Source organism: Populus alba, chromosome 14, assembly GCF_005239225.2.
Source record: "Populus alba chromosome 14, ASM523922v2, whole genome shotgun sequence".
NCBI classification, from domain to species: domain Eukaryota; kingdom Viridiplantae; phylum Streptophyta; class Magnoliopsida; order Malpighiales; family Salicaceae; genus Populus; species Populus alba.
The window spans coordinates 999,950-1,070,565 of NC_133297.1; the positions used below are offsets into that span (position 1 = coordinate 999,950).

The 70,616-nt window shown below is 34.1% G+C and overlaps 9 protein-coding genes across 10 annotated transcripts; 4 read left to right on the forward strand and 5 right to left on the reverse strand.

The window, feature by feature from the left end:
- Positions 1-1,407: 1,407 nt before the first annotated feature.
- On the reverse strand, positions 1,408-3,792 carry LOC118035484 (syntaxin-71). 2 transcript variants are annotated; one of them, XM_073404519.1, is made up of 9 exons: positions 3,540-3,792; positions 3,408-3,457; positions 2,873-3,032; positions 2,574-2,659; positions 2,403-2,471; positions 2,202-2,246; positions 2,049-2,111; positions 1,868-1,944; positions 1,408-1,603 (listed from the first exon to the last, which is right to left on the reverse strand). In XM_073404519.1, the coding sequence occupies exons 4-9, from the start codon at positions 2,589-2,591 to the stop codon at positions 1,591-1,593; spliced, it is 285 nt and encodes a 94-aa protein (XP_073260620.1). In that variant the 5' UTR covers positions 2,592-2,659; positions 2,873-3,032; positions 3,408-3,457; positions 3,540-3,792; the 3' UTR covers positions 1,408-1,590. The 2 variants fall into 2 exon arrangements, with proteins under 2 accessions (XP_073260620.1, XP_073260621.1); XM_073404520.1 differs by having other exon boundaries at positions 2,873-3,049.
- Positions 3,793-5,497: 1,705 nt separating this feature from the next.
- On the reverse strand, positions 5,498-9,423 carry LOC118037248 (putative disease resistance protein RGA3). Its single transcript, XM_035043161.2, has one exon. It carries the CDS (start codon positions 9,179-9,181, stop codon positions 5,642-5,644), a length of 3,540 nt encoding a protein of 1,179 aa, XP_034899052.1. The 5' UTR covers positions 9,182-9,423; the 3' UTR covers positions 5,498-5,641.
- A 4,634-nt stretch (positions 9,424-14,057) lies between these two features.
- On the forward strand, positions 14,058-16,991 carry LOC118037230 (thioredoxin-like protein AAED1, chloroplastic). The gene is made up of 7 exons (XM_035043147.2): positions 14,058-14,460; positions 14,553-14,599; positions 14,697-14,811; positions 15,658-15,702; positions 15,784-15,843; positions 15,934-16,029; positions 16,609-16,991. The coding sequence occupies exons 1-7, from the start codon at positions 14,344-14,346 to the stop codon at positions 16,726-16,728; spliced, it is 600 nt and encodes a 199-aa protein (XP_034899038.1). The 5' UTR covers positions 14,058-14,343; the 3' UTR covers positions 16,729-16,991.
- A 12,243-nt stretch (positions 16,992-29,234) lies between these two features.
- LOC118037152 (helicase-like transcription factor CHR28) lies at positions 29,235-32,335 on the forward strand. Its single transcript, XM_073404199.1, has 6 exons — positions 29,235-29,400; positions 29,775-29,837; positions 29,925-30,021; positions 31,174-31,456; positions 31,568-31,696; positions 31,964-32,335. Coding segments are annotated over exons 3-6 (579 nt in total). The 5' UTR covers positions 29,235-29,400; positions 29,775-29,837; positions 29,925-30,019; the 3' UTR covers positions 32,129-32,335.
- Positions 32,336-33,801: 1,466 nt separating this feature from the next.
- Positions 33,802-36,359, reverse strand: LOC118035465 (putative disease resistance RPP13-like protein 1). Its single transcript, XM_035041044.2, has 2 exons — positions 34,692-36,359; positions 33,802-33,858 (listed from the first exon to the last, which is right to left on the reverse strand). Exons 1-2 carry the CDS (start codon positions 36,357-36,359, stop codon positions 33,802-33,804), a joined length of 1,725 nt encoding a protein of 574 aa, XP_034896935.2.
- Positions 36,360-42,280: 5,921 nt separating this feature from the next.
- Positions 42,281-43,027, reverse strand: LOC118035447 (putative disease resistance protein RGA3; the record flags this gene model as incomplete). The annotated part of the gene is made up of 1 exon (XM_035041024.2): positions 42,281-43,027. A coding segment is annotated over one exon (747 nt), but the record flags the coding sequence as incomplete, so codon positions are not given.
- A 4,796-nt stretch (positions 43,028-47,823) lies between these two features.
- LOC140954581 (putative disease resistance protein RGA3) lies at positions 47,824-48,993 on the reverse strand. Its single transcript, XM_073404649.1, has one exon. It carries the CDS (start codon positions 48,875-48,877, stop codon positions 47,879-47,881), a length of 999 nt encoding a protein of 332 aa, XP_073260750.1. The 5' UTR covers positions 48,878-48,993; the 3' UTR covers positions 47,824-47,878.
- A 5,022-nt stretch (positions 48,994-54,015) lies between these two features.
- Positions 54,016-57,032, forward strand: LOC118037143 (thioredoxin-like protein AAED1, chloroplastic). The gene is made up of 7 exons (XM_035043049.2): positions 54,016-54,438; positions 54,531-54,577; positions 54,676-54,790; positions 55,643-55,687; positions 55,771-55,830; positions 55,921-56,016; positions 56,591-57,032. The coding sequence occupies exons 1-7, from the start codon at positions 54,151-54,153 to the stop codon at positions 56,708-56,710; spliced, it is 771 nt and encodes a 256-aa protein (XP_034898940.1). The 5' UTR covers positions 54,016-54,150; the 3' UTR covers positions 56,711-57,032.
- A 9,929-nt stretch (positions 57,033-66,961) lies between these two features.
- On the forward strand, positions 66,962-70,589 carry LOC118037137 (AP2-like ethylene-responsive transcription factor ANT). The gene is made up of 9 exons (XM_035043036.2): positions 66,962-67,610; positions 67,748-68,432; positions 68,667-68,749; positions 68,876-68,884; positions 68,980-69,068; positions 69,188-69,261; positions 69,341-69,391; positions 69,490-69,566; positions 69,653-70,589. The coding sequence occupies exons 1-9, from the start codon at positions 67,289-67,291 to the stop codon at positions 70,318-70,320; spliced, it is 2,058 nt and encodes a 685-aa protein (XP_034898927.1). The 5' UTR covers positions 66,962-67,288; the 3' UTR covers positions 70,321-70,589.
- Positions 70,590-70,616: the final 27 nt, after the last annotated feature.

Consider the following 70,616-nt stretch of genomic DNA (forward strand, 5'->3'; position numbering starts at 1 on the left):
CATTGGTTGCTAAATGTTAGGATTTGGTTTTTTTAAACATAGTTGTGCTGACTTTTCTTTAGTATAGTGTTGTTTTCTTTTCTTTTGTTCTACTCTTCTTTCCTCTTCCCTTACCTTTGTTTTCTAATTTTTATTGTGGAACATCTATCACTTGCCTTATTGTTTTGCTCTCAACTCTGCTAGGATCACGCCCATTCTCTCCTCTGTCAGCTTCTTGGTCTTCTTTCAAGAATCTGACGGTACATCTCACTTTTTTTTCTTTCACTTATACGTGTTCTTAGTTTCTCATAGCTGTTACTTGAAGTACCCCCCCTCCTTTACTCAATCCTTATCCATCTTTTTTAAAAGTTTGCTTATACACAGTTGTTATGTTCCCAACCTCCATTTTTACTCCGGAAGCAGTTCCTTTTGTGTTTTTTTTTCCTGCTGCAGTTGTTTTCTCTTATACATTGTGCTGCTCTTTTTTACCCTTCTTTGTTTTTTGTCCAACATTTCGTTTCATTTCGCTGGCTCAGCACCCTATTCATCACTAGATTTATGACTTTGCAAGGTGTTGTTTATGTTGGTCTCTGTTAGCGATCTCGGCCCTATAATCAGGTTTTTAAGAGGCCTTTATTCTTCTTAGTCTCAAGGAATGCGTCTAATGTATGGAAGATTAATATTCTAAAATATTTTTTTTAGTTTGTGTTAATCTACTCAACACATGGATAATTGCCTACTTAGCTACAAAATGAAATAATCTTAATAAGTATCTATAAAGATATATAATGTACAAAAATTGAAGCTAGCTATAGAGAAGAAAGACTCGTAGAATTATACATATGTTGAATGCCACTTAGGATACATGTGGACCGTATTCAAATTCAAAGTTATACTAAAATTGCTAAATTATACTCATCTGCAGAAAGATTGTTAAAGGAAAAAAAAGATATATGCACAACATGATGGGAAATTAAGAGACTTATTAAATGTTTGTATTTTACTTTTGTTATATAATAATTAATTATTATATATAAAAAAAAGACCTTTAATGATTTTGTATCAAATAAACGAAAGAAAAATCGTGAATCCCCCAGCACTGAGACCAGGGGTGATCATTTTCGGTTCGGTTCGGTTTTTATCTAAACAAGCCAACCAAACCGAACTATATTTTTTTCAAAAAAATCAACCAAAACCGAACCGAAACCGAGTCAAACCGACCGGTTTCGGTTAGGTTTGATTCGGTTTTTAATGTTAAAAAACCGAGAAAACCTATAATATATTTTGGGCTGTTTGTAATGGGCTTTTAATTCAATTTTTGACGGGCTTGTAATTAATGATAATATTGTCTACTTTTCTTATAAGATTCTTAATCAAATTAATTCTTTTTTTGGGTTGTTTTTTACAACTGAATATTCATTTGTTGCCTTCCTAATAATTTTTCATTTGTTGCCTTCCTAATAATTTTTCATTTGTTTTGTTTGAGTGGGCAGGACTCCTGCTGCAGATAAGTTTAAATAACAAAAAATACAAATTACAAAACATTGCCTTCAAAGGGCTTAACAAAAACAACAAATAATATTATCATAAAACACTCTAATAGTCCAATTGTCACCATCGAAACCTGAAATTAAAAATATAAAATTATAACTTGATAAATTAAATTAGAAGATATAAAAATAAAAGTATTCCACATCAGATTTGGGCAATTTTCAAGAGAAATTTCAAGCAATAGAATGAAAATAGGAAGCTGAACAGGGAAACAAAAAGACAAATAGAAGCAGAAACAATTTTTCATATAAAAAATAAAATCAATATGATTTTCCACCAAGTACACTGAAGATCAAAATACATATAAGGAATACTTATGAAAGAAGTAGGAACTTACTTGTACAAGTAGGCAGCTATTCCGAGGATTATGATCAACAAAACAATATCAATACAGAAATTCCGACTAGATCTCAACTGGAATAGAATGCAAACTTGTGTCAGATTAAAAAATAAGCCTGAATCCGGATGCATCTCAGAAGAATAAAAAATCAAACTTTGTTAAGATGAAGCTCAATCACCTGGTTAACAGTGTCTTTAAGTCTAACATTGGTATTCTTAAGGTCAGCAGCCGCCTTGTCCACCTGTAAGGAAGCACAGGGTGCATTTCTTGTAAACTCTATTTCCATCAGAGTGGCACTGAAAATTTAGAAGGATACAACAATGCTTCTCACCTTAGTGTCAATTTCATCCATCAAAGGAACTTGTCTGTCCACCTCCTGCACATATCACGTAGCACAAACAAATTCAAATGCCATGGATAATTACTTATCTGCCAACAATCACTTACAAATAGCCTTGCTTGCACATCCCACGCTACAACATATTTGCCACACAAAAGGAGAGAAGAAATAAGACATTTATTGAAATAATACCTCATTCATGTCATGAGCCATATTCTTCAGCGTGTCCAAACCATCTGAAATCATATCCAATCCTTGATCCTGAGGGAATGTCAAAGTTAATAACAAGGGAAACCATGAGCCCAACAGCTTCCTTCAATTATAAGATGAAAAACAAACACACTGCTACTTTATTTGACTTACCTGCTTCATTTTACGCATTTTATACTCCTGCCTGAATTGACTAGACGTCTCAGTTTCTTGAAAGTATTCATTATCAAACTGCCCATCTATTACCCAAAGGAAATATATAAGTAGAATACACTAATTATCCATGAACCATGAGCCAACAAGGAGGAAAAGTATCAAACATCGCTACCTAAATACTGAAATAAGCTACAAACGATTCAAAACCTTCCCACTCATAACAATCTTAGGAATCATGAGAAATAAAATGTACTATTCACAGTTCAACACAGCTTCAATAGAAGTGAACAAATAACCTGAATCAAATTTGATTTCAGCACGGGGAGCTGAAGTCCCCCAACCTCCAGTTTGTTTGGGCGCAGCTGCAGTTCCATCTGGTATAGCTTGAATCCTATCTGGCAATGCAAGGACCAAATCATTTCGTGCAGCAAGTTCTTCTGTAGAAAGTCCTTTAACCTGTCAATACCCCAACCCTGACGCTGTCAACTGTATAATTTGGATATTTCCTTAATTATCAACGAAAATAAAGCACAAACATGGGTTTTCAATTCTGCCTACTTGGTTTGGAAAACAGTTTTACATATTCTGCACTTCCTCATTTTGTTGTTGTCAATTTGACTAATTTGAAGAAACAGAAAATAATTAATTTGCAATTCTGACTAATTAATTTGCAATGCCGCAAGCACTAGATCAAGAGCTTAAACATGGGTTTTCAATTCTACAAACATTCCTTTCATTGCTCAAGAATAAAAGCCCAATTAAAGCAATCACAAACATTTACGCAAGCAATACAGTAAAATAAAAACCCAATAAAAAACTACAAATGGTTACCTTAGATATGGATTTTTGAGCATTCAAAACAACAACTGTGTCTCTGACCTCTGCATTGAAAAGCAAAGGATTTCAGCTGTTGGGAATTTACAGATAGAAACAACAACTATTTCATCGTTTCATGTCTCTTACCTTAGATATGTTGGGAATTTACGTTTGTGTTTGAGAGTCTAAGACTCTAAGGAGAGGGGGGAGCGGCCGCGGGTGCTAGTGTTAGGATTTCAGCTGATGCTTGGCGTGTCTCTGGTGTTTGAGAGTCTAGGGAGAGGCGGCGATTGCGGGTGCTGGGGTTAGGATTTCAGTTGAGCGTGTCTCTGGTATTTGAGAGAAAGAGAGGGGGCGGCCGCACTGCTAGGGTTAGGTTACTGAGCATTAGGCAAATATTTTTTTATATTTATAGTATTGTTTTTATTAGAACCGGTTCGGTTCGGTTTGGGTTTACCGGTTTTAATAGTACAAAACCGAAACCGAACCGAACCGGAAGTTTTTCTAAAAATTCTAATCAGTTTAATCGGTTTTTTTTCTTGGTTTGGTTTTTTCGGTTAATTTTTGATCGGTTTTCTCGGTTAAATCGGTTTATCGGTTTTTTTGCTCACCCCTAATTGAGACAATGATAGACATAGTTTGTTGTAATTGGACAAGCACAAGTTAATTTTCTTGACTTCTACTGTTCTCCTCCATTTTTAGGTTAAATTCCAAAACCACCAACACAAAAGCAAAGAAACATGAAGTAAGAGATAAAGAAGGGAGATAGAGTAGTAATTTATACATCATACAATCCCACCAATGTGAAAGAAAGAAGAGAAGATACAGGAAACTTACCGATCACAATATATTCGTCAACTAAAGAACATAATTCCAAAACTTTTAATTATAATCTTCAGCCATTATATATATGAATACAACCTTATTAGCATATATCTGTTAGCGATCTCGTTTCATTTTTTATAGTTTTTGGTACTTTATTTTTATGTTAGCAATTTGTTTTGCTATTGTTCTGCAATTTTCTTGTATCGTCTGATATTATTAATCCACTTCTATCTTATGCTGAGCGTTGCATCCACTCCATTTTAAGTAGGTCCTTGGTATTTTACCACAACAGTACCATAGCGATGGGGATCATCCTTGTAATACTTGTGGTTCTTTTTCAGGTAGTGTAGTTACATTGCATATACATAAAAATTCACATTCATATTCCATATTTTATCCACTTCTATCTTAGTGAGAAGCTGTCAGCTCCATTCATTTTTACATTCTGACAAACACACTTATCTCATAAAAACAACAGACTTTGCAAGTCAAACATTTATCCACCATTTAGCCCGATAAACAGTAGTATGCATGGTGTTAGTCATTGAAAGATAAACAACGCTAAAATTCAAAATGGTTGGAGTTAGATAATATATTATCAATATATAATTTATAAATCTATATTTTTATATATAAACTGGAGCCAAGTTTGCCCTTTTTCTTTTTAAATCTTGGGTCAACTAAAGAGTGTTTTTAACTTTAATTGTATTTGCTACTAAAAAGTGATTGGTTAGTAATCTTAGTAATAATTTTATTGGTTGTTATTAAATGAAATTAACTAAAGTTAAAATTGGTTAGACAAGAAATGATTAGGCAATTTTTTTTTAAAGTAAAAGTCTAATAACATTTTAAATTATTGATTTCATGGTTATAATTTTTAAATTTTAACAAATCATCATTAAATTCACTTGTATATGATGAATGCCTCTATTTAAATGTGAGTTTTATTAATTGGTTAATATTTAGATTTAGTGGTTTGTTTTAAGTGTCATAATTGTGTATAAAGTTAATGATATTAAAATAAATAATAGTATATAGATAAAGCAAATATTTGTAATATATGAAAACAATCTTAATAAATATAGGTTAAATTATTTTGTACAAATAATATTAGAATAATGATTGAAAAAATACTGGATGGCTATTGATTTTATCATTGATATGTTTATATTTTGATACATAGTAAAAAACAAATAATCATTTATTTTATTACAATAATCATATCTTTTAATTATTATATTAAAATATTTGATTAAATTATTCTATGCACAGAAAAGTAATTCAGTCATGAAAATATAATTTTGGTAGTTAATAATGACATGTGATAGTGTACCGAATCAAGTTTAATTGATTCTCTCTCATCTGCTTACTACAAAGTAACGGAATAAAATTAAAATCCCAACTTACCTATACACGTGTACTTTCTATCTTATATTGATCGTTGGAATATGAGAAATCTTGGGCCACTCAGAGCCATTCTCCTTTCTACAATTTTCTTCAAGATGTGGACATCCCCATGCTATATGCAATGTCTTTAATTTGGAGAGGCGTTGAATGGCTGTTGAACTTGGCATATACTTGAGATTCTTGCAATTATAAATATCAAGACGTTGAAGGGAAGAAAGGTTGGCCAACCATTCTGGCAATGCTTCCTCAAATTCCTCTCCGTTGAAACCCTCTATTTCCAATGTCTCGAGGGCAGTGAGGTGTTGAAGTTGGTGGGGTACACTCTTCAGTTTATCCCATCCCCATATCGATAGGGATTTGAGGGACCCACTCAAGTTGAGGTGTTGGATTGAGTTTAAAACTCCTGCAGGAAAAGCCTCCATCTCCTCTGAGAAACCACCGATTTCCAATTCCTTCAGATGGGTGAGGCCGCCTAAACAATCATCCTCTGGGAAATCACTCAAACTCCGACACGCGATGATTTGTAATTGAACAAGAGAAGACAATTGTCGTAAACCATGCCAATCAATACTGATGAGCTTATCACATTCTGAAATGGCTAAACTTTGAAGCGAAGACAATTCTTGTAAATCACTGATATGGATAAGCTCATTCCAATCCCATATTTCCAACGCCTCTAGAGATGCGCAACATTGTAGTCCGCTTGGAAGAGCTCCCAATTTACAGCCAATAACAGTCACTATCTTCAAAGAATATTTCAATTCTCGGAAATCACCAGGAATTGAGATGAACTCACAGCACCCATATATATACAATTCCACCATAGCTGTGCAGTGTTGTACGCTTGGAATGGATGCCAGCTTTGAACAACTTTGAATACTTAAAATTCGAAGAGACGTGAAGCCATCAAACTCACCAGAAAAATATCTCAGTTCATCACATCCCTCAATTTCAAATTGTACAAGAGATGAAAGACGACATATCGGAATGCTTTCCAACTTTCCACACTTCTTAATGCTCAACTTTTCAAGACAAGGAAATACTGCAACAACTTCTCCACCTGGTACCATCCATTCTTCAAGACCATCCATTTTAGACAAAGTGAGTTCTTTTAGTGCTGGAAACAGTACTGCTACACCGCCACTGCTACTATAGAACTCATTGCCTATACATTTCACATTAGGCATTCTACTCATCTTTAGAATCTTAAGGCGAGGAAGACATCCAAGTGTTGGGAGTTGCCTCAACTTGCTGCAGCCATTCAATCTCAGCACCGTCAGATTATCGAGTTGCAATATCCATGATGAGAAATTTTCACCTCCATAACCCTCAATTGTCAAGCTTCTTATGTCTCGGTGAGGCTGCAGGCCTTCCAGCACATCCTCGCTATTGACACTGCTGTTACCTTCATCATCACTCCATTCAAACACCAATTTGTTCATTCTTTTTCCACTTAGTTCTGCCTTCTCAGCTTCTTCTCTGTCTCTCACTTGCTCAAGCTTGCATATCTTCAATGCTCCTCTTAGTTCTTTCAAACATCCCAGCTCTTCAGCCATATGACCTGGACCCACAGCAAATAAAGGCAGAGTTTGAAGGCGTGTTAAGAGTCTCACCTCATCTGGCACTAGCTTTGGATCATCAAAATGAAGATGTCTCAAGCTGACTAAATTCCTCATTTTCTTGGGAAGCTTTTCTAGTAACTTGCAATCAGTGAATCTTAATCTTTCCAAATGGTAAAGCTTGGTGATGGATTCCGGCAATTCTCTGATACTGGTACGTGAGACATCAAGATATCTCAAATGTTTCAGCTTGCAAATTGAATCTGGTAACTCTGTGATATTAAGCCCTCGCAATTTGAGAGTTCTCAAGCTTTTGAATTTCCAAGACCCATTGAATACATCAACCATTGAGAAAACAGTTCGCAATTTTCTAGCATCAACCGCTGTTAATGTTGCCTCAACATCCCCACGAGATATGAGATTTAGATGACGAATATGAGATGCACCATCAAGAGCCGAATCCTCCTCCAGATTTAACACTTCTGATTTTGAGACCTGCAATGCAAGATCATGCACAAGATCATGCATCTTGCAACTTGTTACGATCTCACACTCATTCCTTTCAACATCTTGGAAAAAGGAATTTGCAAGCAAGTCATTGAAACACTTGTTGCCTTCGTCTTCCATCCTCCCATTTGATGGCCTGAGAAAACCTTCAGCCATCCAAAGTTGAACCAGTTCTTCCCTTTCAATTTCAAAATCTTTAGGGAAAATGGAACAATATGCAAAACATTTTTTCAGTGTTGGCGATGACAGGTAATCAAAACTTAATCTCAATACGCGCAAAGCTTTATCTCCATCCGGAGAATCCCAAATTCTACTGTTTAGAATTGACTTCCATTCCTGCGTCTCATTTTGGCGCAGTGTTCCTCCCAAAACTTTAGCAAGTAATGGAATCCCTCCACATTTCTTTGCAATCTGTTTTCCAATAGACTCCAAGTCTGAAGGTATTGTTTCTTGTCCACCCCTGCTCACCTTTTGCTTGATAATGGACCAACATTGATCAGCTGATAGTCTCCCTGGCTCGTGCTGAATCCCAGGAGAAGTCTCCATCATGTCTGCTACTTTCTTACTGCGGGTTGTAACAACAACAGCATTCCCATTCTTGCTGTTAATTTTTAACAGTTGCTCCTTCAAATCATCCCACTTACCATGGTCTTCATTCCACACGTCATCAAGAACAAGAAAAAATGTCTTCTTTTCCAGCTCTTTCTTAAGGTTTTGAAGAATTGCATCAAGGCTGCTCAACCCACCCGTAGTTTTGTCAATCATTTGCAACATCTCTCCTAAAATCTTCACTTTATTAAAGTCATTAGAAACACAAACCCATAGAGTCGCATCAAAATGTTTTCTCTCCCTCGCCACTTCACAAACTTTTTTTGCTACAGTAGTCTTTCCAAGGCCAGCCATCCCCACTATAGGGACAACCGAAAGGACATGTTGGTGTTTGGTCAAGCTAGTCAGCATATCCATAACTATAGAAACATCATCCTCCCTTCCTACAATTTCTGAGCTGTCAAGGAACGAATCTGTCTGTCGATCTTGATCCCAGCTAACTTCTTGAGCTCTATCTACATGTAGAGATGTGAATTGAAATACAGCTGCATCTTTTCGAATTTCATCCAGTGCTCCATTGATCTCCTTAACTTTTTGACCCATATTCAGACGGAATGCGACAGGGTTGTGGAGTGAAAAGCAGTCACGTACCTTTCCCTTCTTTTGGTCTTTTCGGAGAATCTCATAAGCAAACTCGTCTAGAACATCTTCAGCATCGTAAGCTACATCTTGTAGTTTCTCCAGCCAACCCTTCACAGAATCGTCTGTGACTGACCTTCTTGCTGCATCTTGGAGCACATCTCTGATCATGATCAAGGACTGCTTGAGCTTTCGCAGCTGTCCCTCCAATCCCCAAGCAAGTCTGATCCCTTCAGCAGCTATGGAACTGACCCTTGTCAAAGTCGCCTCCATGGAAAACGTAAGAAAAAGCTCTGCTGCCATATTCTCTTGTTTGCTTTGGGAAATCAAAGAAGAAAGATTGAGGAAAAGAGAGATAAGAATGGTCTGAAAGTTGTGAAGTAGGGATGAAATGAAGTGTGTTTTGGAATGGGGAGATGCATTCAACTTGAAAGCAAAGGGTCCTTCCCTCACTGTATTAATTGATTGATTGCAGCTGGCAGCATCTTCCACGAACCACTGCTGTCACATTAGTCATGCAAAGGCGAAGAACATGACCCTACCTTCTTATCTTGCGTGTCCAAATCCATCTGAGCCTGTAGACAACTTGAAAGCAGAGGGTCCCTCCCTCTCCCTATATTCTCTTGACACGCACAATGAATCTAAGAAAGTAGTGTCAATACAGATTTTGATGGACTCCAATGACCAAGTAACGGTTCAGTATGCTAACAATTTGCCTTCGAGGAATAAGAAATGAGAATCAAGAACACGTGGACAAGAAAGAATGGGGAGATGCATTCAACTTGTAAGCAGAGGGTCCCTCCCTCACTGTATTAATTGATTGATTGCAGCTGGCAGCATCTTCCACGATCCACTACGGTCAAACTTGGCACGCTGAAGCCAAGACAAGGACATTAAGGCTCCGTTTGTTTGCAGGAAATTGAATTCCTTTTGGAAAGTAAATTTTTGGAAAGTGAATTCCAGAAAAGTATTTTCCGATGTTTGGTAGTATTATGAAAAATGAACTGGAAAACACTTTCCAGTGTTTGGTTGTATTATGGAAAATGAACTGGAAAATAATTTATTAATGAATTAATTTTTTTTTCAAATTTATCTAATATATATATAAAATATTTAATCACTTACAATAAAAAAAATGAAATCTAAAATGTATAATGATGATTTTTTTTATTATATTCTATATTCATACATAGATTATTTTATAAAATATAACTATATATATCATATCATATTATAGAGAAATAAGCTTGTGAAATTTTTTTTACTATTCCATGAAACTATTTATAATTCCATTACGTACGAAATACATCTGACAAAACCTATAGTTTTAATAATATTTTTAGCATGTAATAAAATTGGATAAAATATTAAGGTATAAAATTCACTCTAAACTATTTTTTAAAATATTAAAAAAATATCACACTGTAAAAAAAAAAAATCCCACATGCAAGTAAACAGTGCAAGAAAACTGCATTGTTCACTATTTTTCAATGAACAGTATACGTAATACACTGTTCATGTTAATTGCACTATTCATTGAACAGTGCAATTAACATGAACAGTTGCTTTTCACCTCTGGCCACTATCAGAAAGTGTTTTCCTTTCTTTAACGGAAGGAAAACACTTTCCTTTCTCAATGTTATTAATTTTAAGTTGACCGGAAACCACTTTCCTTTGACCACTTTCCTTTGTTGCTGCCAAACACAGGAAAAGCAGGAAAGTGAATTCCGGGAATTCACTTTCCTGCAATCAAACACAGCCTAAGAGAATAATTTATAAGTCTTCTTCCAGTCTTTCTTGCGTTCTTTCTTTCTTCTTTTTTACGCAGCGAGTTGTTAAGGACATGATTTAAAAAAAAAAAAAAACATATTTAATTGCATTTCCTAATCTTACGTACAGTCTTCTGCCAAGTCTTTCTTTATATAAACAGATGTTTGAGTTAAAGTATTCTAACGGCCGACCAGTTGCTTTCTAAGATTCAACTTTTTCAATCAATGTGATGAGATTTGTCATATAGTATTATTGCAGTATGAAATCATAAATTCACTCCTTGTTCAAGGCCCTCAATTATACTTCTCAAATGGGACAAAAAAAGCTATGTGGGAGAGCTTTGCCGCCCTTACGGGTCTCACCCGGCTCGAATCCGGATTAGTCAGCAGTGGCTGGAAACCGGATGGTTATACCAAAAAAAAAAAATTATACTTCTCAAATGAGACAAAAAAAATTGGCAGACAAGAGAGCTTGCGACCTACGCATCCGATGTGATCACCCCCTAACACATTAAATGTCAATAATCAGATTAATTATTATTCATCCATGTTTATTTGAACTTATTTGATATCATATTTGTATTTGATTTCATATAAAAGAAAAACACTCAAGGTGGCTGCGTTTTCCTGAATCACATGATCTAACCACTGTTTTTAGCTAGGTCTCTTTGCCAATGGACTTTTCTTCGAGTGTTGTAGCACCGCACCCTGATGTGCCTGACCATATTAATTATTTCGTTTTGCAGTCTTTAGAACAGAGTGTTGTGTTTCATTCTCCTTTCCTATGCACTATCCATTTCCATGTGCTTAAGTATATTCCCTCAATAGTTTACAGAAGTGTTTGCCTTGTGATACTGCGAGATGCCCCCTTGCTTTCTGCTGCAATTCTTTTTTTTTTTTGTCTGGCTAAACGATGAATATTCATGAACATCATGAGAAAACTAAAATAATTACTGAATTTGACATTAATAACAGTTAATTGTGTGTGTGTCTATATATATATATATATGAGTTGACGTATTGTGATGAAAGTAAGCAGTTGGCCGGTCAATTGCTTTCTAGGAATTTTATTCTTACGGTGAAGAAAATAATAATATTATGAATTATATGATGTGAATAAAAAAATTATTTCCATCAACTTTAATATAATAATATTAAAATTATAATTTTTCTAAATACTATTACAATTATCTCAATTCATCAAAAATCTGGAATCAAGATACTGAAAATTAACAACTGGAAATACTAACCTTTAGACTTCTTATCTTGTTTTGGTTTCACATGAGGAATATCTTTACAATTTTTTTTTTTTAAGTGAACTTTGAGAAAATGAATTATTTTTTGATATTTGGTAGTGTAATGAAAAATAAGTTGGAAAATATTTTTCAGTATTTGATTATGTCATGAAAAATGAACTGGAAAATAACTTATTAATGTTTTATTTTTTTCAAGTTTATTAAAATAATGAGGAACAAATCTTACAAATTAAAAAATTGAATGAGAATGAAAATGAAAAAAATATAATTTCATAAATTATCTCAAATAAAATAAATAATAATCAAAATAATAGAGATCAAATCTAACAAAAAAAAATTGAAAGATGAAGAAATTAAAATAATAATAATTACCATTTCATAAATTATTTCAAATAAAATAAGCAACAATCAAAAGAATAAGGACCAAATTTTATAGATAAAAAAATTAAATTAAAAAATTATAAAGAAAAGGCAAATAAACAATATATATATATATATAGCAATAAAAAATTTGAGGACTAAATTAATTTGATATAATTGGCAAATAATATGATATTACTAAATTTTTCACAACTTTCAAAAAATATTTTTCCATATAAAAAAAAACACTTTCATAGAAACCAAGTCAAATAAAAACCAAGCCTAAAAATATATATTTGAAAATTCAGTTTGAGAGCCGAGCCTGTCCACGGCTTGGGTTCAAGAGTATTTTTGGACTCTAGCCTCCTAGAAAAAATAATTAAAAAAAAATAGTGTAAAAAATTTACAAAAATAACATAATTTCAAGACTTTTTTGTTTTGCAAAATATATATATGTATATATATATATATATATTAAAAAAATTTAGATATTCTGCAAGTATATTTATATAATATAAATATACATTTCAGATTAGTTTCGAAAAATTTCAAGATAGATTTGATAGTATTCATATCATTTTTATTATCTATCATGTTTAAAAAATTCCTACCTGTTCACATTCGTAGGAGGTAAATATTCATTATATTCAAATTAAATTATCATCTTTAATAGCAATACGAAACTAGCAGTAAGTATTTTGGGTAAGATCTAGGTATAATTCATCTTTTTCAAAAATAAAAAGCAGCAAAAAAATGTTTTTCTTGCTATTAATTTTTGGATTGTATCGCGGTTCGAACGATAAAAACAAAAAGGTCCACCACCAAACCTAAATTCCTCGGGCCACACACAGACCTGCATTTCCAGCAACTCTCATTCTCTCATTCTTTTTGTCTCAAGTTGTAAACCGAGCATACAAGCCTCGGGTTTCTGGATGGAAAATAGTGTATCTTGTGTGGTCTACAAGGTTTTCAGTAATTTACTTGATGAATGCCTACCTTGTAACAGATTTGAAACTTGTTCAAAAACATAAGTTTTTAGGTAAAACTGTGTTAAAAAACCTAATTTAATTTAAAATACTATTAGGAACGACAACAAGTATTTATTAATTCGGTTTCTACTATATACTTGCTCTATTTATTATCTGGATATTATTTATTATACAACATAAATAAAAATTATATATATATATATGTATTAAATAATAAAATTATTAATATTATACATATATTATGCAACATGAAATAAAAAATTAATTTATATAGATATATTAAATGATAAAATTATAAATACTATAAATATATATGTATATCATGTCATTATTATATATATTTTTACATATATATATATATTATATTGAATTAAAAAAAAATACACACATACATTATAGTAACACAATTTCTTTTGTCTCATGAACACCTATGTTAAAGGCGGTTACTTTTCGCTTTGAGATTTTTTTGAAAAGTGTTATTGTTTTTTGAAAATATTAATTTTTTTAATGTTTTTAATAATTTTAATGTATTAATGTTAAAAATAACAAAAATATTTTTTAATATTTTTTTTAAGAAAAACAAATAGTTTTGAAAAACAATATTGACGACATTACAAAACATACACTGAATATAAACCCCAGCTGCATGCGGTCTTATTATTAATAATAATAAATAAATAAACAAATAAAAATTAAATAAAAGGAAGAAATGAAAAATGAAAAAAAATATTGTTTTCTGTTTTTAATAAACAATTTTTTTTTGTTTTCTTCTTTCCTTAAAAAAAATAAAAAAAAAAATCACTTTCTTTTGTGAACCAAATATCTAGGGATGAACTTCCCAAAAAATGCTAATGAGATGACCAGAACCAATTTGTGGGCCGATTCAACAAATCTCTCGTAAACCACTTAGCAGCATCTTCATGGTGATGATATCTCCAAAATGACTACTGCAAGTACCATCACCTACCTGTCTTTCCTCTGCAAAATATGGCCAATTTCTCTCAGTAACAACCACCCCTACTTTCTCTCCCAAAAGAACACCCCTTACTCTTATCACTACCCGCAGTGCTAAGAAACCCTCACGTCTCATCATGGGGGCCTCTGCATCCAGTTTCTCAGCAGACATAGGTGGAGTCCTAAGTGATGTTAGCATTTTTACCACTGCTGGTCAACCTGTCATGTTTAAGGATCTCTGGGACCAAAACGAGGTTTTAATAGTTTCTCTTAATCTAATGTTGCAACTGTGTGTAACAGTTTACTTTTAATGTTTAACTCAATAATTTGTTGGTTAACTATGTAGGGAATTGCTGTTGTTGCCCTTTTGAGACACTTTGGATGTCCTTGCTGGTTAGTCATGTAATGATGTTTCCTTGTCTTGAAAAAATGTTAACTTGTTATTAACATATTTATTTGTTGTGCTTGGTTTTTGATCATGATGAAAAAGTTGGGAACTTGCTTCCTCATTAAAGGAATCGAAAGAAAAATTCGATTCATCCGGGGTCAAGCTAATTGCAATTGGTGTCGGTACTCCTAATAAAGCTCGTTCGCTGGCTGAAAGGGTATGTAGTGGTTCTTGAATTATCCATCTTGTTTTATTTTTGTTGACAAGCTGGAATATTGATGGTTTGGCAGCCATCAATCATTAAGCTGGTGACATTTATTAAATAAAGATTGAAAATTATTATAATGGATCCTTGGACACTTCTCGCTTTGCTTTCTTTCTCTAACAAGTTAAGTTTAAGGTGAGCGGCTCAATTTAGGGTGGTGCTGTTTTGTTTCGTGTTTTTTTCGTGCAACAGTTGCAAAAATCGTAACTCACAAAAGGAAAAGGAAACCTGAGCATGCGCGGACATATTTATAAACCTGCCTTCAATTCAATAATCGTTCTTTTCTGGTTTTTTTTCTTTGTATGTTGTAGTGCCTGGCTATTGGATTCACTTGTGTGTTTTTGTGTGTTACATCCAATCCATATAGCAAGAACCTCAATTTGTAAAGTTTCCATTCGTGAACTTTTGTCTTTTGATTTGGCTTGTTGCTTTCTGCTCTAAATTTTGCAGTAAAGCATCTTCTGTAACCATCTTTCCTAAGGTTGGAGATGCTTGCTTTTCTGTATTACTGTACCACATATATATCGTCAATGAGCAATTATTCAATACAACAGGAGATACTCCTCCCTCACATATTAATGGGGTTCGCAGTTTGTGATTATGGTGGGTCCCACTTGCATGTGAGAGGCTGTTAGTATACTGCCGGAGTGTTGATTAATTTCCATCATCGACCATTTTTTCAGGAAATTCCAAGCCATCACTGCATTTCTTTCTTTTGTTGTTTTTGTAACCCATGGGCTGTTTTTCTTTGGGGCATTGCTGTAACTGATCAATGTCTTGTTGATGTTGCATGATCAGTTACCATTTCCAATGGATTGCCTTTATGCTGATCCTGAGCGCAAGGTAATAATATATATTCAAGTCTTATATCCACTTGTATTTCTTAGTTTACTATGGCAGACACTGAAAGACACTGTATTTTAGGCTTATGATGTCCTGGGCTTGTACTATGGTCTTGGACGTACATTCTTCAATCCGGCTAGTGTAAGCTTCCTTTTTTATGCTTTCTGTTGAAGTCTGCTTGGAGCATGTCTTTATTTGCAGCAGGCATCATTTTTCTTGTTTTTGTTACAGGCTAAAGTTTTTTCAAGATTTGATGCTCTGCGAAAAGCTGTGAAAAACTACACCATCAAAGCCACCCCAGATGATAGAAGTGGTGTACTGCAACAGGTTTGATTTATTCCTGTCTACTATCCAGTGATGAAGAATTTTTATCTATAGATTGCCTGCAGGTCTTGTCATTGCTCTTCCCTTGATAGAGTTGCAAACAAGCCAACCCAATCAGTACTGTCAATCTGTTGGTGTTCAAGCTTGCTTGGTTCAGAGTAGAGTAATGTATTCTCTAAGTTTCTAAAGTTTTACTGTGATCAACCATCCTTCCATAATTCTAAAGGTTGCTTGATGGCCCTTACAGTTTAATAAGTAGGGAAGCTTCTACTCCTTTTGTGTTCCATTATCACTGCTAAAATATCTTTTGATTATTTGGTACAAGAAACAGGAAGATGAAGTTTTACAAAGGACTCGTAAAACAATTGTCAGCCTTAAAAATACAGGTGTCCAAATCCAATCAGAAACTCAGGAAGCTTGACCTTGGTTCATTTAAGCATGTATTCCGAAAAATCAAGTAGCAATATAGACATGCTGCAAAGCTATTTGCCAATCCCAGTAACGAGCTGTTTATGAATAGTTCATCTGCAAAACTATCTTCCCTTGCTATCATTCAACCAAGTTCTGTTTTATTTTTCTCAGGGAGGAATGTTTGTTTTCAAAGGGAAGCAGTTGCTGTATGCCAGGAAAGATGAAGGGACAGGAGATCATGCCCCGTTAGATGATATCTTTGAGATTTGCTGCAAAGTTCCTGTTGCATGAAGGTTCACCGCGTAGTAAGTATCAATATTTTACGCGTATCTTTACAGGCACTTGACAGAAATTTAGTCATATAAAATAGAGCGATCATGTTTGTGTCATGTCATGCTATCATAGACAACTAATGTAATTCCCGCATTAATATATAATTACAATGATGTGATTGCGTAGTTCTTGTAAATAAAGGCTGATTGACAGATGCAAAGAAGAATATTTTGAGAGGAGGGAGGAAAAAGAATAACCAGAGTGAGCATTTTATTTGGAAATTCCTCGTATGTTTTAACAAAAAAAAAATGTTAAATCTATATCTTTTTCTTGCATGTCAATTACTACAAGTAGGGAAAAGTTGCTCGTTATTCCCCGTATGTTTTGCTGTAGTGATGATCACGTTGAAGTGGATTTCAATATTTCCTAATCAATCACATTATGAAGCTTTAGCTTCTATAACAAAGAGTCAAATATGTTATAAAGAATCTATGATATCTATGGTAAATTTGCGAAATGTTATGAAATACTTATGGCACCGAATTGATGAACTCCGGAATTGAAATTCCGTAATGTTTTGGGATGGGGAGATGCGTTCAACTTGAAAGCAGAGGGTCCCTCCCGCACTGTATTGATTGATTGATTGCAGCTGGCAACATCTTCCACGAACCACTGCTGTCAAATTAGTCATGCAAAGGCGAAGAAAATGACCTTACCTTCTTATCTTGAGTGTCCAAACTCCAAATCCATCTCCTGTAGACAACTTGAAAGAGAGGGTCCCTCCCTCTCCTGTAATCTCTTGACATGTAAAATTATTATAATTAGAGTTGCTTTTTTAAAAAAATTTATATCAAAATGCATATTAATAATATATTTTTATTTTTAAAAAATTATTTTTAACATCAGTATATTAAAATAATCTAAAATATATAAACATATTAAATTTAAAAAACTAAAAAAATTAAATTTTTTAAAAACAAATAAAAAATAGTATCAATACGTAAACTTTGGTTGTGTATGAAATTAGGATTGAAACTATATTTTTAAATTTTTTGAATTTTTGAATTTAAAATTAATTTTTTTATATTTTTATATGATTTTAATATATTAATATTAAAAATAATTTTTAAAAATATAAAAAAATATTTTAAATCATAACCATATTTCCATAATATGTTATCGGACGGTTGTTTTCTAGGATTTTACTTTTTGAATTTCCCCTCCAGAATCTGGAATTTTCTGCTATTTTTTAAAATTTCCTGTAAATATTGACGATGCAATGGATGCTATTTTTTCTGCTTTGTAAATTTGTTGAGCCATTTATTATTGTTATTATAATTGATTTAATAATAACATATGAAATGAGATTCTTTTAATTTCAATTCTAGTAATTAAATAAGCTAGTTTCTAGCCCATATATGCCAATTAATTTATTGGTATAACATAGAATTTAACTTAAATTCCCAGCCAGTCAAATGCGTCAGGTGAGTTAAAGGAAAAAAAATAAAATAATATCATTTTAAAAATAATTAAAAAAATAAAATAATGTTACTTTATTTCTTTAAAAAAAAAACACATTTAGTTTTTATAAAAATAACCTATCAAATTGCTAGATTTAAAACTCTCACCTAATTTTTTTAAAATTTAACTTGATATATTTCTCGAGTCGCATGAATTTCAACTCAACATATAGAGTTACAATCTTGAGTTTGAGTCCCTGTGCATTGGATCAAATTTAATAATACTAAATTTAAGTATTCATATCAACATCTAGTGTTTAATTTAAATAAAAAAACACTTAGTGTCTATGCATATAGTTAACCATCTAAAGGGGAAGAGGGAAGAGGGAAGATGGAAGATGGAAGATGGACCACTTGCTCTCATTTGGTGACTTGTGTGATATCATGGGTTAGACTAAAAACTTTTTAACCCAAAAATAATTTAAAAGACGATTATATTCTTAAAGAAATGAAATTTAATAAATAAGTTAAATCTTTATTAATTTAATAATTTAATAAAAAATAAAGCAATAACAATAAATAAATAAATAAAATATTATTCTGGATAAACTTAAACTAACATATGAAACTCATAACTTGGACATGAAATATGTCTAAATTACATGTTTATTATATATATTAGACCATGATATCGAGATAATTCAATAGAAAAAAAAATTAAAAGAAAATTAAAAAAATATTTTTTTGAAAAAAAGAAACAATGTCGAATAACAATATTACAAAAAAGATGTCAATTCCTATTAAAAAAATAAAAATTAAATTACAGACATCAATATGTAATAAAAAAAAATATCGAACATGTAGAAGATTATACAAATTTTGCATGAGCTTTGCTTAAGACCAATATATAGATCTCACAACCGATTCCCACTGATTCGTTTATAAGATTAACAACGGGCTGTGCTCATTCAATTTTCTTTTATATAATACAAATAATTTAGGGTTCAAAGGTTAATGCTTAATTTGGCCTGTATACTTTAAATTTTGTTTTAGTTTAGGCAACCTATTTTTATTTGTATTAATATCACCCAAATCCATAGTGTTACTTTGACTTGACTTGAAAATATGAGGGACTAAAATCAGAAAAGTGAAAGATTACAGATTTAATTAAAAATATAAAATAAAAAGTCGAGTTAATTAAAATTTAGTTCTTAGAGTTTATAAAAAAAATAATAATTAATTAGTTCTTATAGTATGAGAAATAATTAAATAGGCCTTTCACTAATTTTGACCATCCTCGATTCAATAGTTTTATTCCAAAAATACTTTATTTCATAATAACACCTTTTCATTTTACTTATTTATATTTTCTTTATTCTATTTCTTCCCAAAAAAATTAAATTTAAAACGAACATAAAATAGATAAAATCACTAAATTATCAGCAAATTTAAAAATATAAATATTAAATTTATAATTCCTAAGACTATGAGTATTAATTAATTACTTTTGTTAAACTACAAGGACTAAGTTATAATCTTTTCAGAAAAGTCACCACAACACTACTGCTGAACTGGAGTTTAACTTCTTCTGACACGTGTTATTTGCGGGCCCATTCTCTCCCTCATTATACGCTACCCAGGTGGTTTTGCAGATCTAACACGTATCCACAAGCTAAGCTTCACCTCCATTTGTTTATTAAAAATAAAAGTTCCATTATTATATATATAAAAAATGCTCGTTAAGATTTTGAAAAAAAAAAAGGTAAGAGTTAACCAAATTAAACTTGAGAAACACCTCGTTATTTAGCTTTTGAAAAAAGTTAAAAATAATTTCATTTTATTTTTTTTCAAAATTTTAAAACAACATTTTTTAAAATTAGCAATTCATACTGCCTGATCTGAGCCTTAATTAGATTTAATTAACTTTACTTTCACTATTTATCATTTAGTGGAGCTAACGTGAGTTAGCTCCCGTGTATTTGTTATAATATTTACTTTCACTACCTCCCAGGTAGCTGTTATAATATTTAAATAGGAGCTAACATAACTTATTCACTGAAAAATTAACTAACTAATCTTATGTTTTTAGAAATTAAAAATTCATCACTTATGTTTTTTAATTTATCTATATTTTAATATTTTTTTCTATATTTCTTCTTTACAAAATAGAAAAATAAAAAATATAATATAGAAAATAAAGGATTTTTTATGTAAAATGATATTAAATTAAGCATGAAAATATTATTTATCTTGTTTTTAATATTATAAAAAATTAATTAACTTATTTTGATAGATTAATTATAGATATTTGGATAAACTTATTTCATCGGTGATTGGGAACTGGGAACGAAGCATTAAGTTATATTATAAAAAATAAGATTTTAATGAATTCCCTAAATCCCTTAAGTTATAATATAGAAACCTACCTCTTGCTTAGCACAGCATTATACTCTAACATATACTAAAACCCATCAAGTTTTACCGTGGACTGTACAGTATAATTTACAGTAAAATATTTTTTAGTTCTTTTTAGTTTTTAGTTGTTTTGTTTTTTTGTTTTTTATGCATTTCATGTTTTGTATTTTTGCTTTTAATAATTTTTTTTGTTTAATTTAGTTTGTTAATGTTAATTATTTTTTTTTATTTAGTTATCAGACTTTCATGATATGAATTCCGGGTTTAATAGGTTAATCTGGTTTAACGAGTTAACCCATAATTTTTTTTAATTAATTTTTTTCGTTTACTTTAGTTTGTTAATGTTAAATTTTTTTCTATTTAGTTATCAGACTTTCATGACACATATCTCAGGTTTGACGAGTTAATCCATCAATTTTTTTTTTATTTTCTTTCTTTTAATAATTTTTTTATTTAATTTAGTTTGTTAACGTTAATTTTTTTATTTAGTTATCATACTTTCATGACACGAATCTCGAGTTTAACGGGTAACCAGGTTTGACGAGTTAACCCATACTTTTTTTTTAATTAATTTTTTTTGTTTGGTTTAGTTTGTTAATGTTAAGTTTTTTTCTATTTAGTTATCAAACTTTCATGACACGGATCTTGAGTTTGATAGGTTAGCCCAGTTAATTCTGGGTTAACCCGTTAATTTTTTTTTTCCTATTTAGTTATCAAAGTTTCACGACACGAATCTCAGGTTTGATGGGTTATCTTAGTTTGAAGGGTTAACCCAGTTAATTTATTTTTTTTCTTTTTCTTTATTAGTTTTTTTTTTTCTTGTTGGTTTTTTTCTTTATTTCTTTTAATTAATCCATTTAATTATCACGTTTTTATGACACGACCTTCCAGCTAAACCAACATCCAAAGCTATTGGATCCGGTATTGCAACCAGACCCATTTAAACCTGGGTCATGCAAGTTTAATGATATTAATAATATTATAAATATTGCTTTTGGGTTAGGTGTTGCAGTCAAATCCAAGATTTTTGGGTATAGTTATGTAGAAAGACCTAATACTTTTAGATCTTAGTCTTTTTTGATATTTTTTTATGTAAAAAAAATAAACATGCGGCATTGCTCCGGTAAATATATTTGAAGGCTATATAATTCAATTACATCGCTTCCTTGCTTGCCTTGGATAGTTAAAAATAATTAAGGTATCATGGGAAATTGTCAAGCAGCAGAAGCAGCAACTGTAGTTATACAACTTCCAGGAAACAAGATCGAGAGGATTTACTGGCCTGCTAGTGCTCATGAAATCATGAGCTCCAATCCAGGTCACTACGTGGGACTTGTTGTAACATCACCAACAATGAGGACAGAAAATGGGTTGCCATTGAAACAGCTCAAGCTTCTTAGAGCTGACGTACTTTGCTCATTGGTCATGTTTATCGACTTGTCAGTTTTGAAGGTACACTTTTTTAAATTATTCATTCTTAAGTAACTAATTTGGAATTAATGTTAATTAAACTTTTAATTTCTTTTCTATCCAGACGTGTTAAAAGAGTTTGCTGCAAAAAAAAAAATGTGTTAAATTGGGAAGGCTGTTGAAAGAGAGTGGAGGGCTTGGAGTAGAGATGAAGAGGAAGAACTCATCTGGTTGGCTGAGCCCTAATCCCAGCCCGTTATCTAATCCTGACAACTCCAATTCCATTACGGTAAATGATCATTAGCATGTATTTTAACCAGTTTTTATCCAAGAATCAATGATAAATTAATTAATGAAATTGGATTGTCGTATTGATACTGATAGTGGGATATTATGAAGAAAATAATGTTAAGCTAAATCAGAAGCTAGGTATTTTCCACCGCTGGCTTGATTCGCCTATATCTTGGCAAAGATTGACCACTGGGACCCTGCCGTCCCAGTGCGGGTCAATTAAGATTGATAGCAACATTTTCTTTGAAAAATAAAAATAAGGCATCCTGCTCATCTAGCTGCTTTTTCTTTGGGCAAGTTTATACAGTACTTGCATTCAAACTTATAATACTTGACCCAGATACAGCCCGGTATTAGTTCGCAGGGGAGTTGATCTAGAAAAAAACTTGAGTTTTTTCATTGATTTGACCTAAGGCTATGTTTGTTTTCTGGAAAGTCGTTTCTGAAAAATCACTTTCAAAATTTTCTTGTGTTTGTTTGTCATTAAAAAAGTTTGTCAATGAAAAATACTTTCTAGTCAACAGAAAACACTTTTCGGTCAATGAAAAACACTTTCTAGTCAACGGAAAACACTTTCCGGTCAATGAAAAATATTTTTCAGTGAAAGAAAAATTTGGCTTAGTTTCCAGGAAAGTGTTTTCCGGAGCTGTCTTTGTTTTCCGAAAAATGGTTTCCGGAAAATCACTTTCCAAACTTTCTTGTGTTTGTTTGCCATTAAGAAAGTTGGTCAACGGAAAACACTTTCCATCCAAAGAAAAATTTGGCTTGGTTTTCAGGAAAGTGTTTTCTTGAAAAATTTGGACGGAAAACAATTTCTGGAAGTTGTGAAAAATTTAGAAATGTCATTATTTGCTGATTATATCAAATTTGATCCTCAAACTTTTGATTGCTATATATATTTTGTTTTAAATATTTATTTTTCAATTTCATCTCTTAAAATTTAATTTTTATATTAACTTTGGTCCTTATTTTTATAATTGCTATTTGCCTTTTCCTTATCATTTTTTTATTGAAATTTTTTATCTATCAAATTTGGTCCTCATTCTTTTGATTGTTACTTATTTTATTTAAAATAATTTATGAAATGTTGATTATTATTATTTTAATTTCTTCATTTTTTTTTAATTTTTTAGATTTGATCTCTATTATTTTGATTATTATTTATTTTATTTGAGATAATTTCAAATTATATATATATTTTGATTATTATTCTCATTCAACTTTTTAATTTGTAAGATTTGTTTCTCGTTATTTTAATAAACTTGAGAAAAATAAAATATTAATAAGTTATTTTTCATGACATAACCAAACACTGAAAAATGTTTTCCAACTTATTTTTCATTACATTACTAAACATCGGAAAATACTTTCCCAGAATTCACTTTCCAAAAAGAAACTACTTTCCAGCAAACAAACGGGGTCTAAATCAAGTTTTGGTTTGATAGGTAATCGAGATGACACGCTAGATCAGGTCAGAAGAGTACTTATTTTTGCATTAATTTGATTTTTTTTTAATTGTAGAAAGGAAATAATTGGATAGTATGAGATTGAAAAATAAAAACAAACTGAACTTCAGTTTGCTTAGCAAGAAAAGGAAAGCCTTTACAGTTAATTCTATCTCTTGAAATTGTTGTTTTTCATTGTTTATGTCCTGTAATTGCAGAGAAGTGCAGCCTTCTTTCAGTACATTGTTTTGGTCTAAATTTGAAATTTACTCCTTCACTTTTCAATGATTTATTTGTTTGCATAATTGAATCATCATCTCAATTTATTAACTAACCACGATGATAAATTGGAGCGTCTAAAGTATATTTTACAGGCAAGTGCAGGTAGCTAGCAGTCATTGGTCATGGGGTCTTGTCATATTTTTTTTTTTTTTTTTTTGGTCTTGTCATATTTGCCCCCTTCGCAAAGTGACAAAGTTAGTGTGTACCCACAAATCAAAAGTTGCGCGATTTCTTTTCCAGGGTAGCCTTCTTTATCTCAAAGAAATTAATTGTGAATGCCTACGAGAAAAGAAGAAATCAACAGTGAAATGAATAGTGCAAGTGTGTAAATCTGAATTGTTATTGTCTCATGGTGCGTGCCTATTGTGTTTCTTTTTTATCTTTTTGCAGGTGGAGCCGGAGGTTATCCGACTGGGAAGCAATGGTGGCGGTACAAGCAGCAGCAGCAGAGGAGTGTGGAGGCATTATGGTGATGCTGGTGGTGGGGCATGGAAACCAGCCTTGCAGATTATTGCAGGAATTGGAACTTGAAAAGCACTACCACCTCCACTATCTTTCACACAAAACCCTCTTCGGCGCTGCCTTCCATTCCCTTCTCTTCCACGAACAACAATAAAACAACAGGAACATCAACAGCACATTGAATCGGTTTCCACTACGTGTCTCGGTTACTAGATATATTCCCTTTCCTCAAGTGTAATTAGTTAATTATTCGTTCGAGTCCACTGTTTGTTCCATGTTATCATGCTTGCTAGCTTCACTAGTTTACGTTATTTTTGTTTTTATTTTGTTCGATTGCTGAGAGATAACTAGCACATCAATTAAAATTAAGTTTTTTTGGATGATTTAATGCATCATCTTGTCATCAACTTAGTGCATTTAGATAAATTTAATAAGTTTTTTTTAATGCATTTCAAAGATTTGAATTCAAGAAATCAAGGAAACATAATTCCTTGGCCATTAACTAATTTTTTCGAGTTACACCATTTTGATAATGCATACTACCTCAACAGATCATGCCAGACTTTAGAAGAATTTAATAAATTTTTGTGACTAGGTTAAATGATTTGTTTTATGAGAATTTAATGTATAATACTAATTTAAAAAACACAGCCTTTATATATGTTTGTGTATTAATTTAAACATATTTTATATATTTAAATGAATTTAATAAATACTCCTTGATTTTAAAATTTAAACTTAAAAATCAAGAAAATAAAACATATTTAAAAGATTGTCATTTTAACACATTTATTTTTATTTTCTAGATCCATATCTGTGAATTTTTGTGCCATAAGGAGCTTTACCAAAAAAGTTTTTTTTTTAAAGCAAATCCAAATTACTATTTGCAACAAAATGCCGTGTACATGTAAGACAATAAAAATAAATCTACTCCTATTAACATTAAAGAAAACATTAGACATGATTTAAGAAAAGAATCAAAAACCAAAAAATAAAAAGATAATACTATATATCTATGGAATTACGATTTGAAAATACCTTAATAAAAACAACAAGTTTTAACTGAGTTTTTTTCTAAGTTAATCAAGTTGTGGTTAATTTATATTTTTAATTGAATTATAACAAGTTTTTTTATATAGATACAAAACCTGGCTAGAGCTATATTCTAAGGCCATGTTTGTTTCCCGGAAAGTAGTTTTTGGAAAATCATTTTCCAAACTTTCCTGTGTTTGTTTGTCATTAGAAAAGTTGGTCAACGGAAAACACTTTCTAGTCAACGGAAAATACTTTCCGGTCAACGGAAAATACTTTCTAGTCAATTTCAGTCAAAGAAAAATTTGACTTGGTTTTCAAGAAAGTGTTTTCCCTTTAGCTGTGTTTGTTTTCCGGAAAGTGGTTTCCGGGAAATCACTTTCCAAACTTTCTTGTGTTTGTTTGCCAGTAGGAAAGTTGGTCAATGGAAAACACTTTCCAGTAAAAGGAAAATTTGGCTTGGTTTTCAGGAAAGTGTTTTCCTGAAAAATTTGGAGGGAAAACACTTTCCGGAAGTTGTGAAAAAATTAGAAATGTTATTATTTGTTGATTATATTAAATTTAATCCTCAAACTTTTGATTGGTATATATATTTTGTTTTGAATATTTATTTTTCAATTTCATCTCTTAAAATTTTATTTTTATATTAACTTTGGTCCTTATTTTTATAATTGCTATTTACTTTTTCCTTATCATATTTTTATTTAAAAAAATTTATCTATCAAATTTGGTCCTCATTCTTTTTGATTGTTACTTATTTTATTTGAAATAATTTATGAAATGTTGATTAATATTATTTTAATTTCTTCATCTTTCATTTTTTTAAAAAAATTTTAGATTTGATCTCTATTATTTTGATTATTATTTATTTTTATTTGAGATAATTTATGAAATTATATATATTTTTTTCAATTTCATTCTCATTCAACTTTTTAATTTGTAAGATTTGTTCCCCATTATTTTAATAAGGTATGTATGAATATAGGATATAATAAAAAAAAATTCATCATTATAAATACTTTTTAGATTTCATTTTTTTTATTGTAAGTGATTAAATATTTTATATATATTAGATAAACTTGAAAAAAAAATTAATTCATTAATAAATTATTTTCCAGTTCATTTTTCATAACACCGTCAAACATCAAAAAATACTTTTCTGAAATTCACTTTTCAAGAATTCACCATAATTTACTTTAAAAAAAGAATCACTTTCCGATAAATAAATGGAGCCTAAATTTATTTGGTCCCCAGTCAACTAGCTCTAGCTATACTGGTCCGATAGCACAAACCTACAGCTCAGTACTTCAGGTCAGACAAATGGTGAATGCTATGCTGCTTGGCAGGAGACCATTCGACGTCAGCACCTATTTCCATCTCGCCTTCCATTGTAATCACTCGCTCTTGTATTCTGACCGAATTGGATTTTGGTGGTGTTCTATTTCTTCTGTGAAGAGAAGATGAAAATTTATTTAGCAATTTAATGTGAACTTATAATTTTTTTTATTAAAAAAATTCTTTTATTAAAATGAAAAAAACTAAAACAAAAGGGAGATTAAGGGTATAACAAAACATATTTTACTATTAACTATAATATTGTGGTTACTACTTTACCTTTTCAAATATCAATAGTTTTGGCATTAAGATATTTTGATCTTTTTTATAAAGTTCATTGGTCATTATCAAATTAATTAAGATGAAATTATTATTTTTTTTAAATGGAAAAAAATTACTAATTTACCCTCAAATGCAAAAAAAAATAAAGCTAACATATAAGAGCTTTTTAGTATTTTTTACATTTTTAAGCATAGTAAAATAAATCAATTGCCTTTAAAAACAAAATTTTTAAAGCTTGTATCCATAGTTTTTTGTCTTTTCACCATGAATTTTTTTTGTCGTTATTAAGTTATAGTTGAGAGCAATTTAATATTTTAATAAATATTAAATATTATTAAAATTAAAAAATAATTAGCACATACAGTACAAAAATTGACATATGATGAAGGGGAATGCAATGTCTTACAATGGATAAAAATATCACTCTACCTTTTTGTTGGGAATCGTCTGGCATCTTCTTCCTAGTACTGATGTAGCCTGTGGCGATAATGATAAGATGGATTGTCGTCAATATGGCTTTTTTTTTCTCTCTCTTCAAAACAAGGCTAACCATTCAAAATTTTAGTTATTGATATTTTAACTTTGATTTTTATTTTTTTGATTTATAATTTTTGTTCTTGATCATTTTATAAAACTCTTATTTGTTTTACAATCTCAATTGTCGTGTTTTTTTCTTCAATTTAGTCTATGTTTTTTTTTCTTGATCTTTTTATACAAATTTGATTTCTTTGCAATTTTATTTTTTAATCCAAATTTATGATATATAAATTGCTATTTTTTATTTTGAATTCTTTTGTATAATTTTTTTTTTAGTTTTGTCATTTAACATTTAATTTATTAATGATTATACTTCATAATTTTTCTATGTATAATGCTTTCAATTTAATAATTTAGATTACGAGTTTGAAAAGTTAACATGGACTAATATTATTTTTATTTTTTTAATTTTATCATTTAATATTTTTTTCAAGAAAATATAATTAACTTTATAGTTTTTTTTTAAATATTTTTATCAAATTATCTTCACATCATGAACTTGAATTCATGAGTTTTCTAATTACTTCCTTAATATATCCTCCACATCTATGAAATATCACAAAACCCTTAATATATCCAAAATACTTTTATTATTTTTGAAACTATACTTCCTTGATCCCACCCATTATTTGCAAGGACAGATAATCATCTTCCACTTAGGAAAAAACAAAGAAAAGAAAAAAGCTTGAGCTTGAACTTGACTCACTGAAATAGCGAAAATACCCTCCTCCTCATTGCTTTCCCCAAACCCAGAACTCAGACGCCAATGGATACTACAAAACCCTATGTGACCTCCGTTTCTATCTTCTCCGTTCTCCTCTTTTTCTATATATAGTTATTTGCCCCGCCTTCCCTTCCCCTTCAACTCTCTTTAGGTACCCTACTCTCTCCTTGCTTAATTTTCCCCCTTAAAGTCTAAGAAATTTGATATTTAAATACAGTAATTATCAGAACTATTAATATATTTTTTAAAAGATTTGTACTTTTAGTTTCTTGGGGTCTTGTAGGTATTGGTGAGAGTAGTAAAGTGCAAATATCTCCTAGCTTGAGAGTTATGAACTCAAAGCCAGGGACTTTGGTGCTTTGCGAAAGAATTTATATCAGTGGGTTGCCGAGGCTTAAACACTTGAACAAGTTTTCCCATTCTTTGAAGCTCAAACTCTCACCTTCTAACTCCAGTTTTCGCAGACCCCATGTTAAGGTATGTTTTCACAAGTGAGTTTTTCTTTTACGAAAATGGCAATGCTTTTGACTGCCTTTTCTTACCTAGGCATTAGGAACTAGCTTTTGAACTGGAAATTTAAGAGCCATTGATGTATTTTCTTTGCCGGAACGCGTCTCGTGCGATAGGGATGTGTCCGCAGGAAATGTGGGAGAAGATTGATAAGGGTGGTTCGTGGGTTCGATCCATGTCACCTTTTGACCGCAAGTTGTTAGATATAAGAATGGCTGGTGTATCCTCAGAAACCCTTGAGCTGTTGATTGAAGAGGGTTGGTTTTACCATTTCTGTTCTACCTGTTGTTTTCAGGAGTAACATGTCAGGTTTATGGTACTTCATTTTTATGTTAGCAATTTGTTTTGCTATTGTTCTGCAATTTTCTTGTATCGTCTGATATTCTTAATCTTGCGTGTCATTATGCCGAGCGTTGCATCCACTTTGAGCAGGCCTTTGGTATTTTACTACAGCAGTACCTTGGCGATTGGGATCAACCTTGTAATACTTGTGGTTCTTTTTCAGGTAATGTGGTTATAAAGCCTTCGTTCTTGAAATTGTGAATTGTGATCGTATCAGTTAGCCATCCCTGTTCCTTGTTTTTCTTAATATTTGTTGAACGTGTAAATGAATCCTTGGAGTCAAAATGCATTCCAATAGGCATCGCTAATACATTCTAGTTGTTCCTTCATATGTTCATTTCTTTTTTGTGTTATTTGCTTCTTCTTGTTGTTAGTTCAAATTGGTATCCTAATTATTAGTGCCACTCTAAATGATTTGGAGAAGAAAGTGTGAATCACTTCAATTGGATCTCTTGTACAACACTGATGTTCTGTGAGCCTATTCTTGTCATCATTGGTATAAGGTTATTATTTATAGAAGAATTGAATTGCTGACAGGGGATGGAGCTTCTGCCAACAGGTCAAAAGAGCTCGCTTTCAATTTTCATGTACTCATTCCTTGTGTGTATTGACTTCTCATTTCACGTTTAGTTTTGTATTCACCATCAAAAGAAGGTTCATTTTTATTTTATGATCATTGTTGTTCAGGTTGGTTTGGGAACTTTTCTCTTTCGTTACTTGCCAGGATTGTTGCATTCAATACTCATGGAGATGGGAATAAGCAAAGACATGCATTATCCTGTATGTAAGTTATAAGTATTATGATATTGGGCTTGTATCTCTGTTCTAGAGAAGATTATGGTTCTCCTTTGCTTTCGTAAACTAGTTAACATTTAGGCTCTGTGCATTTTTCAAGTCTGAAGCTGTAAACTTTGTTACAAAAAAAGCAGTTGTTTCCTGGATGCAAGCAAGGGTCCTTATGTTTATAGATCACATATGTAAGGCTACCCTAGTTTTCTCTGGTGACATGTTTCCATAGAAGCACTCAAACTAAGGGTCCTTATGTTTATAGATCACACATGTAAGGTTGAAATTGCTATGATGGTAGTTGAAAGTTTAAATTAATACCCGTTCTTGTTTAGGCTTGCTTCTAAGGAGCTGATATTTCATCATGGAACAACTTTATAGAGTTATTGCATCTGTTTGATGCTCTCAATCACTACAAAATGCTTAGCCAATCTGTGGCTAATGGTTTTAATCCATGGGCCAAACACCTTCACGCAGTTGACTGTAGATTACATTTTTCAAGCAACTGAAAAAGCTATTGATCATGTTCTTGTTGGTTTCATTATCCTCTGCTGACACTGCCCAGCTTCATGCCTGTGCTGGCAGACAAGGTTCTACTGCTCTTAGATATTCTTTGTTGGATACTATCTTAATCTTGTTAGTATCTGTGAAAACTCAAACTTTCACCTATGAGAACCCTAGTTTCTTGTTAGTGATGTGCTTCTTTGCCAAACTTGTTAGAGTATCTAGTTCTTTTATGGACATGCATGTACCATGCTACTAAGAGGGCGTTTGAGAGTGTGTTAGTAGTTGCTTTTCAAAGTACTTTTCATCTAAAAATGTATCAAAATAATGCTTTATTATTATTATTATTATTTTAAAATTATTTTTGACATCAGTATATCAAAACAATTTGAAAACATTAAAAAAAAAAAAATTAAATTTTTGTGGAACGTGGTTTGCATTGCGTTCCCAAATGGTGTCTTAGTGATTACACACTTGTCAACTTCTAGTGCTTACATCTTTGTCTACACCATGTTAGAGGAGTCTCTTTTGAAGTGCGAGTATGTACCTGCAATGAGTTAAATTGACAATATATGACCAGTGAAGACAAAAACTGTACCACCTTGCATCAGACCCATCTTTTATCTATTGTATGTTGCTCTTACAGGACCTGCTTGAGGACCCTGTCATTAACATGCGTGGCCATGTTTTCTGCTATCAGCGTGTCAGAATACTTGACAGGAGATGATAATACTTGCCCTGCTTCTGACTGCAAAGAACAACTTGGTTCCAATATTGTTTTCTCTGAAGCTAGTCTTAGAAGAAGAATCTCTGACAACCTGGATGCTAGCTCCTCAAATTCCACATATGATGATACATCAATAGTCCTTCAGCATGAGTATAGTTCCTCAAAAATCAAAGCTGTTCTTGAGGTTCAATCCTATTGTAAGGTATAGAGTCCAATTTCAGGATTTAATGGTTCTAAAGGATCCTGTGCTACATCGATGGCATATTCAAACTCGTCAACTGAAGGACCAATAAAAGCAATTGTTTTCTCTCAGTGGACTAGCATGTTGGATTTGGTTGAAATTTCACTGAATCAGTATTGCATCCAGTATAGGAGGCTTGACGGGACACTGACTTTGAGTTCAAGAGTCAGGACTGTTAAAGTTTTCAACACTGATCCCAAGGTTTGGCCCCTACCTCATGAATTCTTGAAACAATCCTAATTCCTGAAGATGTTTTTTCATTCGTTCTCAATGAAAAACATGTTAATAATCAAGGCCTCTACCTGATGAATGGAAAGTGTACTGTATCATATACATTATTTAATAACTAGCCAAAACATGCAATACTGATCTCCTCTGTCAAATTGATGACATTGTGCATGATAATTATTGCTGATGCTTTAATCCTTGCATTACATTCAGCATCTGAATGATTGAAATTTATTGCAGGTCACTGTGATGCTGATGTCCTTAAAGGCAGGAAACCTTTGTTTGAACATGGTTGCTGCATGTCATGAATTCCTTCTGGATCTTTGGTGGAATCCAACCACTGAGGATCAGGCTGTTGATCGAGCTCATAGAAATGCACAGATTCGTCCTGTTACAGTAACATGACTTACCATAAATCTTTAGTTTCCCATTTTGTTATCTCTTCTAAATATCATAAACCAACAACAATCCAGAAAAGCCAGAAAACCTGTCTGGGAGTTAGGAGGGATTCTGTAAATTTATCCATGTTGAGGTTGTCATGCCTTGCACAGTATAAATCCAAGAAAATTGCCTTTTGCTTTATAAATATCAAGGGAAGTGATTACAGATAAACATCATCGAGGATTAATGATACTTGCAATAAAATATGAGTACATCACATCAAGGTGGAAGGAAAGTATTGAAACGAAAAGGTTACTAGTTGATTATGGTCCTACGGAAGCAGCTTTTAGGGTTAAATTTGGAAACAGCATTACCATTCAACATTTCATCTTCAAATGGCTACTCTTTACTTGACATCCACGTTAATCTCATTAGACTTATCAAGAAGGCGACAAATTGCACTTCCAGGGTGGTAGATGGGCATAACAGTTACAAGGTGCCAGAGGCTGAAGCCTTTGTAAATGACAGAAAATTTAACCATGGTTTTCAAAGATGATTTTCTTTGCTGGTGACCACAATTTGCAGGAAGAGGAGAAAAATGGATGCATCTGCATTTGGCGAAGATCAAAGTGGGGGTTCAGCTACTCGTCTTACTGTGGAAGATCTCAAATATCTATTTATGTTCTGGGACAACCTTCCAATAAATTCACTTTACTTCTTGCCATCTATTTCTGTCAAAGAACCAATTCAACCCAAAAGCTTAAGCTGTTAGGTGAGGCCCCAAGATATGATTTATATTATTCTCTAACACATCCCCTCAAGTGAAAGCCCTTTGGGCTTGAAACTTGCACAGGCCCACATTACCTTGTGCTTAATTTTATCAAATAAATGGGGATGGTGAGATTCGAACTCGTGACCGCTTGGTCATTAAAGCTCTGATACCATGTCAAAGAACCAATTCAACCCAAAAGCTTAAGCTGTTAGGTGAGGCCCCAAGATATGATTTATATTATTCTCTAACAATTTCTAACTCAACTAGGAAAAGAGTCCAGGAATTTTGAACAGTTAGGAAGCCAGGAGGAAACCAATGGCTGCACTTGTGAACGCCTGCCCATGTTGTTGCTCAAATCAAAATCGTGGGGGCTGGCAAGTGTTTGGGTGTTTTCTTTCTTGTTTTAGGAGGGCCATAAATGGCATTTATGTTGTCTCAACAAGTGCAGAGGACACCAAAGGCAGAAATATTTGTAAATATTATTATAATTGCCTAAAATATATCAAGATATTAGTTTGTGCAAATGCATCAAGAGTGTGGAGTGTGTACTATCTAAATACGGGTACACAGACCTGGTCATGAACTACTGGTTTGAAGGCAGATGGAAGAGGGAAATGGTATATAAAGGAGTCACTTTGAACATTTTTGGTGATGTTCATGACAATTTCGACCCATTTTTGGTGGAATATTGAATTTAACATCAATTGCCAATATATATAGCTTCATGAAAACTGAATTCCTAAATGATGAGAAAGAAGTCTAAAATAAAATAATAGAAGTATCATCGCATACAGACAATAATTCACATCCATTCCTGTATTGAGCTCGTCCTATTTTGGTGATAAGCCGCCAGCTTCATCCATTTTTGATCTTGTTGTCCCCTTCTTTCCATGTCTTTTATTTGATTTACTATCCTGCATAAGCTTTAAATAACCATTCCATAGCTTCCTTCAGTATTCAGGTCCGAGTCTTGGAGGTACCACTGCACATATGATTGTTAGAATAGCCAACTTGGTATTAGTTTTGGAAATATAAAACAACGCTAAACTACAAAATGCAGAATGAATTAACTGACCGGAGAAAAAATATCAGGAAAATGGGATTGCTTCATAGTTTCTAAAAATATTATGATTTATGTTGAAAGTAGCTTTAGTTGTATAGGAAGCATATTCAATTCAATGAATACAATAAAAAAAAACAGAAGTCTAATATATTTACTGTGAAAGTATTTTAAACTTGTTGAGCCACACTGTTTATTAATAATTCGTCAGGGACTCCAGGGTTACCAAAAGGGGTCACGTTGCCTTTTTCTCTTTTCTTTTTTTAAATCTTGGATCAACTAAAAAGTGTTTTTAGCTTTAATTGTATTTGTTATTAAATGAAATGAACCAAGTTAAAATTGGTTACTACATGTACCCAAGAAATGATTAGGCAATTTTTTAAAAAAGTAAAAGTCTAAACTTAAATTATTGATTTCATGATTATAATTTTTAAATTTTAACAAATCATCATTAAAATTAAATTTATACGTATATGAATGCCTCTATTTTAATGTGAGTTTTATCAATCGGTTAATTTTAAGATTTAATGGTTTGTTTAAAGTATTGTAATTATATATAAAGTTGATAATTTTAAAATAAATAATACTATATAGATAAAGCAAATATTTGTAATATATGGAAACAATTTTAATAAATATATAAAATGTTTTAAATTAAAGAAACGAGTGAAAGTCTAATTGCTTTCATTAATTTGAAAACTTTAATCGGTTCTCCTCTACATGCAAAATAACATAAAATTTAAACCCCAACTTACCTGTACATGTGTACCCTCTATCGTGATTGATGGGATATGAGAAATCTTGGGCCACTCAGAGCTATTCTCCTTTCTACAATTTTCTGATAGATGTGGACAGTCCCAAATATACAATTTCTTTAATTTGGAGAGGCGTTGAATGGCTGTTGAACTTGGCATATACTTGAGATTCTTGCAACCTCTAATCGCAAGAGATTGAAGAGAAGAAAGGTTGGCCAACCATTTTGGCAATGCTTCCTCAAACTCCTCCCCCTTGAAATCCCTTATAGACAAGCTAGTAAGGGCAGTGAGGTGTTGAAGTTGGTGGGGTACACTCTTCAGTTTATCCCATCCAAATATCCATAGGTATTTGAGGGACCCACTCAAGTTGAGGTGTTGGATTGAGTTTAAAACTCCTGCAGGAAAAGCCTCCATCTCCTCTGAGAAACCACCGATGCTCAATTCCTTCAGTTGGGTGAGGCCGCCCAACCAATCATCCTCTGGGATATCACTCAAACTGGGACACCTACTGATTGTTAAACAAACAAGAGAAGGCAATTTTCGTAAACCATGCCAATCAATACTGATGAGCTTATCACAACCTCTAATCAGTAATGTTTGAAGCGAAGATAATTCTTGCAAATCACTGATATGGATAAGCTCACTACAATCAATTATTACTAAACGCTCTAGAGATGCGCAACATTGTAGTCCGCTTGGAAGAGCTCCCAATTTACACCTATTAACAATCAATTCCTTCAAAGAATATTTCAATTCTCGAAAATCACCAGGAATTGAGATCAACTCATGGCTAAACCATACGCCCAATTCCACCAGAGCTGTGCAGTGTTGTACGCTTGGAATGGATGCCAGCTTTGGACAACTCCATATACTTAAAATCTGAAGAGACTTGAAGCCATCAAACTCACCAGAAAAATATGTTAGCTCATCACATCCGTTAATTTTAAATCGTACAAGAGATGAAAGACCACATATCGGAATGCTTTCCAACTTTCCACACTTCGTAATGCTCAACTTTTCAAGACAAGGAAATACCGCAACAACTTCTCCACCTGGTACCATCCATTCTTCAAGACCATCCATACTGGCTAGAGTGAGTTTTTCTAGTGCTGGAAACAGTACTTCTGCGCTGCCACTGCTACTATAGAACTCATTGCCTATACATTTCACATTAGGCATTCCACGTATCTCTAGAATCTTAAGACGAGGAAGACATCCAACTGTTGGGAGTTGTCTGCACTTGCTATAGTCTTTCAATCTCAACACCGTCAGATTATTGAGTTGCAATATCCATGATGAGAAATTTTCACCTCCATAACCCTCAATTGTCAAGCTTCTTATGTCTGGGTGAGGCTGCAGGCCTTCCAGCACATCCTCACTATTGACACTGCTGTTACCTTCATCATCACTCCATTCAAACACCAATTTGTTCATTCTTTTTCCACTCAGTTCTGCCTTCTCGGCTTCGTCTCTGTCTCTCACTTGCTCAAGCTTGCATATCTTCAATGCTCCTCTTAGTTCTTTCAAACATCCCAGCTCTTCAACCATATGATCTGGACCCACAACAAAAAAAGGCAGAGTTTGAAGGCGTGTTAAGAGTCTCACCTCAGCTGGCACTAGCTTTGGATCATCAAAATGAAGATGTCTCAAGCTGACTAAATTCCTCATTTTCTTGGGAAGCTTTTCTAGTGACTTGCAATCAGTTAATCTTAATGTTTCCAAATGGTAGAGCTTGGTGATGGATTCCGGCAATGCTCTGATAGCAGTATCCGAGATATCAAGATATCTCAAATGTCTCAGCTTCCAAATTGAATCGGGTAACTCTGTGATGCAAGTACAGGTATTCCAAGTGACAGCACTCTAATCCAAACCAGCAGAAGACCATAACAGCTGCTGACAAGGATCAACCAATTCAAGTAAAGGAATACATCCAGATTACACGTTGACAAAAGTGGAAGTTACAAACAAATAACTGAAGATCATCTCGTACTTCCAAGTGGCAGAAGCAGTTACTATAACTGTCATTGTTCTTATCTTAAGTAGTTATTTAGTATTAACTGTAATATGTATTTCTATTTAATGTAGAATGTTTGTATGATTTAGTAGATTGTAATACAGTTCTTTCTTGGTGTGATTCCAAAATGAGAGTGATTCTCGTGAGTGGTGTGAGGCTACTTGTTCTATCTTCTTTGTAATCTTTATTCTCTGCAATAAAACATCAGCTTTCTTTCCATTTGTTAATTCTTCTTCGGTTCTATTCTGCTGGAACCAACTTTAGTGAATATTGTGTCTGTCTTGATATTGTTCTGCATTATTTGGTATCAGAGCAGGTTTCGATTTCTGTTCTCCCATGCCAGGAACCCGAAGTGGCAATTCCTATAATCCCAATCAGGGATTACGGGAACCTGGTCCTTCCCAACCTCACCCCTCTCAACATGCACTCCCACACACTGAACCCCTACAACAAACAAACCCACAGAACCCGTTGAATTCTCCTCCTCCAATACCTTTTCCACCAAATATTTCCCAGACTTCTACACAGAACCCCCCCCATCCAACACCTTTACAAAATGAACCTGTTTCTCTGTTACACCAGTTACAACATCAAATGGAGTTAGTTACCAGTACTTTGGGAACTATTGTTGGACGTCTGGAGCATATTGAAGAGAGGAGTAATACTGTTGATCACAGAAGGGGTAGAGTGAATCAAGGAGGCAATGTAGCAATAGATGCGGAAGAAGTAGGAGAACATGTGGGCGATTATAGAAACAGAGATGGCAGGGCCTTTGATGAAATTTCTAGAGGAATAAGAGTAGACGTGTCTGATTTTACTGGGAGGCAAGATCCTGATGTATTTCAGGATTGGCTGGTATCGTTAGAAGACTATTTTGAATGGTTTTCAGTACCTGAAAATCGGAAGGTCAGATTTGTTAAATTGAAATTAAAAGGGGCTGCTCGTGCATGGTGGGGAAATGTAGAAGAACAACTTAGCCGGACACGACAACCTCCTATTCAGGATTGGGTAGAGATGAAAGCTCGTCTGGAGACTAAATATCTCCCTGCCAATTATGAACAATTGGTATATGAAGACATGCTTCGCTGGATGCAGGGTATGCATATGACAGTTGACCAGTATACTGAAAAATTCCATGATTTATCTGTAAGAAGTCAAGTCATGGAAACCGATCAACAAACCCTTGCCCGGTATTTGAGAGGACTACGTGTGGATATTAGAAGAGATATGTTTACAGCCAGATTGTTTTCTGTAGATGAAGCATACCAGTTGGCTCTACAGTTGGAGAAACAACAAACAATTTCTAAAGGCCAGTTGACAAGAGATTGGCGGGGCACTTCCAAAACAACATCCTTGCAGACCAATGATCGCGGAATGGTGAATGCTGTCAAGAATGCGCTTCCATATGGAGATCAAAGGAAGCCTGGTATCAATGCAACAGGACCACAGTGCTACAAATGCAAGGGCCATGGACATTTTGCAGCAGTATGCCCGACAAAAGAAAGAAAGGTAATGCTTACTTCTGAAATGAACTCTGAAGCCATGCCTGAGTCCTCAACTGGAGATCAAGAAATTGGAGAAACCGAAATTGAAGAGTTTGAAGAAGAAAGGTTGCAAGCTTCTGAACTACCTTTGTGTGTAGTCCATCGGATGTTATCCAGTCAAGCGACACCTGCAGCACACTTAGAAGACGAATGGAGGAGGACAAATATATTTCACACCAGGGTAGCATGCAAGGGCAAGGCACTGAACATGATTCTTGACAACGGAAGTGGCCTTAATGTAATTTCCACTGAGGCTGTGGAGAAATTACACCTACCAGCAGAAGAACACCCTACCCCATACAGTGTTAGTTGGATCCATGATAAAAATCCAGTTAAGGTCCAACATCGCTGCCTACTATCATTTTCTCTGGGGGATCATTTTCAAGATGAAGTCTGGTGTGATATACTCCCCATGACAGTCTGTCATGTTCTTCTAGGCCGACCATGGATGTATGACAGAAGAGTGAATTATGATGGGTTTCACAACACTTATTCATTGATATTCAAGAATAAGAAGTTGATTTTGGAACCGCTTCCTATCATGGAGTTCCCACACAAGCCAGCAATGATTTTATCCCATCAAAAATTTCAACGAGCACTACTTGAGAGTCAAGTTGTGTTTATGCTAGTGAGCAGGATCGTAGATGAAGGACTGAAGACTGAAAGGGAATGCTTACCAACAACTCTTCAACAGCTGTTGCACCAGTTTAAAGATGTTTTTCCAGAAGAACTTCCCTCCCAACTACCTCCTTTGCGTGATGTCCAACATGCAATTGACTTGGTACCCGGTTCCTCCTTGCCAAACCTGCCACATTACCGTATGAGTCCAGCAGAGCATAAGGAGTTACAGCGTCAAGTGCAAGAATTGGAACAAAAGGGTTTTGTTAGAGAAAGTCTTAGTCCTTGTGCTGTACCAGCCCTTCTCACTCCAAAAAAAGATGGCAGCTGGAGAATGTGTATTGATAGCAGAGCAGTGAACAAGATAACTGTCAAATATTGCTTTCCAATTCCCCGATTGGATGATCTGCTGGATCAATTGGGACAAGCCAACATCTTCTCCAAACTGGATTTGCGAAGTGGTTACCATCAGATTCGTCTCAGACCTGGAGATGAATGGAAGACAGCTTTCAAGACAAAAGAAGGGTTGTATGAATGGTTAGTGATGCCCTTTGGCCTTACCAACGCACCAAGCACGTTCATGAGGGTGATGACTCAGACGTTGAAACCATATTTAGGCAAGTGTGTTGTTGTCTATTTTGATGACATACTTGTCTTCAGCCAGCACCGGGAGGAGCATCTTCAACATCTGAAACAAATCCTGCAAGTGTTACGACAAGAAAAGTTCTTTGCAAATTTCAGCAAATGCTCTTTTCTTCAATCAAAGACATACTTCCTGGGGTTTATTATCTCACAGCAAGGTGTAGAAGTTGATCCGGAGAAGGTGAGAGCAATCTTGGAGTGGCCCGAACCACAGTCATTTTTTGAGGTTCGAAGTTTCCATGGCTTGGCCACTTTCTATCGCCGATTCATTCATGCATTTAGCACCATTATGGCTCCAATTACAGAATGTCTCAAGGCCAAGGTTTTTCAATGGACTCCAGCAGCAAAGGCAGCATTCCAGCTTATCAAACAGAAGATGACAGAGGCACCCGTTCTGAGACTTCCAGATTTCTCCCAAATTTTTGAGATTTCTTGTGACGCCTCTCAAGTGGGCATAGGAGGAGTATTAAGTCAGGCTGGACACCCTATTGCCTTTTACAGTGAAAAGTTAAACGACACTAGAAGGAGATACTCAGCCTATGATTTAGAGTTTTATGCTCTAATTCAGACATTGAAGCACTGGAGACCATATCTTATCCACCGTGAGTTCATTTTATTTACAGATCATGATTCATTGAAGTATTTACATTCACAGAACAAGTTGAGTCCCAGACATGCTAGATGGATCAGTTTCTTGCAACAATTCAGTTTTGTTATCAGACACAAAACTGGTCGTGAGAATAAAGTGGCTGATGCATTTAGTCGACGATCTCATTCTTCCACTATTCTGTCACTTAACCCATCAGGTTTTGCTTCAATGAAGACCTCTTATTCTACAGATCCTGATTTCCAAAAGATTTGGGCATCTCTCAACAACAACCCTCCCACTTCCATAGCAGATTACATTATCTTGGATGGGTATTTAACTAAAGGAGGTTGTATCTGCATCACATCAGGATCCATGCGTGAGTTCATCATTCAAGAATTACATTGTGGAGGACTAGCAGGACACTTTGGTCAGGACAAGACATATTCACTGGTTGCTGATCGATTTTTCTGGCCAGGTATGAGAAAGGATGTTCATACTATTGTGAATAGATGCAGGATCTGTCAACTGAATAAGGGAAACAAGACTAATGCTGGTCTTTATACTCCCTTACCAATCCCGCATCAACCATGGCTGGAATTGAGCATGGATTTTGTCTTGGGTCTTCCCAGGACAGTTCGGGGGCATGATTCCATTATGGTGGTGGTGGATCGGTTCTCAAAAATGGCACATTTTGTTCCTTGTAAGAAGACTTTTGATGCTTCCCATATTGCATCTTTGTTTGTGAAAGAGATTATAAGATTGCATAGCATTCCACTATCTATTGTCTCAGACAGGGATGTTAAATTCGTCAGCTATTTTTGGAAGACATTATGGGCTAAATTAGGGACAAAACTCCTTTTCTCTAGTGCTTTCCACCCTCAAACCGACGGCCAAACTGAAGTCATTAACAGAAGTCTTGGTAATCTTGTACGGTGTTTAACCAATGAGCATGGAGTTAGTTGGGATTTGGTTCTGCCTCAAGCAGAATTTGCCTATAATAACTCCGTAAATCGGACTACAGGGCATACACCTTTTGAGTTGGTCTATGGATTGCACCCCAAAGTGCCTATTGACACCATTCCTCTACCATTACCTCAGAAGACTAGTGAAGGCGGCCTAGATTTTGCAACATTTATGTCCTCATTACATAGCAACGTCAGGTGTAAAATGGCAGAACAAGTGGCTAAGTATGCTGAACATGCAAATCGTCACAGAAGAGAAGTGCAGTTTGCCGAAGGAGATCTTGTATTGATAAGATTGAGGCCAGAGAGGTTTCCCCCTGGAACTTATAACAAATTACATGCTCGTAGGGGTGGCCCATTTCACATCTTGAAGAAATTGGGAGACAATGCTTATTTGGTTGATTTACCACCAGAGTTTCAATTTAGTCCCATTTTCAATGTTGCAGATCTAACAGCCTACCATGGCCCTTCATCAATTCTGGAAGACCAACCTGCACCATCAACAATCCCTCAAGTTGTTCCTACACCAGAACTCGTGACTTCTATTTTAGCACATCAGTATGTGTCCAACAGAAGGGGAGGCTATAATAAATTCTTAGTTCAATGGGCATCCAAACCACAATCCGAAGCCACCTGGGTACATGAGAAGGAAATCCAACGTTTGAATCCTCCGTTACTTCAAGATTATATTCAACAATACTTGCCTGAGGCAAGTTGCTTGGGGAGTGAGGAAATTGATGCAAGTACAGGTATTCCAAGTGACAGCACTCTAATCCAAACCAGCAGAAGACCATAACAGCTGCTGACAAGGATCAACCAATTCAAGTAAAGGAATACATCCAGATTACACGTTGACAAAAGTGGAAGTTACAAACAAATAACTGAAGATCATCTCGTACTTCCAAGTGGCAGAAGCAGTTACTATAACTGTCATTGTTCTTATCTTAAGTAGTTATTTAGTATTAACTGTAATATGTATTTCTATTTAATGTAGAATGTTTGTATGATTTAGTAGATTGTAATACAGTTCTTTCTTGGTGTGATTCCAAAATGAGAGTGATTCTCGTGAGTGGTGTGAGGCTACTTGTTCTATCTTCTTTGTAATCTTTATTCTCTGCAATAAAACATCAGCTTTCTTTCCATTTGTTAATTCTTCTTCGGTTCTATTCTGCTAGAACCAACTTTAGTGAATATTGTGTCTGTCTTGATATTGTTCTGCATTACTCTGTGATATCAGACCGTCGCAATTTGAGAATTCTCAAGCTTTTGAATTTCCTAGACCCGTTGAATACATCAACCATTGAGAAAACAGTTCGCAATTTTCTAGCATCAGCCGTTGGAGATGCTGCCTCATCATCCCCACAAGAAATGAGATTTAGATGACGAATATGAGATGCACCATCAACAGCCGAATCCGCCTCCAGATTTAACGTTTCTGATTTTGAGACCTGCAATGCAAGATCATGCACAAGATCATGCATCTTGCAACTTGTTACGATCTCACACTCATTCCTTTCAACATCTTGGAATAAGGAATTTGCAAGCAAGTCATTGAAACACTTGTTGCCTTCGTCTTCCATCCTCCCATTTGATGGCCTGAGAAAACCTTCAGCCATCCAAAGTTGAACCAGCTCTTCCCTTTCAATTTCAAAATCTTTAGGGAAAATGGAACAATATGCAAAACATTTTTTCAGTGTTGGCGATGACAGGTAATCAAAACTTAATCTCAATACGCGCAAAGCTTTATCTCCATCCGGAGAATCCCAAATTCTACTGTTTAGAATTGACTTCCATTCCTGCGTCTCCTTTTGGCGCAGTGTTCCTCCCAAAACTTTAGCAAGCAATGGAATCCCTCCACATTTCTTTGCAATCTGTTTTCCAATAGACTCCAAGTCTGAAGGTATTGTTTCTCGTCCACCCCTGCTCACCTTTTGTTTGATAATGGACCAACATTGATCAGCTGATAGTTGTTAAATAATATTTATGTTGTCTTATTTATTAAGGGTAGAATAGTATTTTCAGTTTAACCTATATATACTTTATTTGTAATTAGGTTAAGACTATGCATTCATAATATACAGTTTATTCAGAATTCTAGCCTCCTTTTTGTGTTTGATCTCAATTAGTTTAACATGGTATCAGAGCTGGTTTTATGAAACGAAGCTTAATCCCAAATACAGCTTCGCGGATCCAACTTCTAGCCTCCAATTTTTTTTTTGGAGTGATATTTTGTCTTCTGCTTCTGCAAAATTAGGTATTTCGACAGTCTCTGCAATTATTTTGGTATTTCGATAGTTTCTGCAATTATTTTGGTATTTCGTCTTCCCTTCAGCTTCTGCAATTTGGTATCTACGTTCAGTTTTTGCAAATTTGTTTTTGTATTTTTGGGAGTAATCGTATAATTTCAAAGAAGATATTTGTTTAGTTTTCTGCAATTGAGTATTTTGTCTTCCGCTGCTTTTGCATTCTGGTTATTTGTGATTGTTGATTATGGCTACTGAAAGAGATGATTCGCTTCAGTCTGTGAGTGTGAGGTTGGATGGGAAGAACTATTCATATTGGAGTTATGTAATGAGAAATTTCCTTAAGGGTAAGAAGATGTGGGGGTATGTTAGTGGAACTTATGTGATACCTAAGAATATTGAGGAGGGGGATGCTGGTTTGATAGATACATGGGAAGCAAATAATGCAAAGATCATTACTTGGATCAACAATTCTGTTGAGCATTCAAAAGGTACGCAGTTGGCGAAATATGAGACAACAAAAGAGGTTTGGGATCATCTGCAAAAGTTATTCACACAATCAAATTTTGCAAAACAATATCAATTAGAGAATGACATACGAGCTCTTCATCAGAAGAATATGAGTATTCAAGAGTTTTATTCTGCTATGACAGATCTTTGGGATCAATTAGCTCTTACTGAATCGACAGAATTAAAGGCATGTGGTGCCTATATTGAGCGTAGAGAGCAGCAAAGATTGGTACAGTTTTTAACAGCACTTCGCAGTGATTTCGAAGGACTTAGAGGTTCAATTCTGCATCGTTCTCCACTGCCTTCTGTTGACTCTCTTGTCAGTGAGTTATTGGCTGAAGTAATACGTTTTCAGTCTTATTCTGAAAAAGGAATTCTTTCTGCTTCAAATCCTTCTGTACTAGCAGTACCTTCTAGGTCATTCTCTAATCATCAGAATAAGTCTCACACAAGGGTTGGCTTCGATGAGTGCAGCTTCTGTAAGCAGAAAGGTCATTGGAAGGCTTAGTGTCCTAAGTTGAGACATCAGAATCAAGCTTGGAAGCCTGGAAATCAGTCACAATCTAATGCTCATAGACCACCTCAGGGTTATAAACCACAACACCACAATACTGCAGCAGTAGCTTCCTCGAGTTCTATTACCGATCCTAATATTTTGGCTGAGCAATTTCAGAAGTTTCTCTCCTTGCAGCCACAAGCAATGTCCGCTTCTTCTTCCATAGGTCAGTTGCCTCATAGTTCCTCAGGTATGTCACATTCTGAATGGGTCTTGGATTCTGGTCCTTCTCATCATATGTCTCCAGATTCCTTATCTTTTACCTCTGTATCCCCTTTATCCTCCATTCCTGTTATGACTGCTGATGGCACTCAAATGCCCTTAGTAGGTGTTGGTTCTGTTGTCACACCTCACATGTCTCTCCCTAATGTTTATCTTATTCCACAACTCAAATTGAATCTTGCGTCTGTTGGTCAAATATGTGATTCTGGTGATTATTTAGTCATGTTTTCTGGTTCCTTTTGTTGTATACAGGATCTGCAGTCTCAGAAGCTGATTGGGACAGGTCGTAGGGAGAATGGACTATATATTTTGGATGAGTTAAAAGTGTCAGTTGCTGCTGCTGCCGCTGCTACTACTACAGTTGATTTGTCTTCCTTTCGTTTGAGTATTTCATCTTCTAGTTTTTATTTATGGCATTCCCGTCTAGGTCATGTTTCGTCTTCCTGTTTGAGATTTTTGGCATCCACAGGAGCTTTAGGAAATTTGAAAACTTGTGACATTTCTGATTGTAGTGGATGTAAATTGGCAAAATTTTCCGCCTTACCTTTTAATCGAAGTATTTCTGTTTCTTCTTCACCATTTGATTTGATTCATTCTGATGTATGGGGACCTTCTCCTGTTGCCACAAAAAGAGGGTCTCGATATTATGTCTCTTTTATTGATGATCATACTCGTTATTGTTGGGTTTATTTAATGAAACATCGTTCTGAATTCTTTGAGATATATGCAGCTTTTCGAGCTCTTATCAAAACTCAATATTCTACTGTGATCAAATGCTTTAGGTGTGATTTAAGTGGGGAATACACTTCTAATAAATTTTTCCAATTGTTTGCCCTAGATGGAACCATCCACCAAACTTCATGTACAGATACTCCTGAGCAAAATGGTGTTGCTGAAAGAAAACATAGGCACATTGTCGAAACTGCTCGTTCTCTCTTGTTGTCTGCTTTTGTTCCTAGTGAGTTTTGGGGAGAAGCTGTTCTTACTGCTGTAAGCTTGATTAATACAATTCCATCTTCTCATAGTTCGGGTCTATCTCCTTTTGAAAAGTTATATGGGTATGTCCCTGATTATTCCTCATTTAGAGTCTTTGGTTGTACTTGTTTCGTTCTTCGTCCTCATGTAGAACGAAGTAAGCTATCCTCTCGATCCGCTATTTGTGTCTTTTTGGGCTATGGTGAAGGTAAAAAGGGTTATCATTGTTTTGATCCAATCACTCAGAAACTTTATGTGTCTCGTCATGTTGTCTTCCTTGAGCATATACCTTTCTTTTCTATTCCATCCACTACTCATAACCTGACTAAATCTGATCTTATTAGTATAAATCCATTTTCTGAAGATTCTGGTAATGATAGCTCTCCCCATGTTCGATCAATTTGTACTCATAACTCTGCAGGTACTGGTGTTTTACTCTCTGGCACACCTGAAGCTCCATTCTCATCTACAGCCCCTCAAGCTTCATCTGAGATTGTGGATCCACCTCCACGTCAGTCCATCCGTATTCGTAAGTCCACAAAACTACCAGATTTTGCTTATTCTTGTTATTCTTCATCATTTACTTCCTTTTTAGCCTCTATTCATTGTCTTGTTGAGCCCTCTTCCTATAAAGAGGCCATTCTTGATCCGCTTTGGCAGCAAGCTATGGATGAGGAACTTTCTGCATTGCATAAGACAGATACTTGGGATCTGGTTCCTCTACCTCCTGGTAAGAGTGTTGTTGGTTGTCGTTGGGTGTATAAGATCAAGACTAATTCTGATGGGTCCATTGAGCGATATAAAGCTAGGTTGGTTGCCAAAGGATACTCTCAACAGTATGGTATGGACTATGAGGAGACATTTGCTCCGGTTGCAAAAATGACTACTATTCGTACTCTTATTGTCGTAGCTTCGATTCGTCAATGGCATATTTCTTAACTTGATGTTAAAAATGCCTTCTTGAATGAAGATCTTCAAGAAGAAGTTTATATGGCACCCCCTCCTGGTATTTCACATGACTCTGGATATGTTTGTAAGCTTAAGAAAGCATTATATGGTCTCAAACAAGCACCCCGTGCTTGGTTTGAGAAATTCTCTATTGTGATCTCGTCACTTGGCTTTGTTTCTAGCAGTCATGATTCTGCTCTTTTTATTAAGTGCACTGATGCAGGTCGTATCATTCTGTCTTTATATGTTGATGACATGATTATTATTGGTGATGACATTGATGGTATTTCAGTTTTGAAGACAGAGTTGGCTAGACGATTTGAGATGAAGGATTTAGGTTATCTTCGATATTTCTTGGGTATTGAGGTAGCATACTCACCTAGAGGTTACCTTCTTTCTCAGTCGAAATATGTTGCAGATATTCTTGAGCGGGCTAGACTTACTGATAACAAGACTGTGGATACTCCTATTGAGGTTAACGCAAGGTACTCTTCTTCTGATGGTTTACCTTTGATAGATCCTACTTTATACCGCACTATTGTTGGGAGTTTGGTATATCTCACCATTACTCGTCCAGATATTGCATATGTTGTTCATGTTGTTAGTTAGTTTGTTGCTTCTCCTACTACTGTTCATTGGGCAGCTGTTCTTCGTATTTTGCGATATCTTCGGGGTACAGTTTTTCAAAGTCTTTTACTTTCATTCACCTCTTCCTTGGAGTTACGTGCATACTCTGATGCTGATCATGGTAGTGATCCCACAGATCGCAAGTCTGTTACCGAGTTTTGTATCTTTTTTTGTGATTCTCTTATTTCTTGGAAGAGCAAGAAACAATCTATTGTTTCTCAATCATCCACCGAAGCAGAATATCGTGCCATGACATCTACTACCAAAGAGATTATTTGGTTACGTTGGTTACTTGTTGATATGGGAGTTTCCTTTTCCCATCCTACTCCTATGTATTGTGACAACCAGAGTTCTATTCAGATTGCTCACAACTCGGTTTTTCATGAGCGGACTAAGCACATTGAAATCGATTGTCATCTTACTCGTCATCATCTCAAGCATGGAACCATTACTTTGTCCTTTGTTCCTTCTTCATTGCAGATTGCAGATTTCTTTACCAAGGCGCATTTCATATCTCGTTTTTGTTTTCTAGTTGGCAAACTCTCGATGCTTGTAGCTGCCGCATCGTGAGTTTGAGGAAAAATGTTAAATAATATTTATGTTGTCTTATTTATTAAGAGTATAATAGTATTTTCAGTTTAACTTATATATACTTTATTTATAATTATATTAAGACTATGCATTTATAATATACAGTTTATTCAGAATTCTAGCTTTCTTTTTGTGTTTGATCTCAATTAGTTTAACAATAGTCTCCCTGACTCGTGCTGAATCCCAGGAGAAGTCTCCATCATGCCTGCTACTTTCTTACTGTGGGTTGTAACAACAACAGCATTCCCATTCTTGCTGTTAATTTTTAACAGTTGCTCCTTCAAATCATCCCACTTACCATGGTTTTCATTCCACACGTCATCAAGAACAAGAAAAAATGTCTTATTTTCCAGCTCTTTCTTAAGGTTTTGAAGAATTGTATCAAGACTGTTCAACCCACCCGTAGTTTTGTCAATCATTTGCAACATTGCTCCTAAAATCTTCACTTGATTAAAATCATTAGAAACACAAACCCAAATTGTTAAATCAAAGTGTTTTCTCTCCCTCACTCCTGCACAAACCTTTTTTGCTACAGTAGTCTTTCCAAGGCCAGCCATCCCCACTATAGGGACAACCGAAAGGACATGTTGGTGTTTGGTCAAGCTAGTCAGCATATCCATAACTATAGAAACATCATCCTCCCTTCCTACAATTTCTGAGCTGTCAAGGAACGAATCTGTCTGTCGATCTTGATCCCAGCTAACTTCTTGAGCTCTATCTACATGTAGAGATGTCAATTGAAATACAGCTGCATCTTTTTGAATTTCATCCAGTGCTCCATTGATCTTCTTAACTTTTTGACCCATATTCAGACGGAATGCGACAGGGTTGTGGAGTGAAAAGCAGTCACGTACCTTTCCCTTCTTTTGGTCTTTTCGGAGAATCTCATAAGCAAACTCGTCTAGAACATCTTCAGCATCGTAAGCTACATCTTGTAGTTTCTCCAGCCAACCCTTCACAGAATCGTCTGTGACTGACCTTCTTGCTGCATCTTGGAGCACATCTCTGATCATGATCAAGGACTGCTTGAGCTTTCGCAGCTGTCCCTCCAATCCCCAAGCAAGTCTGATCCCTTCAGCAGCTATGGAACTGACCCTCGTCAAAGTCTCCTCCATGGTAAACGTAAGAAGAAGCTCTAATGCCATATTCTCTTGTTTTCTCTGGGAAATCAAAGAAGAAAGATTGAGGAAAAGAGAGATAAGAATGGTCCGAAAGTTGTGATGTAGGGATGAAATGAAGTGTCTTTTGGAATGGGGAAACGCATTCAACTTGAAGCAGAGGGTCCCTCCCTCACTGTATTAATTGATTGATGGCAGCTGGCAGATGGCAGCATCTTCCACGAAGAACTACGGTCAGACTTGGCATGCTGAAGCCAAGACAAGGACCCTTCCTTCCAAAAAATTTACAAAATTAATTGTGAAATATTTTAAAGATGAAATGAAGTGCGTATTGGAATGCATTGAACATTAAATCAGGGAAAGTGGCATGAGGGTCCCTTCCAACCTATACTAATTGATTAATGACTGTTGGCAGCATCTTCCACCAACCACCACTGTCAATCTGTCATGCCATGGCTAAGAAATTTCCACGTACGCCTCTGTCGGCATATTATATTTAGTACAACTTTTTGCAGATTTTTCCTTTTACATTTTTTGTAAATTTCTCACTAGATTTTTAGCTAAGGATATTAATGCTAGACCTTTCGTCGTCTGCTGCATATGTAGCCAGCCAACTCCCTCGATCCTATGTTCACATTAAACCTTGGACAGATTCAAAGATGAAGCAACTTATTAATCTATATATATTGAATTCCCCTAATTACTCTTTCTAGAACACAAAGAACTCACAAGAAAAATTACAAAATTACACTGTACCTCTCTGTCTAATGTTATTTAAAAAAAAAACCAATTATAAGTCTTCTTCCAAGTCTTTCTTTCTTTCTTTTTGATGCAGCAAGTTGTCAAGGAAATGATTTAAAAAAAAAAAAAAAACAAACATATTTAATTGCATTTCCTAATCTTACGTACAACAATCTTCTGCAAAGTCTTTCTTTATATAAACATATATTTGAGTTAAAAAGTATTCTAATGGCCGGCCAGTTGCTTTCTAGCATTCGACATTTTCAATCAATGTGATGAAATTTGACATATGACTTAGTATTATTGCAGTATGAACTCATAAATTCACTACTTGTTCAAGGCCCTCAATTATATTTCTCAAATGGGACAAAAAAATTAGCAGACAAGAGAGCTTGCGATGCATCCGATGTAATCACCCCCATCGTCACCCTAAATATTAATTGTTAATAATCGGATTAATTATTATTGATCCATGTTTATTTGAACTTATTTGATATCATATTTGTATTTGATTTCATTCCTTCAAAGAACATTTCAATTCTCAGAAATCACCAGGAATTGAGATCAACCTTATATGCAATTCCACCAGTTCAATGGTGTAAAACAAGAAATTGACATGATTTTTGGATCATTTATATCTCTACATATACTGGTTGATATAATATAAAAGAAAGATGAAGACTTGTAGAGAGAGGAGTCTATTAATGATGGTAACATCCATGAAAGGGTCCATAAAAGAAATAAAGACCTGGAATTACAGTTTAGTTTTCAAGACTTGTTGAAGTTTCTAAAACTTTCTGGATGAATTAAAATCGACTTTGAGGTTGGAATGAGTTTGTAGAGGCTGTTGAATTTACCACAACTAATTAAGTTGCTATTTTCTTCTTGTGCATGCAAATCTTATAACAGTGGAGAAAAACTTAATAGAGAGTGGGTAATGCCTTGCTTAGATCACAGCAACACTGCAATTTAGACTTGAATAAAATTACTATTAGGATCAAACTGGCTCTATCATTCTCAGCAGCCAGTATCATTCTCAGCAAATCAGAATTTGTTTTTCCCCGTACAAATGCTATCTGTTTTAGCAGGCAACCTTCAGTGAAGATTATTGAGAGAGAGTCCCAACTTTCTGTGTATCTTAATCAGAATGATTCAACATCAAAAGGTGGCATCTGAGCTTTATTTTGAGACATAGTTGAATCATTTCCTGCCACTTCTCCTGAAAACATGGTGGGATTTCTTGAAACTTATCCATATGTCGTTCAAACCAAACTTTCTATTCATGAATAGGTAGAAATCATACGACATATGTGGATAACAATTGTTTTCTATTCATTGTGAAGAGTTGCTGCTTATTTTTTTATTTGGCTTCTAGGTTAAGTGTATGAAGGAAATGTTCTTTTCTGACAGTGACGATAATAAAAGGCTTGCTCAATAAGATGTGACGCAGAGCAACTGTGAACGAATAGGTCAAATTAGGGAAAAAATCTTCACCATCCAAGCAATAAGTTTGATTTCTCATAACTTTCTGCCCTTAAAGTTGGGCTGAGGTCAACATTATTATGTAGACGAAACGTTTTAGCAGAAACTAAATTAGAAATAACATAATCCATCATGTTGTTTGAGCATGTACTGACGTAGTTAAAAACTAGTTGCCAAAAATATTTATTTTTTTTCAATATACCGAGTACTTAAGAACTCATGTGTCCCTCTGGATGCTTTCATGCTACAATGTCGTCAGATAGAAAGGTAAGATCTCTCAAATATCTGCAGATCCAAAATCTCACCACAAAAATAGAACGATGTCATTTGATAAACAATGACAGTGATTGCCATTCAATTGTCATTTGGTGCTCCTCTCTTTATTCTATGCTGTAACTTTCCTTTGCCTGAGATTTGGTCTGATGGGTTTGTCTCAACATGACGATACCTCGTTCTTGAACTTATTTGTTAACAAAATAGAAATTAAATGAAAATAAAAAAAATTATAAAAAATATATATATATATTTGCATCTCAAAAACATTTGATAAAAAGAAGTTAATTAATGTTAATTTTTTAAACTATAACTCGAATTATAAGACCGAAAATATTATATATGAAAAAGTCATTTCCGGTTAAAATTGCATAAATTAACAACACAAAAAAAATCTAAAATAAAAAAATACAATAAAAATAATGAAGGTTAAGAGTACAATAAAATATAAATCAAAGGGCAATAATATTTTTAGGGTATGTTTAGGAGTGTAGTATAGATTATTTTTTTTATTTTTTCTTTGCTCAAAGATATATTAAAATAATATTTTTTTAAAAATAATTTTTAATATCAATACATCAAACAATCTAAAAATATATATAAAAAAATAGTTTCAAATAAAAGAAATCAAAATTTTCCAAATTCAAAAATTCAAAAATATAAAAAAAAAATAGTTTCAAAATAAAAAAATAAATTTATTTTTATAATAAAAAAAAACAGAGGAAAACATGTCTTATTCGTCTTTATTATCTTTGTTTTTATATTTAAATGAAAAAATATTGTCAATGCTTGTGTTTTATTTTCTTGGAAATTTTTTATTTAAAAATAGAACATGAAAAAAAATATTTTATTCAGAGACAATAATCAAAACCTACTAAATATTGTTAATGCTTGTGTATTTATTGCAGTTGAACTTGAAGCATGTACATATCAAAATAATACAAGCAAGGGGTAATTAACTGCATCCATCCATTTTACTGGTGCATTTAAACGAGATTAGATAGGTTTTGATGACAGATCACAGATGGTTTGCATGAAGAGGGTGTTTGGGAGTGTGGTAGCTGTTGTTTTTCAAATAGTTTTTCGTGCCGAAAAGCATGCCAATAATGTTTTTTTATTTTTTAAAAATTATTTTTGATATCAGCACATCAAAACAATCCAGAAAGTACAAACCGAACTCAATTTTAGTAAAAAAAAAAAAAATTTGAATTTTTTTAAAAAGCAGGTCACACCTCAATCCCAAACGGCCTCGAAATCATAAATGTACAAGGATTGGTTACCTAAGCCGGACAATTATAATTATTTGGATTGCAATTAGGTTTCACTTACTCGATCAAAGCAGCAGTCTTCGTTGAGCATTATTTTATCGAAGAATAAAGAAATGCAGACAGCTTTGCTATGTTAGGATCGAGAAAAAACCAATGTGTTTTTGCCTTGTTAGAAATCTGAAGTCTAAACTCCAACTTAATCCAATTTTATTCTCCTTATCAAAGCATACATCAATGGTTTGTCAAATTTGAGAAATAAATCTAATTTAAGATAAAATTTAGAATAGAGACCGGTTGATATGATATGATTAGACAATTCAATACTTGGAATATCTTTTAGCTATTGTCTCGAGACAATAAAAATATATAAAAATAATTGAAATAAGATAGAAATTCAATTATATAAATTTATTTTTATATTCGTATTTATTCTAATAACTAAGAGACACAGCAGTACATTAGTTTGAATGGGTCAAATTACAAAAAAAATTAGGGGGCAAAAATTAAAATTTACTAAATTTAGAGATAAAATTTATAATTATTCAAGAAAAAGAATATTTGGTTTTTGCAGGGTGCCACCCCGCCCATAACCAAATATTTTTTGTCCGTACAGTATTTATCTTATCGGTGATCGATGACGGAATACTAACCAAAATTAACCTTAATGTACATATAGATTACAAAAAAAAAAAAGTTTTTATTTTGTATTTTTTGTATATTCCCATCTCTTCTTCTATATAGAACATATCCGTCCTCTTATTCGAACTCTTAGCTTGAATAGACCAACAACTCATGCTCAAAGTATCGAATTCCATACGTTCAATGTACAAGAAAGTTGGATTCAATTAATTCAATATTTTGAGCAGCAGGTAGGAATATAACTTTTACAAGTATTTTGCTATAAATAATTGTGATGAAGACCCTTTGGTCTTTGAGTAAATGCAAAAGCAAGAGTATTTTAATATATATATATATATATTGAATTTAAAAAATACATACATACATACATACATTATAGTAACACAATTATTTTTGTCCCATGAATACTTATTTGAGAATGTGGTTACTTTTTACTTTGGCTTTTTTAAAAAGTATAATTATTTTTAAAAAATATTAAATTAATTTTTTTTAATATATTTTTAATAATTTTAATGTATTTATATTAAAAATAAAAAAATAAAAATATATTTTAATATTTTTCTAGAAAAACAAATAATTTTAAAAACAATATGTACCACTTTACAAAATATACATTGAATAAAAACCCCAGGCTGCATAGCGGTCTTATTAATAATAAACAAATAAAAAATTAAATAAAAGGAAGAAATGGAAAATGAAATATATATATTAATTTTGTTTTCTTTTTTCCTTAAAAAGAAAATTTTTTAAAAAATCACCTTCTTTTGTGAACAAAATATCTAGGGATGAACTTCCCAAAAAATCATAACGAGATGACCAGAATCAATTTCTGGGCCGATTCAACAAATCTCTTGTAAACCACATACAAAAAAATCACCTTCATTTAACAGCATCATCATGGCGATGATATCTCCAAAATCACTACTGCAAGTACCATCACCTACCTGTCTTTCCTCTGCAAAATATGGCCAATTTCTCTCAGTAACAACCACCCCTACTTTCTCTCCCAAAAGAACACCCCTTACTCTTATCACTACCCGCAGTGCTAAGAAACCCTCACGTCTCATCATGGGGGCCTCTGCATCCAGTTTCTCAGCAGACATAGGCGAAGTCCTAAGCGATGTTAGCATTTTTAGCACTGCCGGTCAACCTGTCCTGTTTAAGGATCTCTGGGACCAAAACGAGGTTTTAATAGTTTCTCTTAATCTAATGTTGCAACTGTGTGTAACAGTTTACTTTTAATGTTTAACTCAATAATTTGTTGGTTAACTATGTAGGGAATTGCTGTTGTTGCCCTTTTGAGACACTTTGGATGTCCTTGCTGGTTAGTCATGTAATGATGTTTCCTTGTCTTGAAAAAATGTTAACTTGTTATTAACATATTTATTTGCCGTGTGTGGTTTTTTTATCATGATGATAAAGCTGGGAACTTGCTTCCTCATTAAAGGAATCGAAAGAAAAATTCGATTCATCCGGGGTCAAGCTAATTGCAATTGGTGTCGGTACTCCTAATAAAGCTCGTTTGCTAGCTGAAAGGGTATGTAGTGGTTCTTGAATTATCCATTTTGTTTTGTTCATGTTTTACAAGCTGGAATATTGATAGTTTGGCAGCCATCAATCATTAAGCTGGTGACATTTTACTAAATAAAGATTGAAAATTATTGTAATGGATCCTTGGACACTTCTTGCTTTCCTTTCTTTCTCTAACAAGTTAAGTTTAAGGTGAGCGGCTCAATTTAGGGTGGTGCTGTTTTGTTTCGTGTTTTTTTCGTGCAACAGTTGCAAAAATCGTAACACAGAAAAGGAAAAGGAAACCTGGGCATGCGCGGACCTATTTATAAACCTGCCTTCAATTCAATAATCGTTATTCCTTTTTTTTTCTTTTTATATTGTAGTGCCTTGTTATTGGAATCACTTGTGTGTTTTTGTGTGTTACATCCAATCCATATAGTAAGAACCTCAATTTGTAAAGTTTCTATTCGTGAACTTTTGTCTTTTGATTTGGCTTATTGCCTTCCGCTCTAAATTTTGCAGTAAAGCATCTTCTGTAACCTTTCTTTCCCAAGGTTGGAGATGCTTACTTTTCTGTACTACTGTACCATATAAATATATCGTCAATGAGCAATTATTCAATACAACAGGAGATACTCCTTCTCCCTCACATACTAATGGGGATCGCAGTTTGCGATTATGGCGGGTCCCACTTGCATGTGAGAGGCTGTTAGTATACTGCTGGAGTGTTGAATAATCTCCATCATCGACCATTTTTTCAGGAAATTTCAAGCCATCACTGCATTTCTTTCTTTTGTTGTTTTTGCAACGCATGGAGCTGTTTTTCTTTGGGGCATTGCTGTAACTGATCAATGTCTTGTTGATGTTGCATTATCAGTTACCATTTCCAATGGATTGCCTTTATGCTGATCCTGAGCGCAAGGTAATAATATATATTCAAGTCTTACATCCACTTGTATTTCTTAGTTTACTATGGCAGACACTGAAAGAGACACTGTATTTTAGGCTTATGATGTCTTGGGCTTGTACTATGGTCTTGGACGTACATTCTTCAATCCGGCTAGTGTAAGCTTCCTTTTTTATGCTTTCTGTTGAAGTCTGCTTGGAGCATGTCTTTATTTGCAGCAGGCATCATTTTTCATGTTTTTGTTACAGGCTAAAGTTTTGTCAAGATTCGATGCTCTGCGAAAAGCTGTGAAAAACTACACCATCGAAGCCACCCCAGATGATAGAAGTGGTGTACTGCAACAGGTTTGATTTATTCCTGTCTACTATCCAGTGATGAAGAATTTTTATCTATAGATTACCTGTAGGTCTTGTCATTGGTCTTCCCTTGATAGAGTTGCAAACAAGCCAACCCAATCAGTACTGTCAATCTGTTGGTGTTCAAGCTTGCTTGGTTCAGAGTAATGTATTCCCTAAGTTCCTAAAGTTTTACTGTGATCAAGCATCCCTCCATAATTCTAAAGGTTGCTTGATGGCCCTTACAGTTTAGCAAGTAGTGAAGCTTATACTCCTTTTGTGTTCCATTATCACTGCTAAAATATCTTTTGATTATTTGGTTCAAGAAACAGGAAGATGAAGTTTTACAAAGGACTCGTAAAATAATTGTCAACCTTAAAAATACAGGTGTCCAAATCCAATCAGAAACTCAGGAAGCTTGACCTTGGTTCATTTAAGCATGTAATCCGAAAAATCAAGTAGCAATATAGACATGCTGCAAAGCTATTTGCCAATCCCAGTAACGAGCTGTTTATGAATAGTTCATCTGCAAAACCATCTTCCCTTGCTATCATTCAACCAAGTTCTGTTTTATTTTTCTCAGGGAGGAATGTTTGTTTTCAAAGGGAAGCAGTTACTGTATGCCAGGAAAGATGAAGGGACAGGAGATCATGCCCCGTTAGATGATATCTTTGAGATTTGCTGCAAAGTTCCTGTTGCATGAAGGTTCACCGTGTAGTAAGTATCAATATTTCACTGGTTAGTTTCCTGCTTTTTATCTGCTGCCTTGTAATAGCAGCAAAAATAATAATGGTTTTCAGTTTTAATGAGGAAATACTAGCAGTGGCATATAATGCCTGTCAAGTATAGCTATCATAGCTCGCCTGTATATTTTACGCGTATCTTGTTCAATTCTGAGATTACAGGCACTTGACAGAAACTTAGTCATATAAAATAGAGCGATCATGTTTGTGTCATGTCATGCTATCATAGACAACTAATGTAATTCCCGCATTAATATATAATTACAATGATGTGATTGCTTAGTTCTTGTAAATAAAGGCTGATTGACAGATGCAAAGAAGAATATTTTGAGAGGAGGGAGGAAAAAGAATAACCAGAATGAGCATTTACTTGGAAATTCCTCGTATGTTTTAACAAAAAAAAAAAAGTTAATCTATCCTCTTTTTCTTGCATGTCAATTACTAGGAAAAGTTGCTCTTTATTCCCCGTATGTTTTGCTGTAGTAATGATCACGTTGAAGTGGAATTCAATATTTCCTAATCTATCACATTATGAAGCTTTAGCTTCTATAACAAAGAGTCAAATATGTTATAAAGAATCTATGATATCTATGGTAAATTTGCGAAATGTTATGAAAAACTTATGGCACGGAATTGACGAACAACTCCGGAAATTAACATGTCCTGAACTAGATTATGATGCATGAATTGCTTGAATCGAATTTGTTCTTGCTAGAGCTTCTCAAAATGGGGGATACAAAAGGTTTTTGTTTAAGATGACGATGTACTGTTAGAGCTGTCATCATGCGTGGAACATTGTAATTATCAAGCCATGGAAAATACAATCAGCATGCCTTATAGTGGTTTATGATCAATTGAACTCTGAGATATGATTACATAGCACTAGTTGCATGGACCAAGGTTTGGCATGCTCCAAGTAGTTGCTAATCTCTCCAGCTACCGATGGAAATGACTTGATCAGCTCAAGCAAAACCTCGTCTTCTTCCTTTTAACCCCAGGATTCTATCAAGAAGGCTTCTTGTTCCAAATATCAGGGGAATCAGCTGATTGAGTTCTAGATAGAATACTGGGGTTAAAAGGAAGAAGACGAGGTTTTCTCCCGAAGATGGTCCCTTTACCTTGGGGTTTAAAGCTCTTTATCTCCCCTTGAACCCATGTGGATCTGTCCATGCTAAGGTATGATAATTAATATGATTATAACATATGGTTTTTGATTACTTGGAGGCAAATGCCTGGAGTGATAATGAACCACTGAAAAGCTGCTCTCGTTCTGAGTTTTGTGTGGGATATGTACTGCCGATAACGAACCTCGGACCAATCCTTGGAATGATATGTATATGTGACCAAGGGATGTGCTCTCAATTATTCTCCCGGGTCCAATCCAACAATGGCGAGCTTTAGGCTGATTGGGCTATCAAGACCTTCAAGAGCCTAGACCGATGATGTGTGCATTCAGGTGGTAGTACGAGGACGTCAGGATGCCTCTGGATCCAAACAAAATTGGGTCATTTGAGTTGACCTTGAAGCCCATTATAACCATGGGCCACTGTTTCCTCGAGCGTAGCTGTGGGACAGTAGGCATGGGCCATATCTAAAGAGTGCGAACCCCATGTCCATGAATGTGGGTATGAAAAGTTAGACCCAAGTCAAAGATGGTTCATCATGTCTGCAAAACATTAATGGAGATCATAAAGAGAAAGCAAATGAGCAATCTAGTGTTACATTGAGCCGTAGAGAAGGACAGTTGTCACGTCAGTTTTTTAATGATGATTAGTAAATTTAAGTGATATTGATGACAATGCGGGTCTTCAAAATCCTGTCGAATACCATTTCTACTGGTTAGCTACATGTATAAATGACCTCATTCAACAGGAGTACGAAGACTCTGGCTTGAATATGCTAGAATGAATTGTTTTTTATTTTTTTAAAAAAAAATATTTTTAATATTAATATATCAAAACAATCTATGATTATTTTTCTTTAAAAAATTATAAAATATGATTTGAACTGCCAAACAAACAACCTCCTTTATCATATTTGAAAGTTCGAACGTGCACCTAGAATGATGGTAGAAACTACCTTCTTGCTGCATTGTGCTAACATTTCCTCCATTGATTTCCCTTTTCTTTTCCCGAGTGTTTATCATAATCACATACATTTCATTTCTTGCCTTGGATAGGCATGCCATAAACGAAAGCAGTGACCTAATAGTTCCACTATTAATGAATCAATTAGGGAAATTGTTATAAAACTCTGCCAGCTCAACAAGTTAATCTTGTATATAAGCCAAGATAGTTAGAAACAAATATCACTTAAACAGCATTGTTTAAGGATTTCTTTTTTAAAAAATTCCAAACTTTGATCAACCGGGATTAATTTACTGGAATCATGACATGGGTTTTGGCTAAGTTGATTCTTGAGCTGGGTTGATCCATGGTTGAATCTTATAATTACGATTACATTACATGTTGCACTTCTTTTCCAGTCGATGAAAGCTCTTGGATCTTCTGTAATTCCAGTCGCATGAGGATGGATATGCAATCGGCAGAAAAACGAATATGTTTCCCCATTCAAGTGAGTGAACCAATAAAGTAAAAAGGTGTGCAATGAGAAAATTCTTGTTTCTCTGGTAGATACGTTAAGGAAACTTTCCCAGTTCATCAGGAAGTTTCAAATTCATTAACATCCAGTGGGTTTTGAATATGAAGTTGTCACGGGGAGCTCAGTTTTACTCCAAATCCAACGCATGCAAATTGGCCTTTTCACTAAAAAAATTAAGTGAAATTTAACCACCCAAGTAAGAGTTAAATCAAACGGATGGCTGTCCTAATCAATCATGCTTTCCAAAGTCAAATACGTCTGCCACCTCTTTAGAAAAACACCCAAATGCCATAAACAAACATCCCTCTTTGGTGTCATTCCTTGTGCTGTTGGGAAGACAAAGCGAAAGTGGAAAGCAAATTGATCCATATTTCCAGGGCCTTTGTTGCAGACATGAAAGGCACCTCTTGTAACCAAAGATGGGATAGGAGTTTGGATTTTTCTTTGAAAGAAACCCTACCTTATTTTGTATGTGTGTGTATCAATATTATTCACTTGTATCCCTGCAGAACTTTCTCTGTTTGCGCTCTTTCTTTAATACAATTCAAGGGTTCCAGGAGTGTGGACAGCTTGGTGATTGGTGCTTTGATGGCATCAATAAGTGAATATAGGGTTGGGCCATTGCTTGCTCCCCATGTAAATCTCCATCGGTTTCTCTATTTGTGAAGCAAAATCTAGCAAGGTCTTGTCTACGCAGCAGGGCTATGATCACCGCTAAGTTTAGCCTATCTCTAGCCTTTTTTTTTTATGACAAGATAAATCTGTTCAAAATTTTGGAAATATTATTTCCTTTTAAGAAACAAAACGCTAGTTCTTACACTGACCAAAGAAGTCTAGAAAGAGAATCTTATTTCTGAAAAGGACATGTCACATTTGCCCTAGACCACGACAATTCAAAGGACGGGGGAGGGAAAAATTGAGAGGAAGGTAAAGCAAGTAAAGAGAGTAATGAGGTTAAGTTGGGAGGAGGCTGTAAAGAGCTGGCAGGAACAGATGAACAGGCCACTTTATTTTTGCACAGTTATTATACCCGTTTCAGTCTAATTCTCTCCATTAACCTTCCAACTTTATAGTTGTAAGACCTATTTCAGGGCCTCGCCAGTTTAGAGGCCACGTCAATTCTATAATTATTTTGTTTTGGATAAGAAAATAAAAATAAAAATCTCAAAGTAGACATGGATAGGTCACCCAGATTATGAATTCACCTGTAAAATCTCTCAAGTTTAGACAAGTTAATATTTAAAACAATTTTAAATAAAATCTAATTCAAATTAAGTTATGGAACAATGAGATATCAAGTTAATTTATCAAGTCAGTCCGATTTAATAATGAATCACAGTTGCTTTCCATGCAAGTGCAATAATCTATCTCAGTGTTGTCTATGTTATTTTTTGTCCATTTTTTCCACTATTACTTCTTGTTCTCTGCAACAATATTTTTTCAGGTCCATTAAAAAGTGTTTGGCATTGATATTAAAAAGTATTTTTGAAAAAATTTGAATTTTTTTATTTTAAATTAATATGTTTTTAAATCATTTTAATATATTAATATCAAAAATAATTTTTTTAAAATAAATAAATATTATATTAATAAAATTTAAAATAAATAACATTTTAAAAAGCAACTACTATTATATTTCTTATCCTCATCTGAAAAATTCTGATGTTACAGGAGTAAAGTAAGGTGACAAGGAGTTCCTGTACATTTGAGAACCAGAGAGTAATTAACTCCATCAGGAGTTAACTTGATATTAAAAATGTTCTCCGTCATTGGTTTCGCTTAATAGTTAATACTGTTACGTAGTCATTCTCTTACGGCCGTTTGTTTTATACAAAAATATTTTTTTTAAAGTTATTTACCTGAAAATTAAATTTAAAATATATATTATTTTTTAATATTTAATAGTATTATAAAAATAAATAAATTTTTTTCAATATTTAATTATATCATAAAAAAATTAAAAATTACTTATCAATATTTTAATTTTTTTCAAGTTTATTAAAAATAACAAGAACTAAATTTAATAAATAAAAAAACTGAAGAAAAATAAAATTAATTTTATAAATTATTTCTAATAAAATAAATATCAATCAAAATATAAATAGTAAGATGATTTGAAAACATAAAAAATATATAATAAAATAATGTTTGGAAGTGCGGTTGTGGTTGCAGTTGTTTTTCAAAGTGCTTTTCACTCAGAAAAGTATACCAATAATATTTTTTTATTTTTTAAAAATTATTTTTAAGATCAGCACATCAAAATAATTTGAAACCCATAAAAAACATATTAATTTACTGAATTAATTTTTTTTAAAAAACACTTTTAAAATTCAGTCGTAAACACGACCTTGAGATTAGACGTAATAAATAAAAAATTAAAAAAAAATTAAAATTTTTAAAAAATTAATTTCATAAATTATTTCAAGTAAAATAAATATCAATAAAAAAATAATAATTAAAATAAAAAATATCAATTACAAAATTAACAAGAGAAAAAATTAAATAATAGTAAATAAAATAAAAATAAAAAAATTATATAAAATCCAATTCTAAGAGATGATCAAAATAAGATATATAACAATTAAAATATTAATGATAAATTTTAATATAATCGATAAATAATATATATATATATATATATTAATTTTTTTATAATTAAAAAAAAGCAAAATTTTGCTACGAGGAAACCACTTTTGATGAAATGCACGGTCACGGAAAACAAACTGGCATCCACAGGGATCATTAACGGCTAGAATTGCCTCACTTTTTTGCTTATGATTTTTGAATAATTGGTGCCTTTTTTCGTCATCGCAGTGCATCATCATCCACTACACAGTCACAAATATGAATTTAATACTCTTAGTTTTTCTTTTTTATACACACACACGTGTGTGATCATTTACTCGCTTAAGTTCAAGCATTTCTAGGTTTTTTCTAATTAAATAAAGTGCTATGTTAATTCGTAGTGGTCTAAGCTTATGTTCCATTATTTATTGTTTTATATAATGTATAATTAGATAAATAATGAAAAAAAGGGATTAACCAATTTCTTTTTAATGAATCAATTATTTTTCCTTTTAGGTATTTCATGAGTACTGCCTTATACATGTTTTATGATAATAGTAATGTATACAAGATGTAATAGTGTATAAAAAAGTTTCTAAACACCCCTGCGTTTAATTTATTGATCAGCTTTACAATGAAAGTGTCAGGTTATTGTTTTAAAAACTGGATTTGACGCCTGAATTGGTAAACTTAATGAGAAAAAAAATTAAGATTTCGTTTAAAATTTGATTACCAATTCATTAATTTTTTTTATTAAAACAAAATCGTTTTAATTCAATTTTTAAAAACAATTAAATCAACTTTCTTAACCCATTACTCAATTCAGTTAATTTTAAAAACTATCATGCCAATAGATTCATGTGTCTCATCATTCTCGAGATATTGTTGTTCACTTGGCATGTCAAATTTGTATTTGTATTTGTTTTTCTAAAATTCAACAATAAGGAATAAATTTGTATTAACTTTTACGTCAATCAAGAGTATCTCTCTCGGCAACATTAACAAAAAAAAAAAAAAAAAGAGCAAAAGCGGGCTTGAGGCTGTGCTAGCTACAGGCTCCGCGAAAGGTGAGATTGGCTATGAATATCGCAAGGCATTTGCTGAGTATAGTTGCCATGTCGTGGCTTCTGACATCCCTAAACGAATCAACAAGAGATTAGGCCTTGAGGAGAGTGTGTCTTCAGCTGTCATATCCAAGCATTGATGTCTTGACCATCGACGCTGGGCTAGGAAGTACCGGTCCTTCAGCTGAACTATCATTATATGTTACTAGAAAAGCTTGGGAAATCAACGCCCTAGGTAGGGCAGTCAAGGTTTTTCAAAACCCCATGCCATGTTCAATACCTTGCATGCTAAACTAAAATCCCGTTTGTGGTGCGAGAGGTAGCAGCCCATGCCTTGTTTTTAAACCTGCTTTTTTAAACCAGAAATTAACCCGTAGACTAATACACAGTTTGGAAGAGACACTGGACTATGAAACAAAGTCCAGTCTTTCAAAAGTCACGGAGTTTTGGAGTTTCTGTCATGGAGGGTATAGTGGTCAATGCCCATCGAGGACAGTTGACCTAACTGTAGTTCTGTTGAAGGACCACTGGGAACCTTGTTAAAGAGAGGAGACACCGAGGTGCTGCTTCCCCACCAAAGGGTGTCGAGAACGAGTAAAAGCAAGTTTTGCCGAGGCAACCAAAGCTCCTTTGCTAGGCCCAGGAACCATTTCTAGCAAGCATTTTAATGCCCTAGTGCTGTTGCTGGTGGGTTTGCTCATCATTACTTCAATCAGAAAAGGATCTTTCTTTTCCATTCCATCCGTTCTCTGTACATCAATCTCTCTTGAAATTCCTCCTTTCTTTTCCAAACCAAATCATTTCCCCGCGAAAATCTGTCTCTTGAGCTCGGTCATGCATGATCTTGCATGCACATATCTTGAAATTTATTAAGTAAACATTATCAACTCGGAACATCCTTGATAGAAACTATGTCAAACATTTGACCGACACGAGAATTGAGATAAACTTCGTTCCAAACCAACCTTGAATTTAGTAAAACCTCAGAGCAAGCTGACAGGAGCCATAAAGTAAGGTCATCATATATACTTGAAACATATATTAATTACAAATATTCAGCTACAAATTGAACAACCACAAGCTATATCAAATTATCTATGTAATTATACACTTGAGGGTCTAGCTCATTGGTCAACAGCAAAGCTTGTCTTTGCGAAGGTCCTGGGTTCGATCCTTAAGAGTACCAGCATGTCACCCCCGCGGTGCCTTACCTGTCTACTGGGCTTGCAGGATGTTCAGTGGGCCCGAGGAATAGTCGTGGTGCGCGTAAGCTGGCCCGGACACCCCGGGTTACCAAAAAAAAAAAAAAAATTATCTATGTAATTCTAAGCTCTATATTGAATAAAATCATGCTAGATATAATTGTTTTTATGGGTGAAGTCATGGATGAAAGAATATGCTTGGAAACTAACGCGTGAATGAGTATGTGGAACGTCAATCGAAAGCATAAGTACATATAATTCCATGGTTTTATACATATGAAATCCATTTAACTTAATCCATAAAATTATATAACCATTCATGCCTGTCTTTTTTTTTCGTGAAATGGTAATAAAAAACTATTTAAGTAATAAAAGGTCAGATAGATTAACAACGGGAGCGAGGAAGTAAAAACTAAACATATTTTCCTTTGCATGAGGGCTTTTGGTATTTGATTAAAAATATATTAAAATATTATTATTTTTAATATCAATACACATATATATTTGTGATGTTTCGAACTTGTTTATCATAAACATTTCAAAAATAATTTAAAAAATATTAAATTCTTTTAATTATTTTTTTTTGTGTTTTCCTTGCATGCATACATTCTGCCATACAGTACTACAAGGAAACAGGCTTTTTAGCAATGGATTTTTTTTCATCAACAACCAATATAAACTCAATCGCTGACCTATTAGCGGCGAAAATTTCTGTCGCTAGATGGAAGCAACGAACCAAAATAAACCTTGCACGCACAGATGTTGACATGCACCATAGATTTTTAGTGATTGGATTTTCTATCGGTAACTGATATAAATTTAATCTCTTACCTATAAGCTATGAAACTTTCTCGTTGCAATCAATTTTGATTGGAAATTTGACAGCATCCAAGCATATAGTTTGCAACCGCGCAAGTGATTTTTGTTGCCTTCTTTGGATATAGTTTATGCGGCTGGGCATGAGTTTCTGCGGCAGAGCATCATGATTTGTCTCCATATTAAGTGTTATATTTGAACTAGTTTGTGAGTTAATTAGATTAATGTTTTTTATATGATTTTAATAGTATATTTTTATATTGTTTTAATATATGAAGATAAATTTAATAAATTTTCTTAAATATTAATTTTAAGATTTGAACAGAAGATACATATTCTTAACCAACTAATTAACTATTTGAATTTATAAAGCACTATGATGCCATCAGGTAACTCTCCAAGAAGCACTTCCATTTGGTTAGTGTACTGTTTTTTTTATTGACCATTTTCCTTTCGAGTATTTTAGGACAAAAAATATTTTGTAAAAAGCTGCTGTCCGTGAGAATCAAGATTTGAACCTCATGCAAGTAACCTAAACTAAACATCTTCAAGACTTGTCAGAATCACAATCCATAATAAACCAAACCAATCTCCAGCCGAGGAGGTCCTCTGCTTGCTTGGTTCCATTTAGCTTGTACGCACTCCATGGTAACCAGGTCTCTTGCACCGAAGACAATTTTTCACAGGACTCGTGTACTGAGCTAAGTTTTTAATTGAACTAGGCCATGTATATACACTAAAAATAAATAAATTTAATTGAATTTTGAATTATTCAGTTAACTCGACTGAAATAAATAAATAAAACTCATTTTTCGAAGGGCTAGGATGATATCTTGACACGAGAACTCGGAAAACTGAACTCATTTTTCGAACCGGTCTCGAATCAAGTATCACAGCTACGCTCCAGGCAGGACAAGACAAGAAAGACGGTCAGAGGACTGAGCTTGACTTTGGCAAGGTAAGATGCTCAGTGAATACGGCGTCGTCTTCGCTTCAAATGTGTGGCAGAGACCCCAAAGAGAGGAGGGGGTGGTAGACAGAAGACAAGATGCCTTGCTGCTGCCCGCCTATATCTATCTATAAATCCCTGTGAGGTGGAAATAAAGTAGGCCCTGCAGGACTGAACATTGAAGTGACTACAAGATGGACCGCTTTGTCTTTCTTTCTGCCCCGTGCTGTGAAATCTACTGATGCCTGCGCTTCTCGCATTAATAAAGCAAAAGCATGATGTGGTTTAGTTCGTGTTTGATAAGATGTTTCTTTTATTTTTATTTGCTTTATATTTTATTTATCAAATACTGGCCTATACGTAGTGCATAGAGACTTCGTTATGCCTGCTGGGTTTTGCAGGGCATGGAGCTGAAATCCCCTTTTTCTTCTTTCTTTTTTTTAATATTTTTTACTTTAAAATATATTTTTAACATTATTACATCAAAATTATATAAAAATATAAAAAATAAATACTTTAAAATATAAAAAAATCAACACCAAGATATATTTACATTTTAACAAATTGTTTTAGATTTTTATTTATTTTTAATATTAACATATTAAAATTATTATAAAATATTAAAATAATATTATTTTTATTTTTTTAAGAAATATATTTTTAAAATGCAAGTAAAAACAATGTGGTGTAACTGGTACCGCCAGGAATATTTGTGTGTTTAATACTTAGTATAAAATATTTTTTATTTAAATGATATTTTTATTTTTGATATAAAAATATTCAATTTATTGAAAAACTATATATCAATTTTATATATTTTCAGACGACACGCATTTTAAAAACACAGCCAAACACTTGCTGAGACGCAATCAGAAACAACCGTGTATGACAAACGAACCCTTAATGGTATCTTGGGATCATGGCGGTATTAATTAAGGAAAAGAAAAGGAAAAAAAAAAAAGGCAACAAGGGAGCACAGGGTAAAGTAAAAGAAGAGGTCTTTCTCATACACAGATCCCTATGGAATGCAGATAGGATTCCCGGCATTGCTTGCTGGAACTCATTCTTTTTGTTTAGAGGGAATTGCTTTGTTCTCTTTTAGATCTTTTTCAGATAGAGAGAGAGCATAGATTCAGTAGCAGGAGTTTGGATTTGTTAGTGGTTAGACCTGGTCCTGCGTCCACTATATATCCCGTTCTTCAACTAGCTAGAAAACAAATGAATGCCATGTTGTTGCTTCACGATTAGATTATTTCTTGACCGATCGTTGTCTTGCCCTGCCCTTGCCTAAGATTCTTTTGCAGCTAAGTTAGAATCCGGCAACATCAAAACACAAAAGAAATGAAGTCGATGAACAATGATGATGATCACAATAACCATAATGCAAATTGGTTAGGCTTCTCTTTGTCCCCTCAAATGAAAATGGAGGTTCCATCAGGTGCTAATCACAATCACCAAACGTCGTCTCCCTCTGCAGCCATTCCTACTGCAATCCCAACAGGTTTTTTCCACTCCCAATTACCACAACTCAACTATGGCATTTACTATGGCGTTGATGATCAGGGTGAAAATGGAGGGTTCTACTCTCCTTTGCCTGTGCTGCCACTCAAGTCTGATGGCTCACTTTGTATGATGGACGCTCTCACAAGAACACAGCCTCAAGGTTTGCCTAGTATAGTTCAAACTTATTAGAATAACCTGTAGTATATTCTTTTCTTTTGGCTTTTGTTTTGTGCTTGGGGTAAATGCTGTTTCTCAAACTTCTGGACACTTGTGTTTGACTTTTTTTTTTATGTGAAGCAACAATGGTAACTACTTCAACACCAAAACTAGAGGACTTCTTTGGTGGTGCAACTATGGGGACCCATCACTATGAAAGCAATGATAGAGAAGCTATGGCTCTTAGCTTAGACAGTAGTCCTAGTATGTATTTTCACCAAGACCCGGATCATGAGCCCAACAACCAAAATTGTCTAAACCATCTTCAACAAAACCCCAGACAGCAGCAGCATCAACACATCCAAGTTCAGCACTACCCATGTTACTCTAACTTTAGGAACAACGAGATGTTAGTAGGAGAGGATGCTAAACAAATGGCTCAGGGGTCAGATTGCAGCCTTAAGCTTCCAAACATGGGAGATGATGGGATAACTGGCATGAAGAATTGGGTTTCGAGAAACTATCAAGGTAACCATGCCATGGAGCAGAAGATGCTTAGATGCATGGTAGAAAATGGAGCTGAATCTGGGCCAAATATTAGCGCAATGGCATATGGGGATTTGCAGTGTTTGAGCCTTTCAATGAGTCCTGGCTCCCAGTCAAGCTGTGTTACTGGTTCTCTGCAAGTCTCACCTTCTGTGAATGACTGTGCGGCCATGGAAACCAAGAAAAGAGGACCTGGAAAGGTGGATCAGAAGCAAATTGTTCATAGGAAGTCCATTGATACATTTGGGCAAAGAACTTCTCAATATAGAGGTGTTACAAGGTTACTGCTTCTTTTATCCTTAATCCCTTTTTTTTTTTTTTTTCTCATTACAATAAAGTCTGTCTTTGCACGTTAGTTTTTGCACTGCTCTTCCCTGTTGTCTTTGTTTCCTGTCTTGTCTGTGCCTCTGATCTCCTTTCTTTTCTTTTCTTTTTTCAAAAAAATTGCTTTTCTGTCCCTTTGTATACATTAGATTCTTAAGAACAGATTATTTAATGGATTTTCTTTAATCAGGCATAGATGGACTGGTAGATATGAAGCTCATTTATGGGACAACAGTTGCAAGAAAGAAGGTCAAAGCAGGAAAGGAAGACAAGGTTAGCAAATAAATGCTTGAAAATGAACCATTTTCCCAATGATTTTCTTGTTTTGAATGCTTAATATATCACTGATATTTTTTTTATTTGCTGGGGATGCCATTTCAAACAAATGATGATGCTCAGTTTATCTTGGTAAGCCTTTTTCATGTAATACAATGATCAGGCATTTTAATACACGCATACACACGAGTAATATTTATGAAGGCAATCCAAAATATAAATTTCAGGGGGTTATGATATGGAAGAAAAAGCTGCAAGAGCTTATGATCAAGCTGCACTCAAGTATTGGGGACCCTCTACTCATATCAATTTTCCTGTAATGATTTTAACCTTTTTTTATTTTTTATTTTTTGTTCCAATTTTATAGGGGGAAGGGGGCCTCTTTTGCAATTCTTGTACTGAAATTCAATTTTTTTTTTTTTTGTTTCTTTATAGCTGGAAAATTATCAAAATGAAATTGAAGAAATGAAGAACATGACTAGGCAGGAGTATGTTGCTCATTTGAGAAGGTTAGGATCCTTTGCCTTTCTGCATATCGATTCCTGCACATGTTTTGTTCTGAATCTAATCCTTGCACCTTTTGAGCAGGAAGAGCAGTGGATTCTCTAGGGGAGCTTCAATGTACAGAGGAGTTACAAGGTCTTGATATCCTACTACTATTTAATATTCATATTAATATTGCTCATCTGCATTATGCAATTTGAAGAAAATGATTGTTTAAGTTAAATTCCTAGCAGACACCATCAACATGGAAGATGGCAAGCTCGGATTGGAAGGGTTGCCGGAAATAAGGACCTTTATCTAGGAACATTCAGTGAGTTCTAGGGCTAATCTTAGTGCTTATAAGATTGACTTGCTTGCTTCTGCCAATTCTAATATCTAATCAACCTGAAACTTCAGGCACCCAAGAGGAAGCAGCTGAAGCCTATGATGTTGCTGCTATAAAATTTCGTGGAGTTAATGCTGTGACCAACTTTGTCATAACAAGATATGATGTGGAACGAATCATGGCTAGCAGTACACTTCTAGCTGGGGAACTAGCCAGGCGAAACAAGGACATAGGACCTTGTGATGATGCTTCTACCAATCACAGTGTTCCTTCTACTCATAACAGCAATGGGGAATCCCTGCCCTCACAGAACAGTGAAAACGAATCAGACTGGAAAATGGTTCTCTATCAATCATCACAACAGCAACTGGATCACAAAGCCTCAAATGTTATGGATAATTACAAAACTCAGGCTTTCTTATTGTCCCCTGAAAATGTAATTGGAATTGATTGCATGAGCTCAGTTCACCAGCACGAGTTCGAAGACTCATCCAAGATGGGAGCTCACATGTCAAATGCTTCTTCATTGGTGACCAGTTTAAGTAGCTCTAGAGAAGGAAGCCCTGATAGAGCAAGCCTGCCAATGCTCTTCGGAATGCCTCCCTCAGCAGCATCCAAGTTGTTCACTAGTCCAAATGGTGACGTCAACTCTTGGATCCCATCAGCAGCAGCAGCCCAATTGAGGCCTGCAGTATCCTTGCCTCACGCCCCAGTATTTGCTGCTTGGACAGATGCGTAGGGCTTACGATGCCAAGGGTTTTTTTGCAAACAGGTTTCCAAAGAAAGAGATTGGTTTTTATTTGGGTTTTCTTTAGTTAAATTAAACGACACTTGGGTGCATGGGGGGGACCTTTGTTCATGAACAAGAGCTTCAAATATTCAAACTCTTCCTTTTCTTGACCTTAATGGTGGAGGGAAGCTTTTAAAAACAATATGATTGGAGTCTATGGAATGATTTGTGCAATATGGGATGACCATTTTCATAATTAGACTCAGCTTTATTGCCTCTCTCAAGTACAGAACAAAACAAATAGA

Bases quoted from the DNA above. Each gene is read 5' to 3' on its own strand.
- LOC118037143 (XM_035043049.2), top strand. From the start codon at position 54,151: ATGGCGATGATATCTCCAAAATCACTACTGCAAGTACCATCACCTACC. The intron at 55,688-55,770 runs GTAATAATATAT...ACTGTATTTTAG, and splicing joins ATGCTGATCCTGAGCGCAAG to GCTTATGATGTCTTGGGCTT. The intron at 56,017-56,590 runs GTTTGATTTATT...TATTTTTCTCAG, and splicing joins GAAGTGGTGTACTGCAACAG to GGAGGAATGTTTGTTTTCAA.
- LOC118035484 (XM_073404519.1), bottom strand. The intron at 2,112-2,201 runs GTGAGAAGCATT...GCTTCCTTACAG, and splicing joins TGGATGAAATTGACACTAAG to GTGGACAAGGCGGCTGCTGA. The intron at 1,945-2,048 runs GTGATTGAGCTT...ATTCTATTCCAG, and splicing joins TTAAAGACACTGTTAACCAG to TTGAGATCTAGTCGGAATTT.
- LOC118037230 (XM_035043147.2), top strand. From the start codon at position 14,344: ATGGGGGCCTCTGCATCCAGTTTCTCAGCAGACATAGGTGGAGTCCTA. The intron at 14,812-15,657 runs GTATGTAGTGGT...TTGCATGATCAG, and splicing joins CTCGTTCGCTGGCTGAAAGG to TTACCATTTCCAATGGATTG. The intron at 16,030-16,608 runs GTTTGATTTATT...TATTTTTCTCAG, and splicing joins GAAGTGGTGTACTGCAACAG to GGAGGAATGTTTGTTTTCAA.
- LOC118035465 (XM_035041044.2), bottom strand. From the start codon at position 36,359: ATGAGGAATTTAGTCAGCTTGAGACATCTTCATTTTGATGATCCAAAG. The intron at 33,859-34,691 runs GTAAGTTGGGGT...TCATATGTGCAG, and splicing joins TAGAGGGTACACATGTACAG to TGGTACCTCCAAGACTCGGA.
- LOC140954581 (XM_073404649.1), bottom strand. From the start codon at position 48,877: ATGGCATTAGAGCTTCTTCTTACGTTTACCATGGAGGAGACTTTGACG.
- LOC118037137 (XM_035043036.2), top strand. From the start codon at position 67,289: ATGAAGTCGATGAACAATGATGATGATCACAATAACCATAATGCAAAT. The intron at 68,433-68,666 runs GTTACTGCTTCT...TTCTTTAATCAG, and splicing joins CAATATAGAGGTGTTACAAG to GCATAGATGGACTGGTAGAT. The intron at 69,567-69,652 runs GTGAGTTCTAGG...CTGAAACTTCAG, and splicing joins CCTTTATCTAGGAACATTCA to GCACCCAAGAGGAAGCAGCT.
- LOC118037152 (XM_073404199.1), top strand. The intron at 31,457-31,567 runs GTATAGAGTCCA...GTTTTCTCTCAG, and splicing joins AGGTTCAATCCTATTGTAAG to TGGACTAGCATGTTGGATTT. The intron at 31,697-31,963 runs GTTTGGCCCCTA...AATTTATTGCAG, and splicing joins TTTTCAACACTGATCCCAAG to GTCACTGTGATGCTGATGTC.
- LOC118037248 (XM_035043161.2), bottom strand. From the start codon at position 9,181: ATGGCAGCAGAGCTTTTTCTTACGTTTTCCATGGAGGCGACTTTGACA.